The sequence below is a fragment of the Carettochelys insculpta genome, chromosome 30, assembly GCF_033958435.1.
Source record: "Carettochelys insculpta isolate YL-2023 chromosome 30, ASM3395843v1, whole genome shotgun sequence".
Taxonomy (NCBI): Eukaryota; Metazoa; Chordata; order Testudines; family Carettochelyidae; genus Carettochelys; species Carettochelys insculpta.
The window spans coordinates 11,581,795-11,653,883 of NC_134166.1; positions in this window are offsets into that span (position 1 = coordinate 11,581,795).

A 72,089-nucleotide genomic window follows, 5' to 3' on the forward strand; every position below is an offset into this window, starting at 1 on the left:
CCTTTTCTCTGGCCATGGGGCCCAAAAGAACATGAGGCCGACAGGTACTCAAGACCCCGAGGCCTCGGCACCCCATGCGCTGGTGGGCGAGATGCGCCAGTTCTTGGAGGACGTTTGCGGCTCCAAGAATAAGTTTGCTCTCGCCCTCCAGCGCTGGGGGGACTTCCACTACGTCCTAGAGTCCGTGAGGGCCCTTCTGAAGGGGGGCAAGGGGACCAGGAGGAGGGACACCACGGCTTACCAACGGGCCCACAGTTTCTGTGACGCCCTCGTCACCTTTGGGGTTGGTCACGGTTTGCTGCATGGCCCCATGGGAACCGTCGGTGCTCCCTCTGGCGAGGATCCTCCCCAGCCCTCCAAATGGCGCCGATCTTCTTTGCCACTCTAAATGCCAGGGGCTGCGAGTCGGGTCTCCGCAGGTGCTGAGTGCTTTCCTTCCTCCGGGAGGGCGGGTACTCGGTCACCTTCCTACAGGAGACCCACACTACTCCAGCTGCCGAAGCCAAGTCGCGGCTGGAGTGGGGGGATGGGGTCCCCTTTAGTCACCTCTCGGCCCGCTGGGCTGGGGTAGCGACCCTGTTCTCTCCAGACCTGCAGCCCGAGGTGCTGGGGAGCGTCGAGGTTGTGTTGGGCCACCTGCTGTATCTCTGGGTGTGGGTGGAGGGGCTGCCTCTCCACCTTGTCAACATCTACGCCCCGACGCTTGGCCCGGAGAGAACACCCTTCTTCCGGCAGGCGGCAGCCTTCCTCGACACCATCGATCCTCGCGAGTGCCTTGTCCTCAGCGGGGATTTCAACTGCACCCTCGAGGAACGGGACCACACGGGGACTGAGCAGTGCCAGGCCGCTGCAGACGTCCTCAGGGAGCTTCTTAACCATCACTCCCTGCTGGACGTCTGGCACAGCCACGACCCGGACGAGGATGCTGGTTTCACCCACGTCCGAGTGGTGGGCCATAAATCTGTACGCTGCCGGTTGGACCGCATTTATATCTCGCGGCACCATCTCTCTCAGGCCCACTCCCCCAGCATGTGGCTGGGCCCCCTTCTGGGACCACCACCTGCTGGCCGTGAAGGCTTCCCTCTCTCCGGGGAAGCGGGGGTTGGCCTATTGGCATTTTAATAACAGCCTGCTGGAGGACGTGGGCTTTGTGGCATCCTTCCGGGAGTTCTGGCTGGCCTGATGCGGGCAACGGCATGCCTTTCCCTCAGCACGGCAGTGGTGGGATCTGGGAAAGGTGCACGTGCGGCTCTTCTGCTGCGACTATACCCGGGGGGCCAGCCAGCGGCAGGATGCATTGATAGGGCAGCTGGAACGGGAGGTTCTTGAGCTGGAGAGGCATCTAGCTGCCAGCTCCGGAGATCCATCCCTCTGCGGCACGTACCAGGAGAAGAGGGACGAGCTTAGGGCTCTCGATGCCCTCTGGGCACAGGGGACCTTGGTGAGGTCGCGAATCCAACTCCTTCAGGAGATGGACTGCGGCTCCTGCTTCTTCTACACCCTGGAGAAAAAGAGGGGTGCTAAAAAACATACCCTCTACCTTCTTGCGGAGGATGGCACCCGTCTTATGGATCCGGCGGAGATGCGTGAGAGGGCTCGCGCCTTCTACGCCACCCTTTTCTCTCCGGAGCCGACCGACGCTGACGCCTGCAGGGCACTTTGGGACCAACTCCCTTCGGTCAGCATGGGCAACCGGGATCAGCTAGAGCTTCCTCTCACTCTAGCTGAGTTCTCGGAAGCCCTCCCTCTCATGCCCACCAACAAATCCCCGGGCATGGACAGGCTGACCGTGGACTTTTACCGCGTGTTTTGGGATGTCCTCGGCCCAGACCTGGCCAGAGTCTGGGCCAAGGCCTTGCAAAGCGGGGTCCTCCCCCTGTCATGCAGGCAGGCTGTCCTCACCCTGCTGCCAAAAAAGGGGGACCCCCGCGACTTTTGGAACTGGCGTCCCATCTTGCTCTTCGGTACGGACTACAAGATTATTGCTAAAGCCATCTCCCGCCGCTTGGGGTCCGTGCTGCAGGACGTGGTCCACCTTGACCAGACCTACGCCGTCCTGGGTCGTACCATCCTCCACAATCTGTACTTGGTCCGGGATCTCTTAGAGCTTGGGTGTAGGGATGGCCTGTTGCTCGCTCTCCTGTTCTTGGACCAGGAGAAGGCATTCGACTGGGTGGACCACGGGTATCTCCTGGGTACCCTGCAGGCCTTCAGCTTCGGGCCCCACTTTGTCGGGTTTCTCCAGGTGCTGTACGTTGCCTCGGAGTGCATGGTCAAGCTCAACTGGACCCTGACCGCTCTGGTCAGCTTTGGATGGTGAGTACGACAAGGCTGCCCGCTCTCAGGACAGATCTACGCCCTGGCCATTGAGCCCTTCCTCTGTCTCCTTCGTCGAAGGTTGACAGAATTGGTGCTTCGAGAACCGAGGCTGCGGCTGGTGCTGTTGGCATACGCCGACGATGTGCTACTCGTGGTCCAGGACCCGGGAGACCTGGCGCGGCTGGAGGCTTGCCAAGCTGTTTACTCGGCTGCCTCCTCTGCCAAGGTCAACTGGGTCAAGAGCTCTGGCCTGGTGGTCGGAAGTGCATGGCAGATGAGCCGCCTCCCACCCATGCTTCAGGCCATCCGGTGAAGTGTGGGTCCGCTGTCCTATCTGGGTGTCTTTCTATCTGCCACGCATCCCTCTCCACCAGAAAACTGGCAGGGTTTAGCGGGCAGGGTGGCTGAGCGGCTGCGGAGGTGGACGGGGCTGCTCCAGTGTCTCTCCCTGCGAGGGAGAGCACTGGTACTGAACCAACTAGTCCTGTCCATGCTCTGGCACTGCCTCAGCACCCTGGTCCCACCCCCAAAGTTCCTGGACCAGCTCCAGAGGTTAATCCTGGAGTTCTGGCCAGGACTACACTGGGTCCCTGCAGGGGTACTCCACCTTCCCCCGGAGGAGTGGGGACAGGGCCTGACTTGCATGTGCACTCAGGTCCATGTCTTCCACCTCTGGGCCCTGCAGGGACTCCTCAACACCAACAGTACAGATAGTCTGGTACAATGGCGCACGCTTTCCTCCGCCATTACCGAGGGCTCCGATACGACCGGCAGCTCCTTTACTTATCGTGGAGAGACCATCCGCGAGGCCTCTCGGAGCTGCCGGCTTTCTACCAGGACCTCCTCTGAACTTGGCAGCTGCTTGCAGACTCCAGGTCCTTAGGGGCTGCTGTGGGGGAAGACCTCCTCACGGAGCCCCTGCTACACAACCCCCACCTTCGTGTGCAGGCAGCGGAGTCTCCCGCGGTGCGCCGGAGGTTGGTCCTAGGTAGAATCACCAGGGTCGGAGACCTCCTGGACTACGGCAGGGGGTACTGGATTAAGGCCCCGGCGCTTGCCTGGCGCATGGGGCTTTCCACCGTTCGCTCCCCCCTGATGCGTACTCGAGGAGGTGAAGGCCGCCCTGTCACCCACTGCTCATATCTACCTCAGTCGGGTCCTGCGAGAGGGTGTGCCCCGCCCCCCTCTCACTCCTAGCCCTGCAGACCTCTCTGTGGGCCCCCGGCTTCATGACCCTGCCTGCCCCCCTCCCCCTCATCATCCCAGCCAGCTGCATACCTTGCAGCCGGTCCCCTTCCGAACCGCGCCCAGATATTTTCTGTACATGCTCGTGCTTCACATGCTCCACTTCCCCACCCTGTGCAGGCCCTTCTGCTAGTTTGGGCTCCCCACTCTCCGCCCTGGTCCTGCCACACAAGTTTACAGTTTAATAGCTGCGGGGTTCTGAGCTATAAACTTCATAGAGCCGTGACTCCTGCCAAGGGCGTCAGTCTAGGTCTACACAAGGCAAAGTAAGTCAATGACAAATATGCAGTTCTAGCTATGGCAATTGCATAGCTAGAACTGTTGTATCTGCTCTCGGCTTACTTGGCCATCCCTATTGAAGAAGGTCAGCAGGAGAGTTTAGCCCATCAACTTCCCTTACTCCTTGCATCTTGCCAGACATACAGGTATTGACTGCAACCCTTGAGAGGTTGATTTCATGCATGCCTATGAGAGGGTGAGAGCTTGGGGATCGGATACCTCCTCTATCAGCTCATTGAGTATTCTAGAATGCACTTCCTCAGTCCTTGGTGACTTCAAGACATCTTCATCTGTCATCCATGAAGGATGGATGACTGGAGGGCTGGACAGAAAGATGCAGCTAGTGCTCACTCAGTTCACCTTGACCTTGAAGACAGGACAAAATGGCTTACGTCAGAGAAAATAAGAACGACAAAATAAATCATTTTATTGTTCAGGATTCCCCATATTTCTGCATCTCAGAATCACAACATAAAATTATTGTGATTCTGAACTGCAGAAATATGGGGAATCCTGAAGAGTAGTAGAGAGGTTATTGGAGACTGGTGCAGCTGCTGCTGGGACACTTTATCCAGGTCTGGTGCTCACAATTCCAGAAGCATGTTGATAAACCGGACAGTGTCCTGAGAATGGTGGAAGAGCTAGAAAACCTGCCTGATAGTGACCTGAGATGCTCACTGCATTTAGCTTTACATAGAACAGGTAAAGGGATGACTTAGCTGCCGTATTTAAGAACAGGTTGAACCTCTCTCATCTGGTACCCTTGGGAGCCAACTGATGCCAGATGACACAATTACCAGATGATGGGAGGTCAATATTTTCTCGCACATTACCAACACTTCCACTGCTTATTGGGCCCTTAGAAGACATTTAGGGATAAATTACAGCTAAATAACAGAATGGAACACTGACAGCCAGGGCTGGGGGCAGTAAACAAATTTTATGGGACCGCGTGAAACTTGGCGTTGTCCGGCTAACTAAAATCATGCCGGAGTTTGCCAAACAAGCAAGTTCCAGATTAGAGAGAGTCAACCTGTACCTCTGTAGGGTGTGAGAAGAGTTTGTAACGGTCTCACGAGAGCAGATCAACCCCTCTGTGAATCCTCAGAAGAATCTAAACAGACCAGCCTGTGCAAGGTAAAAGCTACAAACTAACAGCCATGGGAACAGCTGCAGAACAAGCCGCGCTTGCCAAGATTTCAAGGCTACACTGGCCATAGGTCACAAGAGATAGTGATAAGAAATGCATACGCAATTTTAGGCAATCTTATGTTAATGAGCTCAGCTTTATCAGCTAGTGTTAGGAGGCCTGTTACAGAGCCTTTCCCAGAGCGAAGCTCCGATGCGTCGGGTTTTCCCCCATGGGTGACTGCGGCGTGTCCGGGGCTCCCGCCGCGGGTGTCACGCGCTTTCAATAAAGCGAATATAGCACTCTCCTTCTGGGTGCAGCCTCTTCTCTGGGGAACCCGAGCCTGGTTGGCTACAACCTCTACTGGGGAAAAATATTTAAGAAGGATTCTTCCATCCAGCAGGAGAGGTCTAATGTGCGCCAATGGCTGGAAGTTGAAGCTTGACAGCATACGTATTTGACTGGGTTGATGAGCACATCCAAGGGTGCAGGCGCCTCCTAGGCCACGTCTACATGCCAGACCTATTTAGAAATAAGATATTTCAAAATGGATTTCGAAATACCTTATTTCAATGTAACACAACCACGTGCAGAATGTGTTTCAAAAGCGCATGCGGCTATTTTGAAAGAGCATTTCCAGCTCCAGAGCACTATTTTGAAATAAGGCCTTCGGAGCCCATTCTAGCCCATTTTGAAACAGGCGTTATTCCTCAGGAAATGAGGTTTGCGGGAATCGAAAGACTGCACCCGTTACGTTGAATTCATTTTGAAGTAGAGTGCACATCATTTAGACAATGCCAAAGTTATTTTGAAATAACTTGTTATTTGAAGGTAACTGGGCTGTGTAGACGTAGCGCTAGAAGTGGTGGGTGTGTGCAGGGGAGGCAGCTGGTACTCCCTGTGTGCAGCTCTCAGGAGCAACCACATTTAAAAGCTCCGAGAGCTCCCTCCCCTCCCCGGTTTGCAGAAGAATGTAGGGGGATTTGACAGCAGCCCTCAACGTCCTGAAGGGGCTCTAATGAGGAGAGAGAGAGGCTGTTCTCAGCAGTGATGGATGGCAGAACAAGGAACAAGGTCCTCAAGTTACAGAGGAGGTGGTCTAGGTTGGATATTAGGAAAAGCTATTTCAGTAGGAGGCTGGTGCAGCACTGGAATGTGTTACCAAGAGAAGTGGTGGAATCTCCATCCCTAGAGGCGTTTAATTCCTGGCTTGACAAAGTCCTGGCTGGCATTATTTAGTTGGGGTTGGACCTGCTTTGGGCAGGGGGCTGGACTCAATGAGCTCCTGATGTCTCTTCCAGCCCTAGTATTCGATGATAACTACCCCAGGGACTCCTGCCTTTACCCAGCCCTCACCTGCCCAGCACCCTCAGGACTCCAAGCTACTTTCCAACTCCTGCTGATCCTCATCCATTGACCCCCTACCCCAGCACAACTGCCTCTTATCCAACCCCTCACCCCTCTCTGCCCTGCGACCCCCAGTCCTATCCAACCCCTCCAGCATCCTGTCCTTGACTGCCCCTGGCACCTCAGCCTGCTATCCCACCCTCCCTGGTCCCCACTTTGACCCCCACCCATGAGACACAGGGGCCGGCTCCCAGGGTGGACTGGCCATTGCCTGCCTGAGCCTCCTGAGGGCGGCTGTCTGGGGCAGCAAGAGCAGCTGTTGCCTGAGCTAGCACCTTCCAGAGCTCAGCGGCCAGTGTGGACACGGATGGGGTGATGTGGGGGCTTTGTGTGGGGGAGGAGGCGGGGGGGGGTCTGTGGTGTGGTACCTGGCACAGCCGAGCCTGGCCTCAGCTGGGGTCGCTGGGTGCTACGACAGGCACCGAAGGGCAGGGTGCCCGGGTGTGAGCGGGGGACAGTGCAGGCTCCCTCCAAAAGGCTTGAGGTGAGTATATCATTGTGGCCCGGCCTCGCCCACCGGCAGCAGAGGGAATTGCTGGAGCTGGCTGGGTGTAAGCGGGTGCCTGGCAGTTGCGAGTTTCAGAGACTTTCTTGGGGTGCTGCCCTGGGCTGGCTCTCAGCCATGGCACAGCCACTCTGCCAGCTGAACCTGCCCCCTGTGGATGGATGCCAGGAGCAGGGCTTTGTGCCAGGACAGGGTGAGTTCTGATGAAACGCTCCCCGGGACGTGGGCACAGTGCAGGGTGGGGGCAGAGGAGGGGTGCAGGGGTTGGAGTGAAGGGGGCACAGTGCAGGGTTGGGGCACAGTGGGCAGAACTCTACCGTCAGTTTCCAGAGCTGGTGCTCTTGCTGGTCTCTGGGTGTCCTCTGCAGTGGATCAGGCAATGGTTCCTCGAGGAGCCTGCCCAGCACTGAAGAGCCAAGTTCTCCCATCCTGATGTGGAGTTGTGTAATCAAAGCAGCTCAAATGGTCAGTATTACTTCCCTGGGACTTAGCTTCGAAATTTCAGAGTAATGGGGCAAAATACAATCAACCGCACTGAGAAGTCATAGAATCATAAAGTCCGAGGGCTGAAAGGGACCTCAGGAGGTCATCAAGTCCAGCCCCCTGCCCAAAGCAGGATCAACTCTAACTAAATCTTCCCAGTCTACATTTTGTCAAGCTGGGGCTTAAAAACCCCGAGGGATGGAGATTTCTCGTAGTCACTGCCCAGGTTTTCAAAACTTGGCGTATCTGAACTAGTCAAGCAGCATATAAGATTGGATAAAAAGGTAGGACAATTTGCACTTAAAAACAAAATGATAACGACAGGTCCATAAGAAATATAGATTAAGGTAGACTTCTGTGATGACATTCAAACAGTGTAAGTTTGAGAATATCGGCAAAACACTAATAAAACCTAAACAATTTAACAGCCATTTTGGTTTCGTTCTGAGCACAGAGTACACACACCTTTTTCTTCACTTTGTTCAAAGAGAGAATACGCTGACATTAACTCGTATTTTATGGCATTCACTATTAGCCAGGAACAGTCACATCAAAAATATCTGCCACTCTAACAACTTTCTCAGGTATTTTGTTCAGTTGATTGTTATAACCTCAATATAAATACCTTTTATAACCTCAATGAAGATGACCTTTAACAACCTCAAACGAAGCCTTAGTGTAACTAAAGGGTGTATACAGGATGTATTATTTTCATGTTATCTGAAGATACAAATCAGTTCTTCAGAATTTCAGCGCGTGCAGTACAATAGAATAATTTTTGTGTATTCCAGGTACAGGTCTGAGACCATTATTACTATAGCAAAGTTTTCCAAAGAGAGAGTGCAGAGCTACAATTCATTTTTCAAATTTGACACCATCAACCAAGCATTGAAGAAAGACTGGGAATGGCTGGTCAGTGTGTCCTCTCTTGGTGCTCACCCCTCCCAACAGCTGCGGGAAGAGGGCCATAGCCTTTGTGATTGAACTAACCTTGTCAGCTCTGACCATCCTCTTGTTTCTTACTCCCTTCTTTTCGCAAGCCTGTATAATTAGACCTGCCTCTGGAATCTCCATTCCAATGCATGTGACGAAGCGTTTCTTTGCCCATGAAAGCTTAGGTTCCAAGACATCTGTTAGTCTATAAGGTGCCGCAGGACTGCTCTTTGTCGTTGCCATTTTGTTGCCTAATCACTTAATTTGAGATTTTTTTTGAAGGTCTTCACAATCTGCTTTGTTCTTCAACTATCTCGAGCTGTTTCGTAACTTCAGCAAATTTTGCCACCTCACTGTTTACCCCTTTCTCCGGATCATTTAGGTTAATTGGGATTGGTCCAAGTACAGACCTTGAGGAACACCACTAGTTACCTGCCTCTATTCTGACAACTTAAAATTTATTCCCACCCTTTGTTTCCTGTCTTTTAACAGGTAGGGTCTCTGCAGCATCTGACATAATGGAGGCCTTCCTCTCATCTAGTACAGTCCCCTCATGGTCAGCAGTGGATTAGCTAGTGGCCAACAGAGACTATGTCCAGGGGCCCTGACCAATTTGGGAACCCAGAGAAATATTGACACCCCCACATCCCGACCCCCTCCTCCTGGCAAGAGCTCCTGCTGGGGAGCCCCTTTGCCCTGACCCCATGCGGCAGTAGGTGTGGTAAGGCAGGTGGAATGTAAGCAGAAGGCTGGGGTGGGGGAGACTCCATCATTTGCTGTGGCCCACGGCCTTATGCACTGCTACTCCACCTCTGCTCATATCATCTGGGCTCAGGGCGCATAGAACCCATCCCCTCTGGAAAATCTTATTCTCCTGTTACCCAAACACAGGGTCCGTAAAGTTGGACTAGACGCTGGTGGATAATGCGTCTGTGCCCATTTGCTCTGGAGTCCGGAAGGCAGATTTGAGATTTCCAGCTGTCTTGCCGTGGCCCAAGAAGGTGGGTCCCAACCTGAGGGCAGAGCGTTAAGAAACAGGGCATGATGCCCCCTCCCCAATTGGGTGTGACTTTTGTACTTAACTAATTATCACGTGTCATCTCTGTGCGCTTGGGTACGCCAAGCTATCTTGCTGCTCAAGTAAGCCTGTTTTTGCTCACGTTCGCTGCACTTTAGGTATCACACCAAACGCACCCTTTGCGGCCAACCCTGTAATAAACCATTTACAGATATCTTAGCTAGACAATCAAAATTGGAGAGTGAATCATAATGTTACAGCAGGTAAACAGACTTACGTGCAAATTAGCACCAATCTTAAGTTTCACAAGATAGAGAATATGTTAGAAGGAGGTTGACTGAAGGTGATACCACAGAGTTTGTCTTCCTCTCACCCAAATGTGCAGGCGCAAAGTGATTTGGGATGCTTTCCATCTGTGCCCTTCACCTCAGCAATGAGAACCACTTCTTCACACCCTTCTTTGACTCAGTTCCAATGAAATTCACTGGGATTATTTCCTGCTCTGTGGCTGCCTCCAGAGCAAAGGTAGGGGCATTTGCTGGGGCAGGTGGGGATGTGGATAATGGGGTGACTTTAAGTTGGGAATAATATGGGTTTAACTGGCTGGTGACCCCCAGTGGTGGCAGACAACCTGCCTTCCCTTTGGTCAGGGGTTGGAAACCACAGACTCCTTTTTAAAACACAAACAAACAAACAAAGATGGTGCTAGGTTTATTTCTAATCCCCTCTCCCCGGGTGACATGGGGATTTGTGTCCCCAGCTGAGCCCTGGAATCAACCTGTTCACCAACAATTTCTGCAGCCTTTAAAACAAGCTTTTTTGGCTGCCTTTACCTTACTCATAAGAATTTCTGCTGGGCTGTCTGATCAAACAGGTTTCCATAATCACCTCTTGCCCTGCCCCCCATTTTCGATTATCTTCTGCAAATGGAAATTTGAAGCACATAGTCACTGTGACAGGAGGTGCCAGTCCCTCCCATGGCAGGAGCTGGAGACCAGGATCACTGGGTCTATTCTTTCATCTTTAAACTCTCAGTATCAAGAGTGACAAACTCAGACTTATTCCTGGGCCTCTGGCTTCTATTCAGGCCACTGGTCCCACTAAAAGGCCCAGTTGGCCTCACTGGGGTGAGGGGTGCTCTGGGGGGAACCCAGCCCCTGCCCACTCATGCCAGATTCCAGCCCAGGAACCCTGTGCAGCTTCTAGGGTGAAGGGCTGACTCCCTTAGCCCTCGGCACAGCAGCTCTTCTCCCTGGGACCCTTTCCCAGATGATTCCCCCTGGTACCTTCTCTAGGCTGCAGCACTAGCAACTCCCCCTCTCCCGCTGCTGAAGATCCTCAGTCTCTCTCTGTGGTTTCTGATGTTCCTGAGCCTCTCAAATCTGCTTTCTCTCATTACTCTGGTCTTCTCACCTCTCTCCATTCACCTCTCACACACCCTCTCCACCCTTCCCCTGTGAAGGGCTTTTAAAGGGCTCTTATTAGCCCAGTCATGGAGTCAGCTGGCCCCAGTTGGGCTGAGCCATCTCCCACCCAGACCACAAATGGTGGGACCTCTTACCACCATCAGAGGGTGGGGAGCCCCGGTGAGCCAGCCTTTATTCCACCTTGGTCCCGCGGCCCGCCGGGGACATCAGCTGGAGAATCCTCCATGGAACGGTGAGCACGGGCGTGTACCTGGCGCGGTTCACCCCTATCCCAGACACCTGCACCTTCTGCGGCATGAGCGAAAACCTGGCGCACACCTACGTCGAGTGTGCCAGGCTGCAGCCCCTCTTCCAGCTCCTCCAGAACCTCCTCTTGAGGTTCTGGCTGCACTTTTCCCCACACCTCCTCATCTTGTCACACCCTATCCGCAGCCCCACAATGTCGCGGGACCTCCTCATCAGCCTCCTCCTGGCCACGGCCATCTACAAAACCAGGGAGAGGAGGCTGGCAGAGGGGGCGACCTGCGACTGTGGGGCCTACTTCCGTTCCTCCCTTCAGTCACGAATCCGAGCAGAGTTCCTCTGGGCGGCGTCCACCGACTCCCTGGACACCTTCGAGGAGCGGTGGGCACTGTCCGGGGTCCTCTGCTCGGTATCCCCCTCCGGCTCCCTTATTTTAAACATCTGACCCTCACTCCCACCACTGTTTTTTCCTTCGTTGTCCCCCGAATTCATTTGGGACCGGGTGTTTTTAGTAGGTCCCCCCTCGCTGTGAAAGGGGCCTTTTGGTGGTGGGCAGGGGTTACGCCTGTCCCCTCCCCGGCCTCCAATAGGAGGTGCTGTGCAGGCCCTTCTGCTAGTTTGGGCTCCCCACTCTCCGCCCTGGCCCTGCCACACAAGTTTACAATTTAATAGCTGCGGGGTTCTGAGCTATAAACTTCATAGAGCCGTGACTCCTGCCAAGGGCGTCAGTCTAGGTCTACACAAGGCAAAGTAAGTCAATGACAAATATGCAGTTCTAGCTTTGGCAATTGCATCGCTAGAACTGTTGTATCTGCTCTTGGCTTACTTGGCCATCCCTATTGAAGAAGGTCAGCAGGAGAGTTTAGCCCATCGACTTCCCTCACTCCTTGCATCTTCCCAGACATACAGGTATTCACTGCAACCCTTGAGAGGTTGATTTCATGCGTCCCTATGAGAGGGTGAGAGCTTGGGGAGCGGATACCTCCTCTGTCAGCTCATCGAGTATTCTAGAATGCATTTCCTCAGTCCTTGGTGACTTCAAGACATCTTCACCTGTCATCCATGAAGGATGGATGACTGGAGGGCTGGACAGAAAGATGCAGCTAGTGCTCACTCAGTTCACCTTGACCTTGAAGACAGGACAAAATGGCTTACGTCAGAGAAAATAAGAACGACAAAATAAATCATTTTATTGTTCAGGATTCCCCATATTTCTGCATCTCAGAATCACAACATAAAATTATTGTGATTCTGAACTGCAGAAATATGGGGAATCCTGAAGAGTAGTAGAGAGGTTATTGGAGACTGGTGCAGCTGCTGCTGGGACACTTTATCCAGGTCTGGTGCTCACAATTCCAGAAACATGTTGATAAACCGGACAGTGTCCTGAGAATGGTGGAAGAGCTAGAAAACCTGCCTGATAGTGACCTAAGATGCTCACTGCATTTAGCTTTACATAGAACAGGTAAAGGGATGACTTAGCTGCCGTATTTAAGAACAGGTTGAACCTCTCTCATCTGGTACCCTTGGGAGCCAACTGATGCCAGATGACACAATTGCCAGATGATGGGAGGTCAATATTTTCTCGCACATTACCAACACTTCCACTGCTTATTGGGCCCTTAGAAGACATTTAGGGATAAATTACAGCTAAATAACAGAATGGAACACTGACAGCCAGGGCTGGGGGCAGTAAACAAATTTTATGGGACCGCGTGAAACTTGGCGTTGTCCGGCTAACTAAAATCATGCCGGAGTTTGCCAGACAAGCAAGTTCCAGATTAGAGAGAGTCAACCTGTACCTCTGTAGGGTGCAAGAAGAGTTTGTAATGGTCTCACGAGAGCAGATCAATCCCTCTGTGAATCCTCAGAAGAATCTAAACAGACCAGCCTGTGCAAGGTAAAAGCTACAAACTAACTGCCATGGGAACAGCTGAAGAACAAGCCGCGCTTGCCAAGATTTCAAGGCTACACTGGCCATAGGTCACAAGAGATAGTGATAAGAAATGCATAGGCAATTTTAGGCAATCTTATGTTAATGAGCTCAGCTTTATCAGCTAGTGTTAGGAGGCCTGTTACAGAGCCTCTCCCTGAGCGAAGCTCCGACGCGTCGGGTTTTCCCCCACGGGTGACTGCGGCGTCTCTGGGGCTCCCGCCACAGGTGTCACGCACTTTCAATAAACGAAATATAGCACTCTCCTTCTGGGTGCAGACTCGTCTCTGGGGAACCCGAGCCTGGTTGGCTACAATTGGCGCAGCGATCAGGGTTCTCCAGGTACAATGCCTTTTTGGTCGAAAGCGGGGGAGGCAGGGAAGCCAGCACTGTCCCTGCAGTGCATACCAGGATATCCCTCGATGGAACGACGGGGGCTGGTAGCGCAGATGGTGGCCTGTTAGGCGGCCCCAGCGGACTGTCCGGAGTTGCAGGAGGTGGCAGGCGTGACGCCGGTACAGCTACCTTCAACCCAGATAACAGCATGGCACCTCAACTCCTTGTCATCTTCCTGACTACCTCGCTGACCTCTGCCACACCTAAGCATCCCCTCAGGAATGCCATCCAGTCCATCGTCTCCACCGCTGGTGCCACGGATTGCTGGATGTGCACCCTGCTGAACTCCTCTACGAGATTGGGAATTGAGTTTGTCCCTCTGAACCTGAATGATTGGTGCGACAAGAGCAACATCTTCCAGTGGGGACCAGTTTGTTTTGATGACAGCAACGTCCACTCCTACCTTTGCCGCAGCCCCTGGGGTTCATGCTGCGATAGGGAAAGCCCCTACCTGGATAAGGAATCTGGAAGTTCTGGTTCTGGTTCTAGTTTTGTTATTGTACCCTGTAACGGGATGAGGCTTGCTGGGATTTGAGTCCCTGACAACCTTGTTGTCCCGGGTGCTGGGAGGGTGGAACTGAGTGTCTTGCTTGTAATTCCTCGGAGTGGAAGCCATCGCGTGCGAGGAAGCTCCAAGGTTAGGCTGGGCCCTTCTGTCCCGTCCTCCCAGCTAAGCTGGTGGGGGTAGAAGTAACCGGTTTGAACTTTCTGGATTAGACCATAATTCCCATCTGCCTTCCTGTCTAATTGTTTTCTGTCTGAGTGTCAGCAAGGGATGGGGTGGGTCACGGATACCTCTGAGCGTGCACATACGGGCGTGGCCCAAGCAGCTACCCACTTCAAGTGGAAACACTACTTACAGTAGTGCATGCGCTTGGGAGCCCCCACACTTACTGTTCCACACACCCTTCTCCTGGGAGCCATTATTTTTAACTTTGCTTTCACTTCTCTCATATGTTGTTGTCAAGTCTGTTCCACAGGCGCACACTGTGTTGCCAGAAGAGCATCAACCACCTCACTTCATTCCTACTAGCCTCGGCGTTCACAAAGGGGTCGCGGGGAGGAGTGTAGGGTATGAGAAGAGTTTGTAACGGTCTCATGAGAGCAGATCGACCCCTCTGTGAATCCTCAGAAGAATGTAAACAGACCAGCCTGTGCAAGGTAAAAGCTACAAACTAACTGCCATGGGAACAGCTGCAGAACAAGCCGCGCTTGCCAAGATTTCAAGGCTACGCTGGCCGTAGGCCACAAGAGATAGTGATAAGAAATGCAGAGGCAATTTTAGGCAATCTTATGTTAATGAGCTCAGCTTTATCAGCTAGTGTTAGGAGGCCTGTTACAGAGCCTTTCCCAGAGCGAAGCTCCGATGCGTCGGGTTTTCCCCCATGGGTGACTGCGGCGTCTCCGGGGCTCTGGCCGCGGGTGTCACGCGCTTTGAATAAAGCGAATATAGCACTCTCCTTCTGGGTGCAGCCTCGTCTCTGGGGAACCCGAGCCTGGTTGGCTACAACCTCTACTGGGGAAAAATATTTAAGAAGGATTCTTCCATCCAGCAGGAGAGGTCTAATGTGCGCCAATGGCTGGAAGTTGAAGCTTGACAGCATACGTATTTGACTGGGTTGATGAGCACATCCAAGGGTGCAGGCGCCTCCTAGGCCACGTCTACATGCCAGACCTATTTAGAAATAAGATATTTCAAAATGGATTTCGAAATACCTTATTTCAATGTAACACAACCACGTGCAGAATGTGTTTCAAAAGCGCATGCGGCTATTTTGAAAGAGCATTTCCAGCTCCAGAGCACTATTTTGAAATAAGGCCTTCGGAGCCCGTTCTAGCCCATTTCGAAACAGGCGTTATTCCTCAGGAAATGAGGTTTGCGGGAATCGAAAGACTGCACCCGTTACGTTGAATTCATTTTGAAATAGAGTGCCCATCATTTAGACAATGCCAAAGTTATTTTGAAATAACTTGTTATTTGAAGGTAACTGGGCTGTGTAGACGTAGCGCTAGAAGTGGTGGGTGTGTGCAGGGCAGGCAGCTGGTACTCCCTGTGTGCAGCTCTCAGGAGGAACCACATTTAAAAGCTCCGAGAGCTCCCTCCCCTCCCCGGTTTGCAGAAGAATGTAGGGGGATTTGACAGCAGCCCTCAACTTCCTGAAGGGGCTCTAATGAGGAGAGAGAGAGGCTGTTCTCAGCAGTGATGGATGGCAGAACAAGGAACAAGGTCCTCAAGTTACAGAGGAGGTGGTCTAGGTTGGATATTAGGAAAAGCTATTTCAGTAGGAGGCTGGTGGAGCACTGGAATGTGTTACCAAGAGAAGTGGTGGAATCTCTATCCCTAGAAGTGTTTACTTCCTGGCTTGACAAAGTCCTGGCTGGGATTATTTAGTGGGGGTTGGACCTGCTTTGGGCAGGGGGCTGGACTCAATGAGCTCCTGATGTCTCTTCCAGCCCCAGTATTCGATGATAACTACCCCAGGGACTCCTGCCTTTACCCAGCCCTCACCTGCCCAGCACCCTCAGGACTCCAAGCTACTTTCCAACTCCTGCTGATCCTCATCCCTTGACCCCCTACCCCAGCACAACTGCCTCTTATCCAACCCCTCACCCCTCTCTGCCCTGTGACCCCCAGTCCTATCCAACCCCTCCAGCTTCCTGTCCTTGACTGCTCCTGGCACCTCAGCCTGCTATCCCACCCTCCCTGGTCCCCACTTTGACCCCCATCCATGAGACACAGGGGCCGGCTCCCAGGGTGGACTGGCCATTGCCTGCCTGAGCCTCCTGAGGGCGGCTGTCTGGGGCAGCAAGAGCAGCTGTTGCCTGAGCTAGCACCTTCCAGAGCTCAGTGGCCAGTGTGGACACGGATGGGGTAAGGTGGGGGCTTTGTGTGGGGGAGGAGGCGGGTGGGGGGTCTGTGGTGTGGTACCTGGCACAGCCGAGCCTGGCCTCAGCTGGCGTTGCTGGGTGCTACGGCAGGCACCGAAGGGCAGGGTGCCCGGGTCTGAGCGGGGGACAGTGCAGGCTCCCTCTGAAAGGCTTGAGGTGAGTATGTCTCTGTGGCCCGGCCTCGCCCGCCGGTAGCAGAGGGAATTGCTGGAGCTGGCTGGGTGTAAGCGGGTGCCTGGCAGGTGCGAGTTTCAGAGACTTTCTTGGGGTGCTGCCCTGGGCTGGCTCTCAGCCATGGCACAGCCACTCTGCCAGCTGAACCTGCCCCCTGTGGATGGATGCCAGGAGCAGGGCTTTGTGCCAGGACAGGGTGAGTTCTGATGAAACGCTCCCCGGGACGTGGGCACAGTGCAGGGTGGGGGCAGAGGAGGGGTGCAGGGTAGGAGTGAAGGGGACACAGTGGATGTTTGGGGCAGAGGAGGGGGTGCAGGGGTTGGAGTGAAGGGGGCACAGTGCAGGGTTGGGGCACTGTGGGCACAACTCTACCATCAGTTTCCAGAGCTGGTGTTCTTGCTGGTCTCTGGGTGTCCTCTGCAGTGGATCAGGCAATGGTTCCTCGAGGAGCCTGCCCAGCACTGAAGAGCCAAGTTCTCCCATCCTGATGTGGAGTTGTGTAATCAAAGCAGCTAAAATGGTTAGTATTACTTCCCTGGGACTTAGCTTCCAAATTTCAGAGTAATGGGGCAAAATACAATCAACCGCACTGAGAAGTCACAGAATCATAAAGTCCGAGGGCTGAAAGGGACCTCAGGATGTCATCAAGTCCAGCCCCCTGCCCAAAGCAGGACCAACCCCAACTAGCTCATCCCACTCTGCATTTTGTCAAGCTGGGGCTTAAAAACCCCGAGGGATGGAGAGTTCTCGTAGTCACTGCCCAGGTTTTCAAAACTTGGTGTATCTGAACTAGTCAAGCAGCATATAAGATTAGATAAAAAGGTAGGACAATTTGCACTTAAAAACAAAAGGATAACGGACAGGTCCATAAGAAATATAGATTAAGATAGACTTCTGTGATGACATTCAAACAGTGTAATTTTGAGAATATCGGCAAAACGCTAATAAAACCTAAACAATTTAACAGCCATTTTGGTTTAGTTCTGAGCACAGAGTACACACACCTTCTTCTTCACTTTGTTCAAAGAGAGAATACGCTGACATTAACTCGCATTTTATGGCATTCACTATTAGCCAGGAACAGTCATATCAAAAATAGCTGTCACTCTAACAACTTTCTCAGATATTTTGTTCAGTTGACTGTTATAACCTCAATATAAATAGCTTTTACAACCTCAATGAAGATGACCTTTAACAACCTCAAACGAAGCCTTAGTGTAACTAAAGGGTGTATACAGGATGTATTATTTTCATGTTATCTGAAGATACAAATCAGTTCTTCAGAATTTCAGCGCGTGCAGTACAATAGAATAATTTTTGTGTATTCCAGGTACAGGTCTGAGACCATTATTACTATAGCAAAGTTTTCCAAAGAGAGAGTGCAGAGCTACAGTTCATTTTTCAAATTTGACACCATCAACCAAGCATTGAAGAAAGACTGGGAATGGCTGGTCAGTGTGTCCTCTCTTGGTGCTCACCCCTCCACAACAGCTGCGGGAAGAGGGCCATAGCCTTTGTGATTGAACTAACCTTGTCAGCTCTGACCATCCTCTTGTTTCTTACTCCCTTCTTTTCGCAAGCCTGTATAATTAGACCTGCCTCTGGAATCTCCATTCCAATGCATGTGACGAAGCGTTTCTTTGCCCATGAAAGCTTAGGTTCCAAGACATCTGTTAGTCTATAAGGTGCCGCAGGACTGCTCTTTGTCTTTGCCATTTTGTTGCCTAATCACTTAATTTGAGATTTTTTTTGAAGGTCTTCACAATCTGCTTTGTTCTTCAACTATCTCGAGCAGTTTAGTAACTTCAGCAAATTTTGCCACCTCACTGTTTACCCCTTTCTCCAGATCATTTAGGTTAATTAGGATTGGTCCAAGTACAGACCTTGAGGAACACCACTAGTTACCTGCCTCTATTCTGACAACTTAAAATTTATTCCCACCCTTTGTTTCCTGTCTTTTAACAGGTAGGGTCTCTGCAGCATCTGACATAATGGAGGCCTTCCTCTCATCTAGGACAGTCCCCTCATGGTCAGCAGTGGATTAGCTAGTGGCCAACAGAGACTATGTCCAGGGGCCCTGACCAATTTGGGAACCCAGAGAAATATTGACACCCCCACATCCCGACCCCCTCCTCCTGGCAAGAGCTCCTGCTGGGGAGCCCCTTTGCCCTGACCCCATGCGGCAGTAGGTGTGGTAAGGCAGGTGGAATGTAAGCAGAAGGCTGGGGTGGGGGAGACTCCATCATTTGCTGTGGCCCACGGCCTTATGCACTGCTACTCCACCTCTGCTCATATCATCTGGGCTCAGGGCACATAGAACCCATCCCCTCTGGAAAATCTTATTCTCCTGTTACCCAAACACAGGGTCCGTAAAGTTGGACTAGACGCTGGTGGATAATGCGTCTGTGCCCATTTGCTCTGGAGTCCGGAAGGCAGATTTGAGATTTCAAGCTGTCTTGCCGTGGCCCAAGAAGGTGGGTCCCAACCTGAGGGCAGAGCGTTAAGAAACAGGGCATGATGCCCCCTCCCCAATTGGGTGTGACTTTTGTACTTATCTAATTATCACGTGTCATCTCTGTGCACTTGGGTACGCCAAGCTATCTTGCTGCTCAAGTGAGCCTGTTTTTGCTCACGTTCGCTGCACTTTAGGTATCACACCAAACGCACCCTTTGCGGCCAACCCTGTAATAAACCATTTACAGATATCTTAGCTAGACAATCAAAATTGGAGAGTGAATCATAATGTTACAGCAGGTAAACAGACTTACATGCAAATTAGCACCAATCTTAAGTTTCACAAGATAGAGAATACGTTAGAAGGAAGTTGACCGAAGGTGATACCACAGAGTTTGTCTTCCTCTCACCCAAATGTCCAGGTGCAAAGTGACTTGGGATGCTTTCCATCTGTGCCCTTCACCTCAGCAATGAGAACCACTTCTTCACACCCTTCTTTGACTCGGTTCCAATGAAATTCACTGGGATTATTTCCTGCTCTGTGGCTGCCTCCAGAGCAAAGGTAGGGGCATTTGCTGGGGCAGGTGGGGATGTGGATAATGGGGTGACTTTAAGTTGGGAATAATATGGGTTTAACTGGCTGGTGACCCCCAGTGGTGGCAGACAACCTGCCTTCCCTTTGGTCAGGGATTGGAAACCACAGACTCCTTTTTAAAAAACAAACAAACAAAGATGGTGCTAGGTTTATTTCTAATCCCCTCTCCCCGGGTGACATGGGGATTTGTGTCCCCAGCTGAGCCCTGGAATCAACCTGTTCACCAACAATTTCTGCAGCCTTTAAAACAAGGTTTTTTGGCTGCCTTTACCTTACTCATAAGAATTTCTCCTGGGCCGTCTGATCAAACAGGTTTCCATAATCACCTCTTGCCCTGCCCCCCATTTTCGATTATCTCTGCAAATGGAAATTTGAAGCACATAGTCACTGTGACAGGAGGTGCCAGTCCCTCCCATGACAGGAGCTGGAGACCAGGATCACTGGGTCTATTCTTTCATCTTTAAACTCTCAGTATCAAGAGTGACAAACTCAGTCTTATTCCTGGGCCTCTGGCCTCTATTCAGGCCACTGGTCCCACTAAAAGGCCCAGTTGGCCTCACTGGGGTGACGGGTGCTCTGGGGGGAACCCAGCCCCTGCCCACTCATGCCAGATTCCAGCCCAGGGACCCTGTGCAGCTTCTAGGGTGAAGGGCTGACTCCGTTAGCCCTCGGCACAGCAGCTCTTCTCCCTGGGACCCTTTCCCAGATGATTCCCCCTGGTACCTTCTCCAGGCTGCAGCAGTAGCAAGTCCCCCTCTCCCGCTGCTGAAGATCCTCAGTCTCTCTCTGTGGTTTCTGATGTTCCTGAGCCTCTCAAACCTGCTCTCTCTCATTACTCTGGTCTTCTCACCTCTCTCCATTCACCTCTCACACACCCTCTCCACCTTTCCCCTGTGAAGGGCTTTTAAAGGGCTCTTATTAGCCCAGTCATGGAGTCACTGGCCCCAGTTGGGCTGAGCCATCTCCCACCCAGACCACAAATGGCGGGACCTCTTACCACCATCAGAGGGTGGGGAGCCCCGGTGAGCCAGCCTTTATTCCACCTCGGTCCCGCGGCCTGCCGGGGACATCAGCTGGAGAATCCTCCATGGAACGGTGAGCACGGGCGTGTACCTGGTGCGGTTCACCCCCTCCCAGACACCTGCACCTTCTGCGACATGAGAGAAAACCTGGCGCACACCAACATCGAGTGTGCCAGGCTGCAGCCCCTCTTCCAGAACCTCCTCTTGAGGTTCTGGCTGCACTTTTCCCCACTCCTCCTCATCTTGTCACACCCTATCCGCAGCCCCACAAAGTCGCGGGACCTCCTCGTCAGCCTCCTCCTGGCCACGGCCATCTACAAAACCAGGGAGAAGAGGCTGGCAGAGGGGGCAACCTGCGACTGTGGGGCCTACTTCCGTTCCTCCCTTCAGTCATGAATCCGAGCAGAGTTCCTCTGGGCGGCGTCCACCGACTCCCTGGACACCTTCGAGGAGCGGTGGGCGCTGTCCGGGGTCCTCTGCTCGGTATCCCCCTCCGGCTCCCTTATTTTAAACATCTGACCCTCACTCCCACCCCTGGTTTTTCCTTCGTTGTCCCCCAAACTCATTTGGGACCGGGTGTTTTTAGTAGGTCCCCCCTCGCTGTGAGAGGGGCCTTTTAGTAGTGGGCAGGGGCTACGCCTGTCCCCTCCCTGGCCTCCAATAGGAGGTGCTGTGCAGGCCCTTCTGCTAGTTTGGGCTCCCCACTCTCCACCCTGGCCCTGCCACACAAGTTTACAGTTTAATAGCTGCGGGGTTCTGAGCTATAAACTTCATAGAGCCGCGACTCCTGCCAAGGGCGTCAGTCTAGGTCTACACCAGGCAAAGCAAGTCAATGACAAATATGCAGTTCTAGCTTTGGCAATTGCATAGCTAGAACTGTTGTATCTGCTCTCGGCTTACTTGGCCGTCCCTATTGAAGAAGGTCAACAGGCGAGTTTAGCCCGTCGACTTCCCTTACTCCTTGCGTCTTGCCAGGCATATAGGTATTGACTGCAACCCTTGAGAGGTTGATTTCATGTGTCCTTGTGAGAGCTTGGGGAGCGGATACCTCCTCTATCAGCTCATCGAGTATTCTAGAATGCATTTCATCAGTCCCTGGTGACTTCAAGACATCTTCACCTGTCATCCATGAAGGATGGATGACTGGAGGACTGGATAGAGAGATGCAGCTAGTGCTCACTCAGTTCACCTTGACCTTGAAGACAGGACAAAATGGCTTAGGTCAGAGAAAATAAGAACAACAAGAATAAATCAGTTGTTGTGATTCTGAGATGCAGAAATATGGGGAATCCTAAAGAGCAGCAGAGAGGTTACCTGGGACTGGGGCAGTTGCTGCTGGGACACTTTATCCAGGTTTGGTGCTCTCAATTCCAGAAGCACGTTGATAAACTGGACAGAGCTAGAAAACATGCCTTACAGTGCTCTAAGATGCTCACTGCATTTAGCTTTACAAAGACCAGGTGAAGGGATGGCTTAACTGCGGTCTTCAAGAACAGGTTGAACCTCTCTCGTCCGGTACCCTTGGGACCCGACTGATGCCAGACGATGGGAGGTTAATATTTCCTAGCACATTACCAACACTTCCACTGCTTATTGGGCTCTTAGAAGACATTTGGGGGTAAATTACAGCTAAACAACAGCATGGAACACTGAGAGCCAGGGCTGGGGATAGTAAACAAATTATATGGGACCACGTGAAACTTGGCATTGTCTGACGAACTAAAATCATGCCGGAGTTTGCCAGATGAGAGAGTTCCAGATTAGAGAGGGTCAACCTGTGCCTCTATTGGAGAAAAATATTTAAGAAGGATTCTTCCATCCAGCAGGAGAGGTCTAATGTGCGCCAATGGCTGGAAGTTGAAGATCGACAGCACACGTATTTGACTGGGTTGATGAGCACATCCAAGGGTGCAGGTGAATCCTCGGCCACGTCTACATGCCAGACCTATTTAGAAATAAGATATTTCAAAATGGATTTCGAAATACCTTATTTCAATGTACCACAACCACGTGCAGAATGTGTTTCAAAAGTGCATGTGGCTATTTTGAAAAAGCATTTCCAGCTCCAGAGCACCATTTTGAAATAAGGCCCTTGGAGCCCATTCTAGCCCATTTCGAAACAGGAAATGAGGTTTGCAGGAATCAAAAGACCGCACCCATTATGGCCGTGTCTACATGTGTCCCAAACTTCGAAAAGGCCACGCAATTGGCCATTTCAAAGTTTACTAATGAAGTGCTGAAATGCATATTCAGCGCTTCATTAGCTTGCGGGCAGCCGCGGCACTTCGAAATTGACTCGCCTCACCACCGCGCAGCTTGTCCCCACAGGGCTCCTTTTCGAAAGGACCCCGCCTACTTTAAAGTCCCCTTATTCCCATCTGCTCATAGGAACAAGGGGACTTCGAAGTAGGCGGGGTCCTTTCGAAAAGGAGACCCGTGGGGATGAGCCGCACGGCGGCGAGGCGCGTCGATATCGAAGTGCTGCAGCCGCCCGCATGCTAATGAAGCGCTGAATATGCATTTCAGTGCTTTATTAGTAAACTTCGAAATGGCCATTTGCGTGGCCATTTCGAAGTTTGGGGCACATGTAGACGTAGCCTATGTTGAATTCATTTAGAAATATCCTGTCCGTCATTTAGACAATGCCAAAGTTATTCTGAAATAACGTTATTTCAAGGTAACTGGGCTGTGCAGACGTAGCCCTAGAAGTGGTGGGTGCGTGTGCGGCGCGGGCAGTTGGTACTCCCTGTGTGCGGCTCTCAGGAGGAACCACATTTAAAAGCTCCGAGAGCTCCTCCCTCCATCCCAGCTCCTGTCCCCTGTCCCTCACTGCGTCCTTTAGCAACTGAGCACCTTGGACTCCTGAGAGCTGGGGATGAGACAACACATCACTTGTGTGAGTTGTGCAAAAAGGGGGCTTCTCAAGGAATATATTTATTTTGAAGCACTTGGGCGAGGTTATAGTGATCAGGAATAGTCACCATAGATTCATCAAGGACAACTCATGCCTGACCAATCAGATTAGCTTCTACGGTTAGGTAAGTGGCTCTGTGGGCCATGGGGATGTCAATAGGTTGATATACCTGGACTTTAGCAAAGCTTTTGATGCAGTGTCCCACAATGTTCTCGCCCATAAACTAAGGAAGTATAGACTGGATACATGGACTGTAAAATGGGCAGAATGCTGGCTTGATGGTCAGGCCCAAAGGCTCAATGTCTGGCTGGCAGTCAGCTTCAAGTGGAGTGCCCCAAGGGTTGGCTTTAGGGCCCGTATTTTTCCAACTTTTTTATTAATGACTTGGGTGAGGGGATGGATTGCACCCTCTGCAAATTTGCGGATGGCACTAAGTTAGGGGGGCAGATAGACACATTGGAGGGTAGAGATAGGGGTCCAGAGTGACCTAGGTACATTGGAGGATTGGGACAAAAAAATGTGATGAGGTTCAACAAGGACAAGTGCAGCGTCCTGCTCTTGGGATGGAAGAACCCCGAGCATTGTTACAGGCTGGGGACTGACTGGCTAAGTAGCAGTGCAGCAGAAAAGGACCTGACATTAAAGTAGATAAGAGGCTGGATATGAGTCAACAGTGTGCCCTTGTGGCCAAGAAGGCTAATGACATATTGAGCTGCAGTAGAAGGAGCATTTCCAGCAGATCTAGAGAAGTTATTATTCCCCTATATTAGGCACTGGTGAGGCCACACTTGGAGTATTGTGTCCAGTTCTGGGCCCCTCAGTATGGAAAGGATGTACTGCATTGGAGCTGGTTCAGTGGGAGGCAACGAGAATGCACAGGGGGCTGGAGCACATGACCCATGAGGGGAGGCTGAGGGATCTGGGTCTTATGCAGTTTACAGAAGAGTGAAGGGGAATTTGACAACAGCCTTCAGCTTCCTGAAGGGGCTCTAGTGAGGAGAGAGAGAGGGGCTATTCTCAGCAGTGATGGATGGCAAAAGAAGGAACAAGGTCCTCAGGTTACAGAGAGGGAGGTCTAGGTTGGGTATTGGGAAAAGCTATTCCCCAGGAGGGTGGTGAAGCACTGGAATGTGTTACCTAGAGAGGTGGTGGAATCTCCATCCCTAGAGGCTTTTAATTCCTGGCTTGACAAAGTCCTGGCTGGGATGATTTAGTTGGGGTTGGTCCTTCTATAGGCAGGGGACTGGACTCAATGACCCCTGAGGTCTCTTCCAGCCCTAGAATTCGATGATAACTACCCCAGGGACTCCTGCCTTTACCCAGCCCCCACCTGCCCAGCACCCTCAGGACTCCAAGCTACTTTCCAGCTCCTGCTGATCCTCATCCATTGACCCCCTACCCCAGCACAACTGCCTCTTATCCAACCCCTCACCCCTCCCTGCCCTGCGACCCCCAGTCCTATCCAACCCCTCCAGCTTCCTGTCCTTGTCTGCTCCTGGCACCTCAGCCTGCTATCCCACCCTCCCTTGTCCCAACTTTGACCCCCATCCATGAGACACAGGGGTCAGCTCCCAGGGTGGACTGGCCATTGCCTGCCTGAGCCTCCTGAGGGCAGCTGTCTGGGGCAGCAAGAGCAGCTGTTGCCTGAGCTAGCACCTTCCAGAGCTCAGTGGCCAGTGTAGACACGGATGGGGTGAGGTGGGGGCTTTGTGGGGGAGGAGGCTCGGGGGGGGTCTGTGGTGTGGTACCTGGCACAGCCGAGCCTGGCCTCAGCTGGGGTTCCTGGGTGCTACGGCAGGCACCAAAGGGCAGGGTGCCCGGGTGTGAGCGGGGGACAGTGGAGGCTCCCTCCGAAAGGCTCGAGGTGAGTATGTCACTGTGGCCCGGCCTCACCCGCCTGCAGCAGAGGGAATTGCTGGAGCTGGCTGGGTGTAAGCGGGTGCCTGGCAGTTGCGAGTTTCAGAGACTTTCTTGGGGTGCTGCCCTGGGGTGGCTCTCAGCCATGGCACAGCCACTGTGCCAGTTGAACCTGCCCCTACAGAGGGATGCTGGGAGCAGGGCTTTGTGCCAGGACAGGGTGAGTTCTGATGAAACGCTCCCCGGGACGTGGGCACCAGGTCCTTCCCCTTTCCTGGGAAGCCCAACCCCTGGCCTCACCTTGCCTGGGGCTAGCAAACCGCACCCCCCTGCTGCAGAGCAGACTATAAAAGTGCAGCTTTGCTGCCGAGGAAGGAGCATTTCCCCACCGCGCAGCCAGGGACTCGGACGTGGGAGCGAAGGCAGAACAGCATGTCTATCGTCTTCCAGAAGGGCTTGACCATTGTTAAGGTGTTCTCTAAACATGATCCAGATATAACTCAAGAGTTATCACCGGCCACTGTTGACAACATCAAAGTGATGGGTGACCCCTGGGTGTTGTTTGACACCTCCAATTACAGGGGGAACTTCATCACCTACGGTGCAGGACAGCACAAATTTCCTGATGTATTGGCAAAGATCCAATCTCTGCGCCCAATTAAGGATGGAGTGAACCGCTGCGGAGTCACCCTTTACTCTCACCCTTTTTATGAGGGTGAAGAGAGGAGATATACAACTGATCAAAACCCTCTACCAACAACCGGTGCCACCTTTTCCCTGAAAGTTACTGCCGGGGGTGTGATCTTCTTTGATGACGAAGACTTCCAAGGGGGGAAGAGGATCATGCTGAAGGGAGACGAGGTGCAGAATTTCACGGCTGTGAAGTTAGACTCCATTGGCAAGTCAATGCAGATTGTCCGGCTTGACTCCTAAAAATGCGACTGGCTCCGGCCGCAGAGCAGTGAGGACGCAGGAGCCTGCAGGAGGAGGATTCCCGCCCTGCTCTGCCGATGATGGGCGCTGATTGCCGCTGTCCCCTGCCTGACCCCGCTGCCATCCCTGAGCCCCTGGGCCACAGGCGCAGAATCGACTCCGCTGAGGCGAGAGGACGGAGGAAGAGCAGCAGCCCCCGGCCAGCCGGCCCAGCACCCGGAGCCTCCCCTTGATCAGGAGCCCGGCAGCACCGCGGGCCCAGCCTGGGTGGCCCTCGGGAAAGGCCCTGCCTGTGACATGCAGCCAGAACACAGGGCTGCGAGCCTGTCTCCTCTCCCACGTCTGTCACCAAGGAGCTGCAGACACCGCAGCCAGGCCTGGACCGTCACACGAGTCCGTCGGAGCCGCCCCAGCCAGCCAGCCGCCAGCCCAGCCCTGCAAACCCAGCCGCTCCTCGGCTTCGCACCAATAAACAGCAGCTTGCAGCAGAGCTTGTGCCTCGCATTTCTGTGTGGTGGTGGGGGGGTGATGGGGTGGGGCGGTTGGGGGGGGTCTGTGTGGCAGTGGGGGGTGAAGAGGTGTCTGGGAGGTCTGTGTGGCAGAGGGGGTGATGGGGTGGGGATGACGAAATGCAGATTCCTGAGGGGGTCTGTGTGGCGGTCGTGGGTTTTGGGGGGCGGGGGGGGAGCTAGGGTGGTCTGTGTGGCAGTCGGGGTCAATGGAGTGGGGGTGTCCAGGAGGGAGGGCTAGTGGGTGTAAGATTGGCTGGGGTCTGTGTGTCACTCGGGGTGCTGGGGTGGCTTGTCTGGGGGGATCCGTATCACAGTGAAGGTGAAGGGGCTGGGGGGCTGTGCCTCAGTGAGGGGTGCTGGGGTGGGTTGTCTGGGGGGGCGGGTGTCTGTGGGTCAGTGTCACCAAAGTGTGGGGTGACACCAGACCCTGCTCCCAGATGTGATTGTCCCTCAGCAGGAAGGTGAGAGGGTTGGTGGGGTTAGGGATGGGGCAGGGAGGAGAGAGGGCTGGTGGGGTTAGGGGTTACTGGTCGACGTTGGGGCAGGGAGGAGAGAGGGTGGGTAGCTGGCAGGACAGAAAGAAGATCTGACGTGTCAGCACAGAGAACAGGAGCTCAGTACAACCCATGTTTGGTAGTGGGGGGCCCAGAGTGCCCCACAGCAGCCCAGACTCCTCTTTGGCCTTGTTCCTCCTTCCCATGGGAAAAGGGGTCACCAGGCTGCCCCCTACAACCAGGCTCCAGTTGTAAAGGGCATTCATTGGCCGCTGTGTAGGTCAGGAGTGAGGATCCTGCTTGGGGTTGGGAGCCACTGACCCACGGAAAAACCAGTGAGGGGCCACACAAGTGAGAAGGAAACGCACCCCCCCCACCCACTGTCATGGACCCGGAGGGGGAAAGATCCACTCCTCCCTTTCCCCCATACACTGAAAGCAGGCGTGCAGCATGGGAGCTGGGCAGGAGGGAGGTACTCGTAAGGGGGAAATACAGGAGAGTGGAACCCACATAAAATGGTGAATAAAACTCCCATTTGTCACAAAAGGTTAGGGGGCAGAGGAGGAGTGCAGGGGTGGCAGTGAAGGGGACACAGTGCAGGGTGGGGGCAGAGGAGGTGGGTTCAGAGGTAGTAGTGAAGGGGGCACAATGCTGCTTTGGGGCACAGGAGGGGTGCAGGGGTGGGTGTCAAGGTGGCACAGTTCAGGGTTGGGGCAGAGGAGGGGTGCAGGGGTAGGAGTGAAGGGGGCACAGTGCAGGGTTAGGGCAGAGGAGGGGTGCAGGGGTAGGAAGTGGGCACAGTGCAGGGTTGGGGCAGCGGAGGGGGTGCAGGGGTAGCAGTGAAGGGGGCCACGTGCAGGGTTGGTGCAGATGAGGGGTGCAGGGGTAGGAGTGAAGGGGCCACAGTGCAGGGTTGGGGCAGAGGAGGGGGATGCAGGGGTAGGAAGGGGGCCACGTGCAGGGTTGTGGCACAGGAGGGGTGCAGGGGTAGGAGTGAAGGGGGCACAGTGGATGTTTGGGGCAGAGGAGGGGTGCAAGGGTAGCAGTGAAGGGGCACAGTGCAGGGTGGGGGCAGAGGAGGGGGTGCAGGGGTAGGAGTGAAGGGGGCACAGTGCAGGGTTGGGGCAGAGGAGGGGGGTGCACGAGTAGGAAGGGGGCCACGTGCAGGGTTGGGGCACAGGAGGGGTGCAGGGGTAGAAGTGAAGGGGTCACAGTGTAGGGTGGGGGGCGCAGGAGGGGGTACAGGGGTAGGAGTGAAGGGGCACAGTGCAGTGTTGGGGCAGAGGAGGGGGAGCAGGGGAAGAAGTGAAGGGGGCACAGTGCAGAGTTGGGGCAGAGGAGGGGGTGCAGGGGTAGGAAGGGGACCAAGTGCAGGGTTGGGGCACAGGAGGGGTGCAGGGGTACAGTGCAGGGTTGGGGCACAGGAGGGGTGCAGGGGTAGCAGTGAAGGGGTACAGTGCAGGGTGGAGGCACAGGAGGGTGATGCCGCGGGTCGGGTGACGGGGCTAGGGGCCCTTTCCTGTAGCTATACTGGAAGCCCTAAAGCCCAAGGCCGTCATCTGCAGCCAGACTGACAGAGCAGCAGCCTTTAGCAGGGAGCTGGCGTCACATCTCACATTCCAGCCCCGTTACATGAAAGCAAGACAATACCAGGCTGGTGAAAGGGAGACACTGTCCTAAGGGCCCCACCCGCACCAGCTAAGGAGGCAGATCTCAGGCTAGTTACAGAAACCTTCGTCCGGCAGCATTTCATCTGCCAGGAAACTGCTGAGCGATAGTAGGGACTGTGGCATCCTCCTCCTGTGGTTACGGCTTCACTCCCCTTTGTCTGTTTGTATGATCGCCGTCTACTTTTTAATTGCCTCTGTCCACTGTGTAATTCGTTTTGCTGTATGTAAATCAGTTCAGGGGGTGGGCTAGGATTGGTTGGGTAATTCCCTTCCAGTACATTAGGACTGATTACTAAAATGTTAGCAAATAGGTGGAGGCGGAACTAAGCAGGACACAGGTTTCACTATCATGAACTGGGGTCTAAGGAGACCAACAGGAAAGAAGAAAGGAACACCTGAAGGAAGAACTCACCGCCAAGACACAGGGTGAAACCAGAGCAGCAAAGAATCTTTCATGCAACTGTGACTCCAGACAAGACCGACCTGACTTGGCCAACAGGGGAAGTTCACCGGCCTTGATCAGGATTGGAGAACCTGGCGCTGTGTGCTTAGCATGTGCATTCTGCTTGCTTGGGAGGTAGTCCTTAGTCCATAAAGAATAAGGATATTCCTGGGTAAAGCTTTTTCTCTGGTAAAAGGTCCTGCAAACCTGCAGGAAGTTACACCTTGAGCTGTAGGAATTGGGCAAGGGTGGGTGAGTCCCTGAGCATGGGAGGGACAGAGAATTATGTGCAGGTGACAGAGCCAGGGAGACAAGCCAGCGGTTCTCACTCTTGCTCTAAGCACCAAACAACAGAGCCCCTAGAGGTTGGGATGGAGCCCAGACACCGAGAGGGTGGGAAGATTTTAACTGAAACCATTTCCCCTTGGCAAATTCCAGGCACATCCACCGAATGTGTTTTTAACTCATGAATCCCTTTGAATGTTTCTTCACACACTGAGGGGAGACACTTGGCTTCAGAAATTAGGGAAGAGGCTTCAGTCTGGGCTCAGTAGCTGCTCCTCTTGAGGATCGAACGTAACGAAATACCCAAAATAACGACAACCGCCATTTCAGCTGTTAGTCAGCAGAGCCCCATTTATCGCATGGACATGGGGCCAGGGCCAGGTCTGCTCCTCCGAACTGTGGGTGATCTGGAGACCCGGCCGGTGCGAGGCTGCTTCGCTATCTGGTGGGCACGGGAGGAATGGGCGGCCTCTGGAGCTGTGTGTGCTGGTTGAGGGTGAACAGGGAACGCTGCAGAATGGAAGGTTGGAACAACAGGCTCAGCTGCACCAGCTCATCATCTGGAACAGCTCAACGTGAGGGGGCAGCTCGCGTTACTCTCTGCCACCAGCGTCGCTCACACCCGGACCGTCCCAGCTCCCAACCTCCCCGGCCAGGCAGCAGGTGGCAAGGGCAGTTACACCCAACGGACAGAGGGGAAACGAAGGCCGAGGCAGGCGAAGGGTCTTGTCTGACGTCACAGCCAGTCAGGGGGATGTTGGGAACCGGACCCAGGAGCCCTGACTTCACACTCCCCGTCCATCTGGACTTTCACACACTGAGACCAGGTCTATCCTGAGCAGGTCGAACTTTTGCGTGGTGAAGACGTACCCAGCGTGATCTCAGGTGAGCTACACACCCACAGCCCCTCCCAGTGCTCCGTCAGCAACTACTTGAGAAGAACTGGAGCGTTGCAGAGACTTGGGAACTGCTCAGAGACAGTTCATGCTGAGAAGCAGGGCAGGTCCCCAAGCAGACCAAGTCCTGGCATGTCTGTTGGGCCTTAAAGAAAATGATAAAGTCCTGGCTCTCTGCCCACTCATGCATCTGACAAAGCAGGTCTTTGTCCACAAAAGCTTATGCTCCAAAATATCTGTTAGTTTATAAGGTGTGCCCACGATTACTGGTTTCAACTCTACTCCAAGATTCAGCAGGCCGAGGACACTGGTAACATGCGAGGAATGTACGATGGGATCAATCAGGCCATCGGTCCATCACAAAGAAAGACTGCCCCACTTAAGTGGGCCACAGGTGAGGTCTTGAAGGACAGAACCAAGCAGATGGAACGCTGGGTGGAACACTACTCACAGTTGTACGCCAGAGAGACTGTAGTTACAGAGAGAGCCCTGAATGCCATCGAGCCACTGCCCACCATGACTGAACTCAATGCTGAGCCCACCTTGGAGGAACTCAGTGATGCGCTAAAAGCACTCTCGCCTGGAAAAGCCCCAGGGAAAGATGGTATCCCTCAGAAATCCTCAAATGCGCCAACAGTACCCTAGTTTCAGAGCTGCATGGAATACTTTGCCAATGCTGGAGAGAAGGCAGCGTACTGCAAGATATGAGGGATGCTAACATTGTTACTGTCTACAAGAACATGGGTGACAAAAGCGAGTGTAACAACTATTGCGGCATCTCCCTTCTCAGTACCGTGGGGAACCTATTTGCACATGTTGCTCTGAAGAGGCTCAATGTTCTTGCAGAGAGTCTACCCTGAGCCTCAGTGTGGGTTCAAAGCTGAACGGTCCACCATAGACATGGTTTTCTCTGTTGGGCAACTACACAAAAAGTGCAGGGAGCAGAACAAACCTCTGTATATCGCCTTCATCGACCTGACCAAGGCATTTGACCTCATCAGCAGAGAAGTTCTGTTTGCGATTCTGGCTAAGATGGGCTGTCCCCCAACTCTGCTCAGCATTATTAGGGCCTTCCATGAAGGCATGAAGGGGACTGTTGTATACGATGGATCCACATCCGAACCCTTTGAGATTCTCAGCAGAGTGAAGCAGGGGTATGTGCTGGCTCCAACACTCTTTGGCATCTTCTTTGCAGTTTTGCTCAAATATGCCTTTGGAACTGCTACAGAGGGCATCTCTCTCCGCACGAGGACGGACGGCAACCTCTTCAAACTGTCAAGGCTTAGAGTGAAGACCGGGGTGCTTCGAAGTGTCTAAGGAAGTTCCTTTTTGCTGACAATGCAGCTATTGCTGCTCACACTCAGCAGGAACTGCAGTCACTCATAACTCGCTTTGCGGATGCATGTATGGAATTTCGCCTCACAATCAGCTTAAAGAAGACCCAGGTGATGGGCCAAAATGTGGGTAACGAGCCATCTATCAACATGCTAGACTATGAACTGGAAGTCGTCCATGAGGTCGTGTACCTAGGCTCGACGAGCTCGGACAACTTGTCACTTGATAGCGAGATCAACAAGCGCATTGGAAAAGCCGCCACAACGTTCTCCAGGCTGACGAAGAGAGTACGGGCTAACAATAAGCTCACTGTACACACCAAGGTGCAGGTCTACACAGCCTGTGTTTTGAGCACACTGCTGTATGCCAGTGAAACATGGACTTTGCGCTCAAAACAAGAGCAGCGGCTCAACACATTCCACGTGCGCTGCCTTAGGCGCACACTCGGTATCTCGTGGCAGGACAAGGTCCCCAACAGCGCAGTGCTTGAGAGGGCAGGCACTGCCTCCATGTTCACCCTTCTCAAACAGAGGCGTATGCGCTGGCTGGGCCATGTCTCATGCATGACAGATGGCCGAATACCGAAGAACCTCCTCTTCGGCGAACTGGCATCTGGAAAGAGGCTGAAAGAGCGACCTAAATTGCGCTACAAGGACACGTGCAAGTGTGACCTCAGCACTCTCTATCAGTGTGAACACCTGGCATTCGCTCGCCTCAGACAGGCATGCCTGGAAACAGGGAGTGAAGGAAGCTCTTGTTATGTATGAAACTACCGTGGTGAAGGAAGAGGAAGACAGGAGAGCCCTCAGGAAGATCCGTGCCCGTGAGACCAGAGCGACATCTGCCTACTGCCACTCACAGTGCGGAGAGGACGGCCACTCCCGGATTGGATTGCACGGCCACAGAAGATGCTGCTCGAATCAGTCCAACTGGGGCGCAAACCCATGATCCCTCGGGATCGAAGGATGCCTACTACTACTACTACTACAAGGTGCCACAGGACTTCTTGTTGTTCACCTTAACCTCCTGTTTTCCATGTCTTCAATGTGACCAGTGCCAGGCAGGTCAGGCTGTGTTGGTACCAAACCTCTTGGAAGCTCCTATCTTCTCCACAGGAACATCTGCTTCTAACTCAGTCATGGGAAAGAAGAAAACTTCATCAAGCCTCCTTGTGCTCATGTACAGGCTCTGCATTCTCTCTGTCCTCCAGGGCAGATATCAAGGAGTGTCCCTGGGGAAAAGCCCCGGGGAGGGGGTATCTGAGATGGCTCCTGCTCTGCAGCCCATCTTATCTGGCCTTTGTCACGGTGACACTCTATGAGGTCACCACCTCTCAACTTTTAACCAATCAGCACAGGTGCTGCCAAAGGCCTTTGTAATGTCACTGCCACACACATCATTGCTGTCAGGGCTAATGTCCTGTCCTTGGCCATCCCCTTTGTGTGGTTGAGCTGCTCCTGTTTCACCCCCATTCACTCAGCGTTAGTTCTGTGGATCAAGATGGTTACACATGGGACACCAGATGCTGCTCAGTGCCACCCCGAGTTTTAGGTAGATTTGCAGACTTTGTGGTCAGAGGATACCACACAATGCTCTAATCTGCCCCTCTGCAGGTCACAGCCTCCCGCGTGGTGCAGCAGTGAGTTCTGAACCAAAGCGCACTCCAGGAAGGCCCCTGGTCTTCCCTGGGGGATATCAGGGGATGGAGAACTCATCACTTCCCTTGGTAGTTTGGAGGAAATTGCTGCAGTGATAGAAAGTGAACTGATTTCAAGGCCACACTTGTGAGTCTGCATCAGAACCCACAACAGCCCAGTTTCACGTACCCCTAGTTTGGTTGTGTTCTAATATCTCCAGGCCTGGGCTGCCCCCAGCACGCTCGTCTTGGACAGCTAGTTCTGTTAGAGAAATGTATGGAGTGAAAATGTCCACACTCCTTTTGACTCATAGCTCTGGGGTGGGGCTGGGAAGGAGGGGTTCAGGACACAGGTGAACTCGGAGGTGGGGGACACTCCAGTCCTCTCTCACCACAGAAGCTTGAGGCCAGGTGAGAAGCGCCTCTCCCTGACCACTGCAGCACCAGTGGGAACAGGTGGGGAAGGGGTGCCTGTCCCCTGCCTGGACCAGGTCCAAGGTCGTCCGCCCCCACCGTGCTCCCCAGACAGAGCAGGAAGATCAGCAAACTCTCAGAGAGAGTCATGAGGCAGAGACATTTGCAAGGGGCTCAGATGCGGGGTACACAGGAGCACTCAGTGTAATCCCTGAATTATCTGATAACACTGTGCAAGGAGAGGGTACGCCAGTAAAAGAAAGATGAGAGGGACCTGGGGGCTCCAGGGGCATCACTGACCTCTCCGAGTCAGGCCTGGCCCCAGTGTGGCACTAAAAGGCATTGTGCTGTGGGGTGAAGACGCTGTCCCCTGAATGTCAGGGCTGGCCCCAGTGTGGCACTAGGGGCCGATGTGTGGGGAGAGCAGATTCCACAGCGCAGGGCAGATTTTTCAAACTGACTGGGCCCTGGATGGAATCTCAGGGAAGTTTTCCCTGTAGCCGTCTGTGCTGGACGGTCATCTCCAGGGCTCTTTTTGGGTACATACATGCTGGTACGGGTTACGGGCACCTCTGCAGTCCCAGACCCAGAATCCCCAGCCATTCACACCGCCTGCCGCCCTGTATACCCAGCCAGTCCTGGGCTTAACGTACGGCTCAACTGATCCTTGGTGGTTTATCCAGTCCCTCCGTAACAAAACCCCTCAGTTTAAACAGGATACTTCCCTCTTGTACTTGTCCCCCTTTCCATGGATATCCCTTCTGTTTGGCTCACACACATCCAGGTTCCTCCCTGTCTAGATTTGGACACTGGAACCAAGATGTGTCTGAAGGAAGGGAGAGACCCACATCCCTGGCCTAATGACGTGGTAAAGTAAACCTATTCACCTCTCTTGGGTGTTAAGTCTCTGGCTCCCAAGTGGCTCACAAACTTAGATCCCGGATGAGCTCCCAGTTGTTGGAACAAAGTCAGGACACCGTGTATGAAGCAAGCAGGAGGGTTGGTTACACACAGCGCTGGTGGAGTGCCACTTCGCCGAGCAGGACTCAGTGGAGCGCTACCAGACAATAGGTTACAATTGATTATATAGATTATTGATGGGCACAGGGAAACTACGACATGGGTGTCACCCACGCCTGGACAGGTTCTAGCAGCCAGACGAAAGGAGCACAATAAGCCACTAATCTGAAGAGGTTACAGAGTATCCCCGCCCATAGCTTATAGCTCATCTTCTCTAGTACAGGTGGTTTCCTCTACACATTAACCAAAACAGCTTTACAATGACCAGTTTGTGTTAAGGTAGGATAGAGAATGTGGTGATCTCTCCACACTGGCCCCTCTGCGGGGGGTGGAGGGAATTATCTAGAAGATTTAAAGCACAAGTCATTAACAGTCCTTAAAAACATACAGCACTCAATTGGTTTCCACATGCAGGGCCTCTCCTTGGAATGCAGTTGGTGAAGTAGCTATTCCTCTCTTCAGAACGTCAAGGCCCTTCCTGCCCTTCTCTGGGTATTGTGAGGGAGATAAGGGAGAAGGGGGCCCAGGGAGGTATTTTTGCACTCATGCTTGCTGGGTTTCTATTTTATATACCTACTCCAGACGTGTAAGAATTGAATAGGGGGTCTTTAGCACAAACCATGGCCTGCCTGAGGAATTTTCACCATACAGCACATATGATGTTAGTTGAGGAACATGAGAATGTGCTCGTGATTCTGTGAATAACCTGGTTAGGTCCAGTGATGGTACCTCCAGAATAGATATGTGGACAAGCTGGCAGTGGGCTTTGTTGCAAGGAAAAGTTCCAGGATTGGTGTTCCTGCGGTATAGATTGTGGTTATAGGTAAGAATCCTCATCAGGTTGTAACAGCGACGAAGGGTCCTGTGGCACCTTATAGACTAACAGAAAAGTTTTGAACACGAGCTTTCGTGAGCACAGACTCACTTCATCAGATGCTGGTCATGCTCATTTCCATGACCAGCATCTGATGAAGTGAGTCTGTGCTCACGAAAGCTCATGCTCAAAACTTTTCTGTTAGTCTATAAGGTGCCACAGGACCCTTGGTTGCTGTTACAAATCCAGACTACCACGGCTACCCCTCCGATACTCATAAGGTTGGGAGGTTGTCTGTAGGAGAGAACAGGCCTGTCACCTAAGGCCTTCTGGAGTGTGGCATCCTGATTAAGGATAGGTTGTAGGTCTTTAATAATGCGTTGCAGTGGTTTGAGTTGGAGGCTGTAGGTAAGGACCAGTAGTGTTCTGTTCTTGGCTTTTTGGGGCTTATCTTGGAGTAGCAGGTCTCTGGGTATTTGTCTGGCCCTGTCGATTTGTTTCTTTTTATTTCTCCTGATGAGTAATTCAGGTTTATGAATATTTAGTAAAGATCATGGAGTTTTTGTCCTCTGTCAGTCGGATCAGAGCAAATGCGATTACACCTAAGAGCTTGACTGTAAACAATGGATCTAGTTGTGCGTGCAGGACGAAAGCTAGAAGCATGTAGGTAATTATAGTGATCAGTGGATGTCTGGTACAGTGTGGTACCAATCAGGCCGTCCTTGATTTGTACTGTAGTGTCCAGGAGATGTATCTCTCATGTGGAGTAGTCGAGGCATAAGTTGGATGGTGGGGTGCAGCTTGTTAAAGTCTCTGTGGAATTCTTCTAGAGTCTCTATACCATGGCTCCAAATCATAAAGATGTCATCAATGTATCGTAAGTAGAGAAGGGGTAATAGGGGACCAGAGCTGAGGAATCGTTGTTATTCACAGAATCACGGGCACATTCTCAAGTTCCTCAACTAACATTATATATGCCATCATGTGCCAACAATGCCCAGGTGCTTTGTATATTGGACAGACTTCAAACTCTCTTAGACAAAGAATTAATGGGCATAAAACAGACATAAAGACACTCCTGATCCACAAGCCGGTCAGTCACCACTTAAATGGAGTGGGCCATTCGGTTAATGACCTGAAAGTTTGCGCCTTACTGAAGAGGAATTTTCACAACACTTTGGAAAGCGAAGCTGCTGAACTCTCTTTTGTATTCAAATTCGACATATTAATATGTGGTTTGAACCAGGATGGGAATTTTTTAGGTCACTATAGGGGCTCTTTTGCATACTTGGCTTAAATCTAATTCTTGACTACCCCCTCCTTCTGTCCCTCTACTCTCTGATTTGCTCACCTGGAGAATGTTTTTTTGACTTGTCAACCTTGATTAAAATTTTTGGTTCTCTCTGCCTTAAGTATTGAGTCTCTTCTGGTATGGCTATGATCTGAAGAAGTGGGTTTGTCCCACGAAAGCTCATCACCTAATCCATTATTTTGTGAAACTGAAGGATTACTAACCATAGTCTGAACCTTGTTGAAATCAGCTTCTCTACCAAATGACTGGAGGATGGCTAATAGGACGCTGATTTTTTTAAAAGGCTGCAGAGGCGATCTGGCACTTACAGGACAGCCAGCCTGACTCCAGTATGAGGCAGACTTACAGGGGGAGTCACAAGGCCAGAGGCATTTGCAAGGGGCTCAGATGCGGGGTACACAGGAGCACTCAGTGTAATCCCTGAATTATCTGATAACACTGTGCAAGGAGAGGGTACGCCAGTAAAAGACAGATAAGAGGGAGCTGGGGTCTCCAGGGGCATCGCTGACCTCTCCAAGTCAGGGCTGGCCCCAGTATGGCACTAGGGGGCGATGTGCCATGGGGTGAAGACGCTGTCCCCTGAATGTCAGGGCTGGCCCCAGTGTGGCACTAGGGGGCGATGTGCTCCCACATTCAGTTAGTGTGAGACTTCACATGCCTGCTGAGAAGGGCAACTCGCCCCTCGTCCTCGACATCACTGACTCATCTCAAGCAAGACAGAAGCCTGGGGCCGTGTTAATGTCTGTAATCTGCTGGCTGGTGGTATCTGTGGCCATTTTAAGAGCTCCACTCCTCACTGTCTTTGCAGACAATGGCAGAGCTCTCATTTTCTGGACAATTTCAGTTTTGTTTTGGAAATCACGGGCCAGAGGTTCTGACGCTTTGGGAAAGCGCTCTCTGATCTATTCCGTCACCATCCAGGAAGGGCTTTCCTCATTTCACATTCTCTTCAGTTGCCACAAAACTAACCAGAGCAATGCTAGTTGGCAATTTCATCCATTTAGCAAATGTGTTCTTGCTTTGCTCTGCTCTGAGCAGAAGTTCCTCCGCAGTTTTTTTGCCTGCCATCTCCAGCTGGATACCGTTGGCAAAAGGAGCGTGTTTATTGAGAAAATGCCTCTCGAGGTTGCAGTTTTTATGTTGGCGAATTTCTCATTGCAAATGAGACATAAAGGGAGCCCAGCTGAACTCAATGTAAATGTGAAGGACTGCATCCGCTCAGTCTGAAATTCTCTGTTGTTTCATCTTCGATAGTCCTCTTTTTTTAAGCTGTTCCAACCCTACCATAATGATGCCAATTTTAATTCACGTTTAATTTCAATTTTCTTTCTTCAAATGTGTGTTGTCCTTCACGGCAGGAACGCCACAAGCTTCCTTTTCCTTTTCTAAATCAAGACTATATTAGCAACACAATCAAAACACAGCTACAGTATCATATCCCACAATGCACTACCCTTATGAAAGGGGGAGTTGTCCAACGTTTTGAAATAACATCATTTGCTATTAGTTATGAGTTGTTCATTGTTGAGCTTTTAGACGTTCACTGTTTATCAAAAACCAATCAGAAGGGGTTTTTTGGTTTTTTTTAATTTGCAATCATAGCACCAGGAGGCATAAAAAAGTTCTTCAAGAGCTGCAGGTTGCAGACCCCTCATAAGGAAAGGACAACTCCTGTCCTTGCCCAGCTAGGCCAATCTAGCAGCTGGGAGCCCCAGGCTCCTCCCAGCATGGGGAGAGCAGATTTCACAGCACAGGGCAGATTTTTCAAATTGACTGGGCCCTGTATGGAGTCTCAGGGAAGTTTTCCCTGTAGCCGTCTGCACTGGACGGTCATCTCCAGGGCTCTTTTTGTGTAGGTACATGCTGGTATGGGTTACTGGTGCCTCTGCAGCCCCAGCCACAGAATCCCCAGCAGCCCTGGGGCTGGGAGCTGGCTGGGGCTCAGAACCCCCCCAGAAGCTCCATCTCTAGGTATCTGGTTGGGGATGGGAATCCCGGGCAGCTCCAGCAATAGGATCCAGCAGCCGCAGCAGCTGGAACACCGGGGAAGGGCGGAGCGTGGGGAGTTGGCTGTGTACCGGTTCCTCTTTTCTTACAATAAAAAGCACAGGTCGTCTCCACTGCAGTGTTCTGGCAATGCGACGAACACCAAGGGAGGTCTTCAATTCACTGCATTTGCTGCTTTTTTTTCTTCCCAGAAGCGTGGATCAAGGATGCTGGAAGCCTGAGTGCAGGTTCTCGTGAAAGAGGCATGAGGAGGAGGCCCTCTTGGCCATTTCAAGTCTTCGGTCTTGGCTGTCACTCGATAACAAGTAGGACAAATAGTACAACTCCTCTTTGTGACTCTGTTGATGCCTGATCAGCCTGATTCTGGAGCTGCAGAATATTATTACAAAAGGGGCAGGTTTTGGTGGCTGTTGGAGGGGTGCCCAGGGCAGTCTTTGCCACTCTTTTCTCCTCCTCCACTTCTCCTTGTCTGCACTGCGGTGGAACCTCTCAAATCGCGCCACCCCCTCACGGATTTCTGCTTTCCACTTTGGACAGTCCTGGGCAAGGATATCCCAAGTGTTGACACCAGTGCTGCACTTTTTTATATCTGCCTTCAGCACACCCTTATATTACTTCCTCTGGCCCCTAATGCTCCTCCGTCCTTCCTTAAATGCTGAACACCGAATCTGTTTCAGGACGCACTGATCAGACATACAAACCATGAGATCAGTCCAACCAAGTTGTTGGTGAATGATAATGGCTTCAATGATGGTCGTGTTCGACTCTTCCCAGATGCTAGTGTTCACGCGCCTGTCCTTCCAAGAGATATTTAGGATTCTTCCGAGACAACATTGATGATATTGTTCAAGTGCCTTCAAATGATGCTTGTATGTTGTCCAGGTTTCACAAGCATACAGTAGCACTGGAATAACCAACCACTGCAAGGTGCATAAGTCTCTTTGTCATGGTATAGATGTCCCAGTTTTCAAAGACCCTTTGTCTTGGGCGGGTGAAAGCAGAGCTTGCACAGCTCAGACGATGCTAGATTTCCATGTCAATGTCAACTTTAACGTAATGACTTTCAAGATATGGGAAGTGCTCTACCTTTTCCGGAAGTTCTGCATTGACTTTAACAGAAGGTACATGAGATTGTCTCATCAGAAGAGTTGGTGAAGCACCTTGGTCTATTGATATTCAGTGTGAGGCTGAGATTCTCAAATGCTTTGGTGAAGGTGCATAAGATGGTCTGAAGGGCTCCAGAAGAAAAAGCAGCAATCATGTTGTCATCTGTACATGCGAGCTCCATGGTTGAAGTCATGGAGGTCTTGCTTTTAGCCTGCAGTCTCCTGAGATTGAAAAGCTTCCCATTCATTCTACAGACAATCTTTACGCCATCTGGAAGCTTGTCATCAAAGAGGTGAAGGGTCATGGTGATGAAGATGCAGAACAGTGATGGGACAATGACGCAGTCTTGTTTGACTCCCATTTTAACCTCAAAGGGGTCACTTTGGGATCCATTGTTGCTCAATACTGTGGCAATCATGTTGTCATGAAGAAGCCTCAAAGATAAGAATGAATTTTTTTGGGGCAGCCAATCTTTGAGAGGATGGTCCACAGGGAACTACAATTGGCTGAATTGAATATGCTTTGGTCAGGTCGATGAAACTCATGTATAAGGCTTGGTTTTGTTTGTGACATTTTTCTTGCAGTTGCTGGGCAGTGAAAATCATGTCTGCTGTTCCTCAGAATGGTCAGAATTTCTGGGAGAATTTCTTCTGAGAGTGGCAAGAAGTGGTTTGCAAGAATTCGAGCTAAGACTTTTCCTGCTCTTGACAGGAGGAAGACACCATGATAGTTTCCAGAGTCTGATTTGTCACCCTTCTTGAAAAGATTGATGATCAGTGTGTCTCTGAATTCTTGCAGGATCTGCCCCATATCCCAGATCTTGGTGGAGGTGGAGCTGTTTGAGGAGCACTGGCCCACTTTCTTTGAAGAATTTGGTGGGGATTCCATCTAGCCTAGTTGCCTTGTTGCATTTCATCACTTTGATTGAAGCTTGGACTTAATTCAGGGTTGGAAGTGTTGCAAGATTGTCCCTCAGCGGTTGCTGAGGGATGTGGCCGAGGGATTCTAGGACCACAGTGGAGGGCCCATTCGAGAGCTCATTATAGTGTTCAAGTCATCCAGAAGCCATGGCTTCATTTTCTTTCAAGAGCTGGGTACCATCCTTTGATCTCAGGGGATTCCATGGTTTCCCAGTCCATAAACAGCTTTTGGTGGCATTGAAGAAACTTCTTGTATCATTGATGCCTGCGAGATGCTGGAGTTCTCATACTCTCTCAGTCCACCATTGGCTTTTCAAAGTCTTTATTTTATGTTGGACTTCAGCCTTGGTACACACTTCTCTCTTTGCTGTGCAGGTGATACTGCTTTGCCAGGTCCTAAAGGCTTTCCTTCTCACCTCAGTCAGGCATTCAATTTCCACATCCTTCTCATCAAACCTGTCCTGGTTCTCCACAAGCTCCCGTGATGGCATTTTTCAATGGAGATCAGCGTTCTTCTACATCTTCAGTGGGTAGTGTTGGCCGCTTCCTTTGGAGCACTATCTGGAAGACATCTGCTGGAGTTCTTCAAGCCTTGTACATTGATCTTTTATCAGATCAGTTTCCTCTGAGTTCTCCATTTGGTGACCATCCTAATCACCATTGTGGATTGGATAAGGTGGTGATTGGTCCAGCAGTCGTCAGCACTAGTCATTGAACAAGTGAGAAGAATATCACACCAACCCTGAGTGTGGATGATGATACATGAGGTCTTAAATTTGTTTTGCTGGTAGAAGGGGGTGTTTGTGATGACAAGCTCACGTTCCACTGGAGTTGCTGTTGCCAACTCCATCTTTCCAAACGGGAGTCTGCCAGAGGTCCACGTCTCTTCCTACCCTGGCATTGAAATCTCCCAAAAGAATAATCTTGTTTTCTTTGGGAATGTCTTTCAAGAGTGTGCTCCACTCTGGGCAGAACTTCTCCTTCACATCACCTTATCTTGTTGGTTTATGGCAAGCATCAAGCAGAGAGCCATGAAATTCTCACTGATGCCAACAGGGTCTTCAGATAGGATCTATGTCAGCTCATTCTTGATAGCAAATCCCACTCCGTGAATTCATTTTTCTTCCTTTTGGGAGTTCCTTTCCAGAAAAATATGTACCCCCTGCCATCTTCTCTCAGCTGTCCTTCTTCTGGTCTACGCTCTTCTGAGACGGCAGCTATATCGATGTTGAAATGTCACAGCTCACAGTTGATAATTGCCGTGCATCTTTTGGGTCACCCGCTGACTGAGTTGTCCATTAGAATCTGAATATTACATGTCCCAAAGTTTACCATTCAGGGGGTTGGGGTGGACTATGTTTCGGTCACCTTTCCTAGCCCCCTCCCCAAGTGGAGTGAGCAGAGTGGATCCTAAAAAGGGCTGCTCAGTCATGGATGCAGCAGCTGGACTGTTCTACCACCTTAGCCTTTGAAACAGAATGGCTATGTCTACATTTGCCTTCTTCTTCGAAGGGGGCGTGGTAATCAGGCTGATGGCAGATTCCTAATGAAGTGCTGTGATGAATATGCTGCACTTCATTAGGCTAATTCCCCCCCTTCTCCCCCTGGCAACTTCGAAGTGTCAGACTTCCAAGTGACGACATGCATGTAGCTGCAGGCACTTCAAAGTGCCTTTACTCCCCAAATTAGATAAAGAAAGTGCAGCATATTCATCACAGCACTTCATTAGGAATCTGCCATCAGCCTGATTACCATGCCCCCTTCGAAGAAGGGGGCAAATGTAGACATAGGCAATGACTGAGACATATGTCCACCCCCTGTGTGTTGGTCCTTGACTAAAAGCATCCAGATTTCACAATCCTGTTCCCATCACCATTCGCCAGTTGCTGTAGGGCTTAAGTTTAGCAGAGTAGGACCTAGGAGGACTTCTGTGCTTGATTTCTTTTAACAAGGGGGCCGGGGGGACTGTTACACTGCAGCCACCACACGGTTCTTGATGGACAGTAAGCTCAGGTTCAGTGGCATGGGATCCATGATGACCGGGAGTCTCCTGTCCACTGCAGCCTTCATCCGCCTTCACAGCCATTGTCGCATGACCTTTGCTATCCTCTGCCTGTTCTGCTGTTGAAGACTTTTAGGATCACGCTTCATCTGGAGTCTCATTCTTGACCTTGCAGCCATGGGTGACCCTGCCGGGAGTATAACACTCCCTATGGTATCACTCTCAGGTTCGCTGGCACACACGAGCCCACTCAGCACGACAAGGTGATGATCTGGAGAGTGGAAGTCTTCAGCAGGGCCACGTCGTGTAGCCTCCACTCGTTTCTCTTCCCCGGATGGTGGATTTCACCATCAGCTGCCTGTGCCGTTTATAACCTTCAATGCCCTTGGCCGCCTGGCCAGCAGCCTTAACTCTGAGGGTGGCAGCAACAACAAACCCTCTTTGCTGGGTTTACAGTTTCACATTCCGGCCCATTGTTCTCAGCCCGTTCCTGGTGCTGATATTACCCTGGCTTCTCTTGCAACAAAGCCTGCAAGGGCTCCAAGTTTTCCCGCTGAAAGAACACTGCTTCATTGGCTGTTCCTGGGCCTGCTCCTCCCATGTCTCCTGGAGGAGATCTAGGTTCCTGGCGGGGTGGGGGTGTGTGTGCCTCTCATCTAAGAGGCAGTGTGGTATCAACCAGGCTCAGTGACCTTGGACCTCTGGCTGGTTCGACATCTGTGTTCCAGATTAATAGAGTGAAACAAAACATATAGTCCAAGGTCTCCACAAAAGGATGGGTCTGCAGCCCCCCTGTGGTTCCTTTGAATGGCTTAGGGCTCAGAGCTCATCACATCTCTCCCCTCTCCTCCACCAAAGTGGAGTAAAAAGGGGTCTGGCTCTGCCCCCACAAAGTGTGGAGTTAGTGTGGGACCCTGATCCCTTCCTTTCCCCTGGGCACATGGCCACGTACTTCACCCAGGATTCTCCAGATGTCAGAGCAAAGGGGTCTGTCGTCTGAGGCAATGGCTGCCCCTGCTCTTGGGCTGGGGCAGCTGCTGCTGGCAGAATCTTTCCTGCAGCCAGGACTCCCGCTGCATCTCCCCAGGCCACTCTCTTGTTCTCTGTGGTCTCTCCCTTTTCTGAGCTGTCTGGCTCAGTGTGGTGTGTCCGTGCAAAGGTGCACCCCCTGGCCAAACTGGGGGAGGAGAGATCTTGAGATGCAGCTTTGCTGCTGTTAAAGCCATAGGAGTCTCTGAGCTGGTCCCTCCCTTGCACCTCTGTCCTGCCTGGCTGACGTCAGTATCTCTCTGTGAGGTCATCTCTTCCCCACCACTGTCGCCCAGTAGGCTGAGGTCCTGCCGCACTCCTTTGTGATGTAACTGCCGCCCCCCCACCCCCTCCCCTGGTAAGGATGGTGTCCTGACCCTGGCCAGCTTCTTTGGGTGTTTGAGTGGCTGGATCACCCCATTTAATGACAGTGCGCCTCTCCCTCAGCTTGAAGAGGACTGTTACGTCTCTTTCAGCTCTCTCAGATGAAGGAGGGTGGTTATGCACCCCAGCTTCCGTGATGTTTGCCCAATCTGCAAAGATAATACAAAATAATAAAAAAGTCAAAATCGAAACAAAACCCTCCTACTGGTACCTTATGCCTTAGAGTGAGAGGCTCCAGGGGGTTCATTTCAGGTTGGGGAGGGGCACAGTGGACCTGGCAGCCAAGCCCCAGGTCAGGATGGGAGGAGGCTCAGCTCTGTGCCCGCCAGAAGGAGTGGGGCTGAGGGCGGAAGGGGCAGGGGTGAAAATCATTAAGTAGGATCTTGCTCCTACCTATTATCTGGCAGATTAAGAACTCCATGGATCCAGCTGAATCATATGCAAAAGTAACTGCCTAGAGTCAGTTTGGAACCCGGGGCCTTTGAAGCTTAAAGCAGGAGCCTCTACCCTTTAAGCCAAAAGCCACCTCCCTCTCAGTTAAGATTGTAGAAGAGACTTATTATTTCTCTGTGTGAGTGGTCTAGGTGCCACTACATGGGACAGTGAACCACACCTAGGCATGGGGATTACACAAATATCTACGCACATAAAGTGTGTCCAGCTGCAGGACAATCTATTTTATTAAGAGCGTGGGTCTGGTGTTGACACAGGCCTTGTAAAACAAAAGCAAAATACACAATGATGGAATTCCCTGTTCCAAAGTAACTGGGCTGGGTAAGACATTGAGTTCCTCCATTGATAAGTCTGAGGTTAAGCTGCACTTACACTTTCAGTAACTGGGTTCAGAATCTGGCCAAGGAATTGATGGGCTGAGCAAATGATGTTTGTATCTGGGTCCAATTTAGGTCCAAGCCAACAAGCAGGGCTTGTGTCTGGGGCTGAATCAGAACTAGAGTTTAGATCATAGCTGAGGTTCCATTTAGGGTCAGGATAAAGGTGTGAGGATTGGACGTACAGAATCCTAGGGCTGGAAGAGACCTCAGGAGGGCATTATGTCCAACCTCCTACTCAAAGCAGGACCAATCCAACTCAATCATCCCTGCCAGGGCTTTGTCAAGCTGGGACTTAAACACCTCTAGGGATGGAGATTCCACCACATCTCTCGGTAACATACACCAGTAAGTCCCCACCCTTCTGGGGAAATAGTTTTTTCCAATATCCCACCTGAACCCTGCCCACCGCATCTAGAAACTATTGCACCTCCTTCTGCCATCTGTCTACTGAGAACACTCTCTCTCCATCCTCTTTAGAGGTCCCCTTCAGGAAGTTGAAGGCTGCTATCAAATCCCTGCCCCCATGCTTCTCTTCTGTAGACTAAATGAGTCCAAATCCCTCAACCTCTCCTCATAAGTCATGTGCTCCAGCCCCCTAATCATTTTTGTTTCCCTCCACTGAAAGAGCTTGAGGAAATTGCCCATTTGACTAACCAGCAACCTCCATTCCCCATGCATGCCGAATAACAAAGCTTGTAGTATACAATGAGAGACAAAGGTCCATGGGGCAGATTCCCCCTTCACATCCAATCCTGTAAGTCAGCAATGACAAGACCCAACATACTTTTTGAACCCCAGCTCAGATGTTCCTATGTGTGTTAAAAAAAAAAACAAAACCCTTTTCACTACATTTTCATACTGCTCACAATATCTGAAGGGAAGGTCACAGCAGAGAATAAACCTTAAACCTTGTTAGACCCAGCCTGGAATCCAGCCCTTGGGTCATAGAATCATAGAATCCTAGGGCTGGAAGGGACCTCATGAGGTCATCTAGTCCAGCCCCCTGCCCAAAGCAGGATCAGCCCCAGCTAACCAACCAATTAGCTAACGCTGTCTCTCTCCCTGGCTTTCTCCAGCTGTGCCAGACTCCTGCAGGGGCTAGTACTGTGCCCCTTCAGCACACAAAGCTCTCAAGGAACACCAGGCAACCTCTGCAAGGCCAAGGAGCAATTGATCAATCAGCTGGACTCTTGAACGCAAAAGTTACAAGAGTTACAGTAACAAAAGTTACAACAGGGAAGTGGCCAACACCCTGTAGTCATAGAAATCATCTCTCTCTGGCTCTGTTTCTGTCTCTTTGTCCTTAGTCCCAGCTGAGACCTCCTGGATCCCATCCAGCACCCAACTGTTTTACTTCCCTGTTGATCCATGCTAAGTGCGTAATCTTCTGCCTGCCGCCAGCGTCAGCTGGTCTGACCCATTCATTCCATTCCAACAGGGATGTGAGATGCCATCGCCTGGTGCCTGCTGTGCTCCGAGAACAGCTTGTTAATCCTGTTGCACCCCCTCAGGCAACAAGGCTCAGTGCCAAGGGAAACTGAGGCACACAGGCCTTGTAAAAGCATCACAGAACATTTTTACTTGATCCCAGCGGGATCAAGGACACGTTGGGTCAATTTTCACATCACCAGACTACGGACAGTGGGTTCAGCAGCGTTACTGAGCATACTCCATTCCAACCTAGCAGGAAATCCTGACGGACTCTGACTCCATGAGGTCCCCCCATCCCTATCACCTCTTTCCAAGAGCTGCTAAAGCTGTTGAAAACTCTACTTTTCTAGCAGATAATTTAGCAATTGGCTGTCAGGAGCCCTGTATCCGACTTCCATATAAAAGAAAGAAAATGATAAACATTCGATCTGCTCAGCTCTAGTACTAACATGCTCTGCCCGTCACTTAAGGAAGACTGATCAGGCATAAAATTTTAATATAAGTTCTTACACGGTTGCTAACTCTGTGGAAAGAGAGAGACAGACAGACACCGTATCCATGGCTTCACTAGCTCCCGCCTTCCAAAAGGGGTATGCTAATGAGCCACTTGGGCATATGCTAATGAGGGTCTCCCATGGATATGCAGTGCCTCATTAACCTAATGGCTGCCAAGCAGGTTTAGAAAGTGCCGCTTTTGGAAAGCACGCTGCTCTCGTAGACGGGAGCCTTTCAAAAGGACCCCCCGATTTTGAAAACCCCTTCCTCCCAAAACAAATGGGAAGAAGGGGCTTTCGAAGTCCAGGAGTCCTTTTGAAAGGCCCCTTGTCTGCAGGAGCAGCGTGCTCTTTGGCCACTATTATGCTAATGAGGTGCTGCATATTCGTGGAAGTGCCTCATTAGCATCTGCCCAAGTGGCTCATTAGCATCCTCCTTTTGAAAGGTAGGGGCTAGTGTAGCCACAGCCTGTCGGGACTCCTGGGATCTGTCTCAGCTGAGTCACTCTAACTTCTGGGTTACGGCTGGAGCAGATACACCTGGGTTCGCCATAAGATCATCAGAACCGAGCTAGTGGGTCTGAGCAATGGTCCATCGGGCCCAGTACCCTGTCTCCCGATGGCGGCCATGCCAGGCACTTCAGGAGAACAGAAGAGGCAAACGTCAAGTGATCCATCCCCCGTGGCCCATTTCCAGCTTCTGCTGGACCCACACAGGACCCTGTGATCCCCACAAGTGCGCAGGTGCCATGGGCACCACTAGGGGTCTCCCCACAGATGAATCTCTCCCACCCACTCAGAAGCAGGTCACATGGAGCCCTACAATTGGCACAGCGTGGATGGGGTACCCCATGGGGCAGCCAGGGTTAGACTGCCCTGGGCCAGCCTGCCTGAGACACTTGGCCTTGTCCTCCCACGTCCTTCCGTACAATTATCCCTGTCCAACTCTCAGACTGATTCACCCGAGTCCCCTTCCTCCCTGCTGTAGGTGAACACAGTCCAGGCTATCCTGGAGAACGACAGCAAAATCACCTTCTTCCTATGGGACTACAGCAAGACCCAGGGGACCACAGGCTCAACGAGTGGCGGAGCTGGAGACACCCGAACTGTCGTGGGGGAAGTCCCTACGGGACCCCGTAGGAGGGAAGGAACTTGGGCAGGCTCCACCAGCCCTGGCTGTGCTCTCAGGCAGCTGTCGGGCAGGGCGGCCCAGAGCGAGTAGGGATGGAAGGAGGTGCTCAGCAGGCAGTGCAGAGGGAGGTGGGCAGCCGCCATGCAGGGGCCACATCCTAGCTCCATTGGCATAGCTTGATTTCAATAACTGAGAGGAGGGGCAGCTTCAGTCAGGCCAACAGGACCACATGGGGGCTGGGGAAGTGGGGGCAGCCTGGCTGCTTCTGTGCGGCCACAGAGCTCTTCCGACCTGGAATGAGACAGTGTGCTGGAGTAGGGGAAAGCAAGGGCCACCAAGTTGCTCATGCTGGAGTCAAGAGGAGACAGCAGTGAGAGACAGGGTCTGGAGGAGAAACGTGGGGTGGGACCTCAGGGGAATAGATGAAGAGATGGATGAAGGGGAAGAGATGGAGCAGGGGCAGGGCCCAGGGAAAGACTCAGGCAGAGGGTGAGGACCTGGAGGAAGACACGAGGCAAAAAGCCCAGTGCCTAGTTTTCAGAAATTAGAACGCGGGTGATCCCACAACCAGTGGTCAACACCCAGGACAGCAGCTGCCACCCACCTGTGCTTGCCCAGGGACCCCAGTACATAGAGCCCTCCTACTGAGCCACCCGCCTGACTGTGGGAGCTGAGCACCCCTCAGCAAGTGGCGGCATGGCCAGGCAGCCTGCCAGTGGAGTGAGCCACAGGATTTTTTATGGGGCAAGGTGTGACTTGGCTGGGTAAACATTGCCTGAGAGAAGGGGACAGCCTGCTCAAACAGCAGCTGAGGGACAGGGCAGGCTGGGTGATAGGCCAACACCCTGGAACTGACTTGGGGAACTCAGGAGGGAAAAGCAGGACCCCTGCAGCTGGGACTGCTGAGTCAGAGCTCGGTGGTGGGCAGCCAAAACAGACGCACAACCTCCACAGCATGGCGCAGAGGCTGTGGCTACACCCAGGAGATTTTTCCAACAAAGCCAGTGTTTTGGCTGCTAAACTTGCAGCATGCCCGCGCACGAAAAAGCATTTTGTCGACAGCCCGTTGCCAAAACTCTGCACTTCTGCCGACAACCTTTTGCCTCTCCCAGGTGAGGAAGAGCGCCTCCGTCGACAGAATGTGACAACACAAAAGCTGTGTGGATGCTCTGGTGGGATCTTCAGGTGATAGACAGGGCTTCCAGGATGCTGGGCAGCCCTGTCTGCTGTGCATCCAGGTGGTGGTTGTGTCAAGAGAGTGGCTGGGCAGTCCGGCTGCTCTGTTGGCAGAGCGGATCGCTCTTTCAATCTGGGCTGGATGACCTCCTGAGGCCCCTTCCAGCCATTTAATTCTATGGCCACACTCTGCTCACAGATGTCATGTCGGAAAATCTCTTCCAACAGAAACATCTGTTGACAGATGCTTCTAGTGTAGCTGGAGCCAGAATGTTCTGTAGTGCACAATCTGCCAGGGGTTCACTCATCTTGGAGGGTGGGTGGGAGTATCCATCCCACCACAGCACTGCCCAGCTTTTCTGAAGCACCTGAGACCTGTGAGCTTCCGCCACTCCTGCCTCTCTGTTTGCTCAGGGACAGGAAAAAGCAGGGAGCAGTGTTGGCCTGTGCTTAGGGCAGGGGGTCATGCTAGTGTAGACACTGGCTCAGTTCCCTGCCCTGTCCTATGCTCCCTGCACGATGTAGGCAAGTCTCTTAGTTTTGCTGTGCCTCAGTTTACTTCTCATCAGCTGGGAACGGGCTTTCCTTGATCCTCTAACGCAGTGCCCCTCACTGAGGCAGAACTGAGAAGTTTTATGAGAACCGTTCCTGATGGGTGTGTATCTAACGTGTTCTTATAAACCTCCAGTGACAGAGATTCCATAAACTCGCCAGGTATTTTTTTCTGGTGGGGATAACAACAGGGCCCTGCCCTGTCTTACAGGTTGTGAGGGTCAATACGTCAGGTTGCAGAGCACAGCGTGGTTATGAGGATAAACAGACTGATGTATGTGCAGGACTTTCAAATCAACCAACAAACCATTTTGCAGGCGAAATAGGTGTTACTGATATGACAGTCTGTCTAAAAACTCCTCCAAAGGCAGCACAGACCAGCCCTCAATGGGAAGTGGGTCGTTTTTTCTCATTTTTGTTCTTGGACATTCTCCTTCCTGATTTACTGACTGCGAGAGGGACAAGGTGGTTGAGGTGATGTCTCTTGTTGGAGCAGCATCCTTCAGTGGAAAGGACTCACGCCTGAGCTTCACAAGGAGCCCCTTCAGGAAGTACATTTAATGCCTGTTGCAGAGCAGTTTTCTGCAACGTTGTGGGCAAACCTTACTGAAGTACAGGATGTATCATTGTTGTCCAGGGATTCTATGCAGGAGGGTAACCACAGCCCTCTGGCCACTGAATTCTCCAGGGACCAAGAAATCAAGAGAGGAAGTGCAGGTAAATAGCGGAGTTGAAATTGGTGGGTGACTGTTTTCTGATCCAGCAAATAGACAGGATGGCTGGGACAAGGCAGTTGCCAGTCCTCATGGAAGGGGTGGAAGGATGCTGCTTATTGTGAAGCTGAGTGTTCTGGTTCTGAGGAAAAGGAGGCACAAACTCATGACCACAAGAAAATCCCTGGTGGGGCTGAAGGACTGTTAACTGCCCAGTCCTTGATGGAGCTGGGCTTATTGGCAAGAGAGTGGTTCTTTTATCATTTGCAATCTTTTCTTTCTGAAATGTTTCTACCTTAGGAAGGAATGTGCTTGCTTGAAAATAGATGTGTGGTAACGCAATGGTTGCAATGACACCGTTTGCCGTCTCTGAGGAGCAAAACAAAGCAGCTCCTGTTGTGGAACTCACGGCACAGAGCGCTCAGCAGCCCACAGGGAGCTCTGCAGCCAGGAAGTACCCGAGTCAGAAGGGAGAGAGAAGCGTCCGTCTGCCCACATGAGGTGATGGCAATGGAGCTGGAGCCTGAGTGTGGGTGACCACAGAGACAGAAATACGAGTTCAGCTGTTCTGACCATCCCATCCCTGGTCACTTAAACTCTGACTAACCATCCAACCCCTTAATGCGTCTGCTGGTACATTCTCAGCTTTGACTCTCTCTTGTGATGCTTGCTGGTTTTATCATGCTCCCAGCTCCTGCATTTACTGTGATATACAAGAACCTCCACTTTCACTGCAAGAATTAAAATAAACCTGTTTCTAGCCATCAGGGAAAAAAATTGAAATTCTGGATCCAAGTGTCACCTCAAGGCTCAAAAATCAACAGCCAATGAACCCCACCCCCAAATTATAATAATTATTATTGTTTTCATCCTCATGTAAGAATATAAGTATGACCAGACTGGGTCAGCTCAAAGGCCATCTAGCTTGGGATCCCATCTTTTGACAGTGGCCAATGCCAGATGCCCCGGAGGGAATGAACAGAAGAGGCGCTCATCAAGTGATCCATCCTCTAACGCCCATTCCCACCTTCTGGCAGACAGAGGCTAGGGACATCATCCCTGCCCAGCCTGGCTGATAGGCATTCATGGACCTGTCCTTCGGGAACATATCTAGTTCTTTTGAACATTTACAGTCTTGGCCGTCACAACATCTTCTGCCAAGGCGTTCCACAGGTTGACTGAGCGTGATGTAAGGAAACACTTCTTTTTGTTTTCTCTAAACCTGCTGCCCATTCATTTCATTAGATAACTCCTTATGGTTTCAGAGAGAACAAATAGCACTTCCTTATTTACTTTCTCCACATCTGTCTGAGTTTACAGATCTCTTTCACACCCTTCCGTAGCTGTCTGTCTGCCACGCTGAAAAGTCCCAGTCATGTTAATTTCTCCTCAGATAGAAGCTGCTCTATTCCCCAAATCATTTTTGTTGCCCTTTTCTGAACTTTTTTCAATTCCAGTATATCTTTTGCGAGATGGGCCAAGCACATCTGCCTGCTGAATTCAGGACGTGGGCAGACCATGGATTTATATAGGTATAATAATGAAAAGTTCTGTCTCCTTAGCTACTCCTTTATTAATAATTCTCAAAATGCTGTTAGCTTTGGCTACCGATGAGTCTTGAATGGGTGCTCTCACAGAACTATCCATAAAGACTCCAAGATCTTCCTTGAGTGGCTCTTTCTTCAGCTGACTTAGACCCCATCCTTTTAAATGTATAGTTGGGCTTATGTTTTCCAACAAGAATTTCCCAGACCCTTCTCCCCCTGAATCTCCTCCGGTTGGGCAGCATAGCAAAGTAACCAGCGGACAAGTGATTAATTTTGGTGGGTGTTTGGTTACAAATCACTTGAATGCCAGTGATAAAATGCTCTCCTCTTTGTATGAGTAAAGGGTGGCAGAACATTACTCAGCCTGTCCCGGTGGAGGGGTTGGGAAGAAGGGGGCTTTTGAAACTGGGGCATCTTTTAGAAGGAATCCTGGCTACATAGCTAGTTTTATTTCAAAATCAGCACTTTCAATGGGTCAGGTGGCTGACCTTATGCAAATGAGGCACTGAATATTCATATCCGCACCCTATTTGCATTTTTGAACAGCCATAATTAACATGCCCCCTCTGAAAGGGAGGGGTAGTGTAACCCTGGTCAGAAAGTGTTAGTCTCCTATATGTTTGCACTGAGCGCCACCTGGCTGTTAGCTCATGGTGTTGAGGCTCCTGCACTGAGCTCCACTGATCATAGAATCATAGAACAATAGAGCTGGAAGAGACCTAAAAAAGCCATTGAGTCCAGCCCCCTGCCCTAGGCAGGACCAAACCCATCAGATCAGCCCAGCCAGGGCTTTGTTGAGGCGAGACTTAAACACCTCCAGGGATGGAGACTCCACTACTTCCCTGGGTAGACCATTCCAATGCTTCACCACCCTCCTAGTGAAAAAGAATGATCTTTGGACTATATCAGTAAAGCCGAGAAGGGGGACACTGGCGTCTGGGCAGCCCAGGGTCCCAAAAAAAAATTGCCCAGACTTGCGCCTGGAGAGGTATTCCAGCATCACTTAACAGCATTGAACCAACACGGGAGGTAACAGATACCAGTTATAAGCTCTTGCTCGTTTGGCGTAGAGAACGAGCGCCAGGGGGTTGCCTTTGACCGTGGGAGAGATCATTGCATCTCACTGGACAGTTACCGCCCGCCTCAAGCTGGGCAGCCCCCAGCCAGCAGGGTACTGTCCCGCCACAGTTCACCTGCCTCTCTGGGTGCATGAGGCTTAAAGTTCCCAAACCTGACAAGTGACTGAAATTTGAGCACCAGGCAAACCAATAAGAAAATCAACAGGAAAAGGAAACCATCAAAGTTTTAAACTTGCTTGCTGGAATGTGCAGACCATGCTGACCGGTTTGACTGAATATCTTCAGGACATCAGCGACACCCAAAAGACCGCTGTCGGCAGTGAGGAACTGAAGAGGCTCCAAGTTGACATTGCTGCTCTGCAAGAGACGCGACTCGCAGATTCGGGATCTCTAAAGGAAAAGGACTACACCTTTTTCTGGCAGGGTAAAGCCCAAGAGCCACCCAGGGAGCATGGTGTTGGCTTTGCCATCAGAAACACCTTTCTACAAACGGTGGAATTAGTCATGGGCGGATCAGAAAGACTCCTTCAGGTCATACTTCAAACTTGCGCCAGTCCTGTCCACCTGATCAATGCTTACGCTTCAACACTGTACGCCACACCAGAAGTAAAAGACAAGTTCTATGATGTGCTTAGGGCTGCCATAGTGCAAATACCTGCTCGCAAACAACTGTACATTTTGGGTGATTTCAATGCAAGAGTTGGAGCCGATCGTGACCTTCCTGCTTAGGCCACTTCGGTGTGGGAAAAATGAATGAAAACGGACAGCGTCTTCTCGAACTTTGCACGTGCCACAATCTGTGCATCACAAAACACATTTTTCCAAACCAAGCCACAGCACAGAGTGTCATGGAGACACCCACGCTCAAAAAACTGGCATCAGCTAGACGTGGTCATCGCTAGACGTGATAACCTCAAAAACATCCTTCTGACACGCAGCTATCATAGCGCCAACTGTGATACAGATCACTCGCTAGTTTGCTCCAAACTCAAGGTGAGACCCAAGAAGCTGCACCGCTCTAAACCAACTGGAAGGCCCCACATTGATGCCAGAAAGACGGCAAACTCAGAGAGCCGAAAAGTTCAGAGAGACCCTTGAGGAGAGTCAGTGCAGGAGCCCTGGGGGTGCCAATGTAACATCCAGATGGCAGCATCTGAGGGATACAATTTACAACATGACCTTGTCGGTGTTTGGAAGAAGAGCCAGAAGTACAAATGACTGGTTCGAAGCTAACTCCGATGAGATGATTCCAGCCATCGAAAAGAAGCGTGCTGCACTCCTGGAGCACAAACACTCACCAAGACGGAGTACCCTGCAAGCACTCAGAGCAGCCAGAAAAACAGTACAGCAGACAGCCAGGCACTGTGCCAACAACTACTGGCTTGAGTTATGCAGCAGCATCCAGACCAGTGCTGACTCTGGTAATCTCAAGGGAATGTACGGGGGCATAAAGAAGGCATTAGGACCCACCCAGAACAAGATGGCACCTCTGAAATCCAAATCTGGTGAAGTCATCACTGACAAAGCCAAACAGATGGAGCGCTGGGTCGAGCACTACTCCGAGCTGTACTCACGCGAGAACATTGTGGTTGATACAGCCCTCAATGCCATCAAGCTCCTACCAGTAATAGATGAACTGGATCAGGAACCAACTGTGGATGAACTGAAAAAAAAGCCATCGACAGCATTGCAGTAGGAAAGGCCCCAGGCCAGGATGGTATACCACCGGAGGTAATCAAGCGTGCCATGGACACCCTCCTGGAACCCCTACATGAGCTACTGTGCCTGTGCTGGAGACAGGGAGAGGTTCCACAGGATGTGTGTGATGCTAACATCGTAACCTTGTATAAGAACAAAGGAGACAGAAGCGACTGCAACAATTACTGTGGAATCTCCCTCCTAAGCATCACTGGTAAACTGTTTGCTTGCATCATCCTCGGCAGACTCCAGAAGATTGCTAAGAGAGTGTATCCCGAATCACAGTGCGGATTCCGTGCAGAGAGATCTACCATTGACATGGTCTCTCTGAGGCAGCTGCAGGAGAAATGCAGGGAGCAGAGGAAGCCACTCTATATTGCCTTCATCGACCTGACCAAGGCCTTTGACTTGGTCAGCAGGGATGGACTGTTCAAACTGCTCCACAAGATAGGCTGTCCACCACGGTTACTCGAGATGATCCAGTCTTTCCATGAAGACATGAGAGGAACCATCCAATATGATGGCACATTATCGGATGTTTTCAGCATCAGGAGCGGCGTCAAACAAGGATGCATCCTTGCTCCGACATTGTTTGGGATCTTCTTCGCACTCCTCCTGAAGCATGCCTTTGGATCTTCAACAGAGGGCATCTTTTTGCACACAAGATCTGATGGGAAACTGTTTAATCTTGCAAGGCTGAAAGCTAAGTCTAAGGTGCGGGAAGTCCTCATCAGAGATATGCTTTTCGCAGATGACTCTGCTGTAGTGTCATACACAGAAGACCAGCTTCAGAAACTGCTGGATCAGTTCTCCAAAGCATGCAAGGACTTCAGGCTTTCCATCAGCCTAAAGAAGACAAACGTACTTGGTCAGGACTTTGATGAACCTCCATCAATCATCATTGACAACTATGCATTAGAGGTCATCCATGAGTTCGTTTACCTCGGGTCCACCATCACTGACACCCAGTCCTTGGAGACTGAGCTAGATAGGAGGATCGGAAAAGCAGCCACAACTCTGTCCAGACTCAGCAAGAGAGTGTGGAATAACATAAAGTTATACACCCACACCAAAATGCAAGTCTACAGAGCCTGCATCCTCAGCACCCTTCTTTACGGCAGCGAGTCTTGGACCCTGTACACCCGCCAGGAAAAGAGTCTGAATGTGTTCCACTTGCGCTGCCTCAGGCGTATCTTTGGAATATCATGGAAGGACAGTGCGCCCAACAATGCTGTCCTCAAGCAAGCTGGAATCCCAGCCATGCACACCCTCCTCAGGCAGTGGAGGCTCCGCTGCCTTGGCCATGTCCACAGGATGAATGATGGAAGAATCCCAAAAGACATCCTGTATGGTGAGCTAGCCTCTGGGAAAAGGCCTCCCGGATGCCCCCAATTGCGCTACCAAGAAGTTTGCAAGAGGGACCTCAGGGCCAGACATCGAGCCGGACACTTGGGAGGAGCTGGCAGAAGATTGCAGCACATGGGGGCAGGAACTACACAAGGGCCTTCAGAAGGGTGAGATGAGGATCAGACAGCTAGCAGAGGAGAAGCGAGCCCACAGAAAGCACAGTAAGGACCTGCCAGACACCCACTACACATGCAACAGATGCAGCAAGGACTGTCACTCTTGTGTGGGCCTTCACAGTCACAGTCGATGCTGCAAATGGTGATCCCAAATGGAACTACGAAGGGCGCTATCCATAGTCTACGTAGACTGAAGGATGCTACTACTACTACTACTATTTCGAAAGATCTGATTCTGAAATAACACAACCGCACACAACATGCAAAACAGCACCCAGCTATTCTGCAATAGCATTTCCGGGTTTGTAGTGGCATTTTGAAATAGTGCCTCTGGAGCCCATTGTGGTGCACTTTGAAAAATAAGAAACAAAGGGTAGAAATAAAGCATCAGTTTTCGGAAGAGAGAAAAGTAAACAGAGAGGTGTCCCTGAGATGTCTACACTGGGACCAGGGCTGGTCACAGCCAAAGTGAGATGAATCGGGCTGTTTTGAAATTGCTATTAGACACTGTTGAGGCACAAGCTAGCACTATTTCAATCAGTTACCAGTCCACAAAAGGACCTTCTGTCATATCCCAGGACAACTTGGTTTGCTTACCAACTAGGGGCTGTGCACCTCTTGACCTGCTGCTCACGAATGGGGAAGAATTTGTAGAGGAAGTGGAAGAGGTTGGCACCCTTGGTAACAGTGGGCATGAGATGGTCAAGTTCAGGACCCTAATTCAAGGAAGAAAGGAGAGCAGTAGGATATGGCCCCTGGACATCAGAAAAAAAGCAGACTTTGACTCCTTCAGGGAACTGACGGGCAGGATCCCCTGAGAGGCTAACATGAAGTGGAAAGGAGTCCAAGACAGAGGGATGTATTTTAAAGAAGCCTTGTTGAAGATAAAGGAACAAACCAGCCCAATGTTCAGAAAGAATAGCAAATATGGCAGGTGACCAGAATGGCTTAACAGAAATCTTCAGAGACCTTAAAACACAAAAGGGAAGCTTACAAGTAGGCCGTGTCTACATGGCACAAAACTTCGAAATGGCCATGCAAATGGCCATTTCGAAGAATACTAATGAGGTGCCTCATTAGTATGTCTCCGGCTGCAGCTCTTCAAAACTGCCACATTTCGCTCCATGCAGCTCATCCAGACGGGGTCCTTTCCGCCAACTTCGATCTGCTGATAGGAATAAGGGGATTTTGAAGTTGGCGGTGTCCTTTTGAAAAGGACCCCAGCGAAGACAAGCTGCACCGGAGCAAACTGGGGCACTTTCGAAGTTGGTGTGGCTGGTGGCATGCTAATGAGGAGCTGAATATGGATTTCAGCACCTCGTTATTATTCTTCAATCTGGCCATTAGCATGGCCATGTCGAAGTTTTTGATAAGTGTAGACATAGCCTAGGAGCGTGGTGAAGCTCTGGAATAGGTTACCCAGAGAGGTGGTACAATCTCCATACCTACATGTCCTTCAGTCCTTTCTTAACCAAGTCCTGGCTGGAATGATTCATTTGGGGTTGGTCCTGCTTGGAGCAGGGTGTTGGACCTGATGACCTCCTATGGACATCAGACTGTGAAGAGCTTCAAAAAGATCTCACAAAACTAAGTGATTGTGCAACAAAAAGGCAAATGAATTTTAATGTTGGTCGATGTGAAGTAATGAACATTGGAAAAAATAATCCCAACTATACATACAAAAAGATGGGGGCTAATTTAGCCATAACAACCACTCAAGACAGAGATCTTAGAGTTATTGTGGACAGTTCTGTGGGAGCATCCACTCAGTGTGCTGCATCACTCAAAAAGGCAAGCAGACTGCCAGGAGTCATTAAAAAAGGGACAGAGAATATCTTATCAGCTGTATATAAATCCATGATACGCCCACATCCTGAATACTGCGTGCAGATGTCGTCACCTCATCTCAGAAAAGATGTTGGCACTGGAGAAGGTTCAGAAAAAGACAACAAAAATGATTGGGGGGTTGGAATGGGTGTTATGTGAAGAAAGATTAAAGACTGGGAGTTTTCATCTTAGAACAAAGACAACTAAGCAGGAGCCATGACAGAGATCTGTGAAATTACGAATGGTGCAGAAAAAGTTTTGTTCCCGTAACAAAAGAGCAAGGGGTCACCAAATGAAATGAATGAGAAGCAGGTTTAAAACCAAAGGGAAGTTTTTCTTCATGCAGAACAGGATTGGCCTGCGGAACTCCTCTCCAGAGGACATTGTGAAGATCAAGACTTTCACAGGGTTAGGTCCACCAATGGCTATTAGCCAAGATGGGTAGGGAGGGTGTTGCTAGCCTGTTTGCCAGAGGTTGGAAATGGACATCAGGAGAGGGATCACTTTGGTGATTATCTGTTTTGTTCACCCCCCCGGAGCATCAGGTATGGCCTCTGTGGGAAGACAGGATGCTGGACTAGACGGACCTTTGGTCTGACCCACTGGGGCCATTCTTATGTTCCGAGGTTTCTTCCAGCCCTGTGATTTTGTGATTCTAATTTTCTTTCTGTAAATAGCCATTAGAAAGTATTATTGGACAGAACACTGAATATAAATTATCCCCTGCAAAATAACCAAGAATTTTCAGGTGCCCCAGTAACCTGTGGAGTCTCAGTTAAATCTACTCTGCCAAAATCTGAAGGGCGCCTCTGCTGGAGCAGGGATGGGGCCTGGGATAAGGGGTGGTGCAGAGGGCTCCAGTCTTCAGAAAACAGAACGTTGGCAGCTCTGGGGATGACCACCCCCAGAGAGCAGTGGCCACCCAGCCACGCTTGCCCAGAGAGCACATAACAGAGCACCCCCTAACTGAGTCACCCACCCAACTGCGGGAGCTGGGCGCCCCTGAGTGAGGTGTGGCATGGCCAGGTAGTGCGAGATGTGGGTTTTTTACGGGCCAAGGTGCGATTTGGCTATGCAAACATTGCCTGTGAACTGGGGAACACCCTGCTCAAACAGCAGCTGTCAAGCAGGTCTGGCTGTGAGACAGGCCAACACCCTTGGGACTGACTTGATGACCTGGGGTGGGAAAAGCAGGACCCACTACAGCTGGGGCTGCAGAGTCAGAGCTCAGTAGTGAGCACAGAGAACAGCCCCACAGCCTCCGCAGTGTGGAATACAGTAACCTGTAGCACACACTCAGACGTGGGCTCAATCAGTGGGTAGGCTGGTTGGTGGGTGACCCAGCTGGTAGTACTGCACCACACCCATCCCCAGCACTGATCACCCAGTCTGTGGCACCTGCGATTCTACCACTCCCTGTTCTTCGGGGGGACAGCATAGAGAGGGGAAGCCTTGCCCTTGATTAGGGCAGTAGCTTATGTTAGAGGAGACCCTGGTTCAGTTCCCTGCTCTGGCCTACGCTCCCTGTGTGATATAGGCAACGACTTAGCCTTGTTGTGCCTCAGTTTCCCCTCAGAGGTTGGGAAGGGCCTTTCCTAAAGCAGGACTAAGTTTTATTTGTTCTGCTCTTATAAACCTCTAACGATAGAGATACCACATACTCTCCTGGTAACTTGTTCTGGTGGGGATAATAGGACATTGCTGTGTCTTACAAGTTGTTGTGAGGATAATTATATCAGATTGCAAAGCAGAAGTTGATTGTGAGGATAAACAGGTTGATGATGGTGTAGGGCTTTGAAAGCTACTGCCACATCTTATGATCTGAGAAGTAGACTGTTATGAGAACCTGTCTCCAAACTCTTCCAATGGCAGCAGAGTCTAGCCCTTCACAGGGAAGTGTGTAACATTTTCTTGCTCTTGTTCTGTGGATATTGCCCAGCTTGAGTTACTGACTGCAAGAGAGACAAGGCAGGTGAGGTGAGGTCTTTTATTGGTCCGACTTCTGTTGGTGGAAAGGACACGCATTTGAGTTTCACAGAACTTTCCTTCACTGCATTTAATGACTTTGGCAGAGATTCCTGCAATGTTGTGGGCAAACCTAACTGAACTACATGGATGTATCATTATTGTCCATGGTAACCACAGCCCTCTGGTAACAGGGAGAGGTGAGTAGGCAAATTCACTCAAATGGTAATGGCTCCAGGCAGCTACGTGCTTGCACATACTGGTGATACACCTATCTCAGACTGGGAGGGACCTTGAGAGGTCATCCAGTCTGATTCCCTGCACTCACAGCAGAACCTATATCACCTTGCTACACAGATTTTTTTTCTTTGCCCCAGACCCTAAAAGGGCCCCCTCAAGGATTGAGCTCACAGTCCCAGGTTTAGCAGGCCAATACTCTAACCACTGAGCTACCCCCACCGCTCTGTGCTTTTTAAGGCTGGCTCCCACTCTGACACTTTCAGGGAAGTGGGTAGGGGCTTGAGGAACTTAAAAGTACCCTGCCACTAAAGGCTTCTGCTTTGATAAGGACCTCCCCAAGGTCCCTGATTCCTTGACCTTGGGAGATGCACTGCCACCACCCAATCACAAACACCTTCCTCCCTTTGTAGAGCCCGGGAAGACACACTTGGGATGTCTCCTTGTGGAGTAACCCCAAACTCTTAACACTTTCTCAGGAGAGAGAGCTTGAAAACAAACTAATTTCTTAAGAGCAAAACCAAAAAGCAGCCCAGCAGCACTTTAAAGACTAGCAAAATAATTTATTAGGTGATGAGCTTTTGTGGGACAGACCCACTTCTCCAGACCATAGCCATACCAGAACAGACTCAATATTCAAGGCACAGAGAACCAAAAACAGTAAGCAAGGTTGACAAATCAGAAATATTATCATCAAGTTGAGCAAATCAGAGAGCAGAGGGGCAGAAGGATGGGGGAAAGTCAAGAATTAGATAAAGCAAAGTATGTAAAAGAGCCCCTATAATGAGCTAGAAAATTGCCATCCCGGTTCAAACCATGTGTTAATTTTGTTAGTCTTTAAAGTGCTACTGGGCTGCTTGTTTGTTTTGATAGTATATAGACTAGCAGGGCTTTCTCTCTGTTAACTTCTTAATAGCAGACCTTTTAGCCCCTGTGCTATGCACCAGTACCTCCTGCTTTGCAGGACACAGGAATCAGCATAGTTGTAAAAGGTGATTTTGTTAAGAAAACAAAGACGATATACTTGGTAAATGCACCTGCTTGCTTGGTGTCCCAGAGCAGCTACCAAAGGTAGATTAAAACACAGAGAATTGCTTCTCTGGGATTCAGTTTAAAAGGTACGGTACATGGGGGGAAAACAACAAGGAGTGGGTCTTTGCCCAGGAAAGCCTATGTTCCCATATATCTGTTATTCTATAAGGTGCCACAGGACTTCATTGTTTTTGTGGATACAGACTAACACTGCTCCCCCTCGGATACAGCGCATGGGGGCTGGGATCAGCCTGAGAAGTCCTGCACACCAAACCCAAACTAAAAACAAAGCAGCTGATCGCATCTGACTAAACTTTCCCTTTCTGCTCACAGATGAGTTGTTCCGAGATTCATCTCTAGTTATGCATATTACTGAAAACTTCCATGCCTGGGTCTAAACAATCCATCTCTGTATCTCACCTCTGGCCACAAAATGGCCTGTCCAGGCAAAATACTGTTCTGTTCAAAAATCCCACTCTTTCTTCCCACTGTCTCCCCTGGCTCCTTGCCAACACTCCCCAGAGATTTTCAGGGATCTCTGGGTTAAAGCGTTTGCAGGCAATTTAGTTAACTGAACACCAGGATACCAAGAAAAGGGGTAATAGGCCTCTTGTCCATCACAGGTGCAAACTGAATCCTTCGGGGACCAACAGATAGAGAGAGGAGGGGCGGTTAAATAACCTGGGTTAAGACTGACAAGTGCCTGCTTTCTGATCCAGCAGATGGACAGTTCTGCTGATCCCAGGCAGGTCCCCGTCCTTCTGGAAGTATGTTGGTCCCTGTATAGTTGAGTGTTTTGGTCCTGAGGAAAAGGAGTCACAAACTTGTAACCATGGGAAAAGCCGTCGGTGGGTTTGAAGGACTGTTAATTGGCCACTCGAGGTTGGAGTTGGGAGAACTCTGAGAAGCTTGTTGGCATGAGAAGTGGGTCTGTCCCACGAAAGCTCACCTAATAAATTATTTTGTTAGTCTTTAAAGAGCTACTGGACTGCTTTTTTGTTTTGCTAGTATATAGGCTAGCGCGGCTCCCTCTCTGTTATTGGTATGAGCGTGGCTTTTATAGTTGGCAGCCTCTTCCTTTTGTGATGCTTTTACCTGAGGAAGGAATGTGCTTGCCTAGAAAGAGCTGCGTGGTAACACAACAGCTGCAATGAGACTGTTTGCCGGCATGGAGAAGCAAAGCGATGCAGGCCTGCTTAGGCATCCTGAGGTGGAATTATCAGCAAAGGCAGGGAGTGCTGCAGCTAGGAGGTACCACAGGAAGATGTCGGTGGGGCCGGAGCAGGGGTGGAGTAGGCTGGGGAGGGGCTCTGGCAGGGGCATTTGGCAGGAGCTCCCCCTACAACCCCTGCATCGGTTGCCTCTGGTAGAAGCTGTTCTTAGAAATCTCCCATGATGAGGGTTCTACAACCTCCCTTAAGGCCCATTCCTCAGAGCTAGAGAGTGTTTTCCAATGTCTAACCTGAGGTCTACTGCTGCAGAAGTTCCCTGAATTAACTTCTGCCTCGAGCCCTGACTGAAACGGAGCAGGTGTGTTGGAGAAACATCCCATCTTAACCTCAGCCCTCCTGGTGATGGAGCAGGTGTGTCTCTGCGTCTCCCTGAAGCAGGAGGCAGCAGGTGCTGTCCCACCCACCAACACTGTCCTCAAAGGCCTATAGGTCAGTTCCATGGCAGCTTTAAAAGGTGTGGGGCCTCCACGGTGTTCAGGAAGCCTGGCTGCCTTCCTGAGAGCCCTGCTGCACTGCTGGCTGAGAGATGCCTATGGTAAGCGCCTCCTGGCCAGGGCCAAAGTCTATGCCTAGCACCCCTTCTGCACCCCTACCCCAGGCCAGAACCCCTCCTGCACTCAATCTGTCCCAGAACTTACACCACCTCCATTAATAGCAAAGAAAAGTGGAGCCCCTGACAACTTACCAAAATTCTTGGCGTGGACCCCCTACAAAAATGATTGCCCACCCTGCTTGTCAATCTCTACATACTTGTGTGTTCCAGTGAGACACTGGTAGCTTTGCCCGGCCATACACACCTCCCTACAGCACAAAACATTGCTTATCTGCTCCATGGACCACCCAGCAAGTCAACAAAGGTTGCTGTTGAGAGGAAGAGATGTGGCTGCAAAACCAGTGGTGGGTATTTAACTGGACCAGATCCCTCTTTATGTGAATTCACAGTCCTGCCATTGGAGCTGGTGGAGACCGATTCCCAGGTGGTGCTGGTGCCACTGCTCAGCTAGAGTCAGTGCAGCCAGACCCTGGCTGGGACCAATTGTAGCTCCACTGTTCTCAGTGGGCTGAGATCCTGGCTAGGTCAATGGGCCATAGTTCCATTTCTGTCAATGAGGTGTGAGCCAGTTGAGGTGAATGGGCCATAGCTCCATTTTTGTCAATGAGCTGAGAGCCCAGTTGGGGTGAATGGGAAATAGTTCCTTTGTTGTCAGTGGGCTGTCACTCCACTGTCATCAATAGGCTGAGAGCCCAGCAGGGGTCAATGGGTCCAGATCCCCTGTAGGGTTCTTTGGCTCAGTGGAACTGTGTCGCTTTACCCCATCTAACAGCCTGGCCTGGGTGCGATACACATTGAGTTTTGCAAACAGCTACAAAACCTTCTTGTCATGGAGAAAGTGTCCTGATAAACCTGGAGATTATGGGACTCCAACCCACATTTAGCTTTGCCCAAGAGGAGTAAACAATTCCAAGCTGGGGAGGAGACCCTAGTCAAACAGAAAGCAAATGATCTCCTCAATAGCACCCAGTTTAGCACAGCCAACAGAAGGGTTGCGTGGTTTCCACCAGGGTGGAGTGGAAATACAAATTACTCTCAGCTCTATGCCAGCAAACACTGCCAGGCATTCAACCTGGGTTCCTAAGTGCTGGAGGCACAGCTACAGGCCAGGGGGCCAGGAGAAGTCATAGGCTGGCTGCTCACTAGCAGAGCCTTATAGTTCCAAGGGAAGGAAACATGATCTCATGCGCTCAAAGACACACACACACCATTTGGAAGAGCAGCAGAGAGACGGCCATGTTAGTCTTTAAAGTCCTACATGACTTCTGGTTTATTTTGTTATAATACAGACTAACAAAATGATTTACTAGGGGATGAGCTTTTGTGGGACAGACCCACTTCTTCAGATCTAAGCGTCCGTCACACGAAAGCTACATGCCTGCTGATTTGTTTTGTTACCATTCAGAAGAGTCACCCAGCACAACAGGACCCTGATCTTATCTGATGTCTGTATGTGTCTGTTCCCACTCCCTAGGACTGGGAAGTGCCATTTGCTGCTCCAATATTCTGGTTGGCAATTTTACAGCTTCCTTGTGCCTGACTTGTGTGTCCTCCACCCAGCTTCTGTTCTGGTCTTAGCCTGCAGGCTGGGCTGCCTCAGTGTCCTTGATCCACAACTCAGCCAGCAGTCTTCAGTGCTGGTGTTCTTCCTGGACTCTGGGTCTCCTCTGCAGTGCCCAGGGCGACAGGTTCCTGGGGAGCCCACCCAATACTGAAGAGCCAAGTTTTCACATCCTGACCTGGAGTTTTCCTTTTAAAGACTATTCCCCCCTCTAACCCTAAATCTCCCAAGTCTTTTCTCCCAGGATCATCTGGGAGTTAGACTAGATGACCTCCTGAGGCTCTTTCCTGCCCTAGGAGTCTGATTGTGGTTTCCACGTGGGGTCTATTCTTTAATCAAGTCTCAGTATCACGTTTTACAATTTAACAGCTCCAGGGTTCTGAGCTATAAACTTTACAGAACTGTGATCTGTGACTGCTGCCAATTAGCTGCCTGCAGTGACTCAAGAGATTGAGGAACAACCTTGGTCTACACTAGGGATTAATCCAATTTTAAGGGACTTAGGTTAATTTTAGAATACACCAGTCTTCACTACAGTTGTCATTAAGTTGGTTTTGAGGGGTTCGGAGGTAGACTTTTCTACTCCTGCTTTTCACGAGGAGTAACACCAAAAAATCAAATTTGCAAAGCTGCCCTTGGGCTAGTGTAGAGGCAGCATTATCAAAATAGATTTGATTGGCCTCCAGAAGTATCCCACAATCCCCCAATGTGTCCATTCTGGCCGTCACTTTCACCTCCACTGCTCTCCAGGTGAACAGGAAGTAGCCTGAGAATTTTGAATTAATTTTCTTCGTGGCCAGCAGACCTCAGGAGCACACTTCAGCAGCAAATCTGGCCCTGAGTTCCCAGGGTCATAGAAGAGCCCCAGCTTGGAGCATTCAGGTGATCCAGGACCTCACTGCAGTCTGAGGGAATGAACCTGTTCTGATGCAGCTACAAACCAGCAAAAGAAACGCAGCCATTTATGCCAAGATTTCACAGGACCATGCTGCAAAAAGGGTACACGAGGGAGGCTCAGCAGAGCCGTATTAAAATCAAGGCACTCAGGCAGGTGTATTAAAAGCAAAAGAAGCCAATGGATAGTCTGGATCAGCTCCATGCCGCTTTTATGAGCGGCTGGACATGATTCTGGATCACAGTCCCAATCACACAGTCACAGTCCCAATCACCTGGATCACAGAACCCAATCACAGTCTGGATTGCTCTGGAGATACTGCTCGGCAGCCCTCTGGCAAGAGCGAGGAGGAGGACATGGCATGTTAAGTGATGAAGGAAGAATAGGAGGATGAAAGCAGCAGCACTGGAGAAGCTGATCCTGGGAACAGCCAGGAGCATTTTTTAAACTTTGGAGCCTGTTCCCTTATCCCAGGAGGCTTTGGAGCCAAAACTGTGATGCTGGAGAGGGCATTTCTGGTGAGTGGGCTTTTTCACACTGCTACAAGCATAGAATCACAGAATGCTAGGGCTGGAAGTCCAGCCCCCTGCCCTCATGGCAGGACCAAGTACTGTCTAGACCATCCCTGATAGACATTTATCTAACCTGTTCTTAAATATCTCCAGCGATGCAGATTCCACAACCTCCCTAGGCAATTTATTCCACTGTTTGACCACCCTGACATGTAGGAACTTTTTCTTAATGTCCAACTTAAACCTCCCTTGCTGCAGTTTAAGCCCATTGCCCCTTGTTCTACCCTCAGAGGCCAAGAAGAACAAAGATTTCTCCCTCCTCCTTATGACCCCCTTTTAGATACCCAAAAACTGCTACCATGTCCCGCCTCAATCTTCTCTTTTCCAAGCTAAACAAGCCCAATTCTTTCAGCCTTTCTTCATAAGTCATGTTCTCTAGACTTTTGATCATTTTTGTTGCTGGGGTGCAGCTGGGGTAGGGTGAATTTATGCCTACACAGCCCAGAACAGCTCATTAATGTTTCTGGGGACAGAGCACTGATCCTGCTTGGACAGCTCCATAAAAGTTCTCAGACAGGGACTCTGACTTTTCCTCACATGATTTCTGGGGACTCCTTACTTATTCCAGCTGCCACAGTAAGCGACCTTGCCACACGAAGCCACCAGTAAGTAATCTGGAATTATGGCACCACAGAGCATTCTTGCAAATTTACTGGCCTTGTGCCCACAGAGCATGAACATCTCTCAGGCAGCAGGTGGGAGAGCTACAGGAGGAGGTGGCTGGGTGAGGAATATCCAAATCCACGAGCAATTCCTGGACACTATTCATGTGGAGACAGCTGAGGTCGCTGTCCCAGTACACAAGACTGATGACCCACCTCTGGTGGAGGAGTAGATGGCTCAGGGTGGACACAGGCAGCTGGTTATTTCTGGCACTAGGCAGTGCTCCATCCCTGCTCTGAACCCTCCCACCGTGGTACTAGGAAACCGTTATGCTCTACTTGATACAGGAGACAAGAAATCACCCCATACAGCAGAGGAGAGGCCTCGTAACCCCAAAGCTGGGATCTCAGCTGCCACCACTGTGAGGAGGAAACGGAGATGGCGTTCTCCTTTCGAGGAGAGGGAAGACCCTATCTGGACACATGCTGGCTAACCTAGCGAGGAGGGCTATAAACTAGGTTTGACGGGAACAGGGGAGCAGAGCCAACAGGTAAGTGGGGAACATGGAGACCTGGGAGATGGGTCAGAAACGGGAGGGAGCACAGGCTATAATGACAGAGTAAAAGGAGGGTCAGGGCAAAACTGCGAGGTGAGATCAAATCAATATCTTAGATGGCTGTATACAAATGCAAGAAGTATGAGTAACAACCAGGAAGTACTGGAAGTGCTGATAAAACAAACACAACTATGACACCGTTGGCATCACAGAAACTTGGTGGGATAACACACAATTGGAATGTTGGCATGGAAGGGTACAGCTTGCTTGGGAAGGATAGATGGAGAAAAAGGGAGGAGGTGTTGCCTTATAAATTAAAAATGTATATGCTTAGACTGAGGTGGAGGTGGACATAGGAAACAGATGAGTTGAAAGTCTCTGGGTTAGGCTAAAAGGGGTAAAAAACAAGGGTGATGTCCTGATAGGAGTCTAGTACAGGCCACTGACCCAGGTGGAAGAGGTAGATGAGACTTTTTTTAAACAACAAAATCATCCAGGGCCCAGGATCTGGTGGTGGGGGGGGACTTCAGCTATCCAGATACACATTGGGAAACTAACACAGCGGGGCAGAGACTATCCAATAAGTTCTTGGACTGAATTGGAGACAACTTTTTATCTCAGAAGGTTGAAAAAGCTACCAGGGGGAAGCTGTCCTAGATTTGATTTTAACAAATAGGGAGGAACTGATTGAGAATTTGAAAAGGGAAGGCAGCTTGGGTGAAAGTGATCATGAAATCATAATGTTCACAATTCTAAGGAAGGGTGGAAGGGAGAACAGCGAAATAGAGACAATGGGTTTCAGGAAGGCAGATTTTGGTAAATTCAGAGAGCTGGTAGGTAGGGTCCCATGGGAAGCAAAACTGAGGGGAAAAACAACTGAGGCGAGTTGGCATTTTTTCCAAAGGACATTATTAAGGGCCCAAAAGCAAGCGATTCCTCTGCATAGGAAAGAGAGTAAATATGGCAAAACACTGCCTTGGCTCAGCCAGGAGATCTTGAATGATCTCAGAATGAAAAAGGAATCATATAAAAAATGGAAACTAGGACAAATTACAAAGGATGAATATAGGCAAACGACACAGGAATGCAGGGGCAAGATGGGAAAGGCAAAAGGCACAAAATGAGCTCAAACTAGCTATGTGCATAAAGGGAAACAAGAAAGCTTTTTTATAAATACATTAGAAGCAAGAGGAAGACCAAGGACAGGGTAGGCTCATTGCTCAGTGGGCAGGGAGCAACACCTAAATCGAAGGGGATCCAGACTCCTGGCACTAAACATTAAAAAGGTCGTAGAGCAGTTTTTAAACTAAGAGATGGGGGAAAGCTGATTGATGCAGAGGAGCACGTGTATTGGCCAGAAACTCCTCTGAGAGGAGAATCCATCGATGGAGATACTCTAGGCTTTAGCAAAAAAGAGAGGAGGGGAGATATCAAACAATGGGCTAGATCAGACAACTAATCATGAATAAAAGAATCTAACACATCTGGGATGGGAAGACAAATGAGCAGAGGCAAATCTTTAAAATGCTTCTACACAAATGCTAGAAGTCTGACTAAGAAGATGGGTGAACTAGAGTACCTTGTATTAAAGGAGGAAATTGACATAATAGGCGTCACGGAAACCGGTGGAATGAAGACAGCATACGGGACACAATCATACCAGGATATAAAATATATCAGAAGGATAGACTGGGCCATGTGGGTGGCGGGGTGACACTGTATGTGAAAGACAACGTAGAATCACATGAAATAAGAATTTTAAATTAATCAAAATGTTCCCTAGAATCACTATGGATAGTGATTCCAAGCTCTGCTAAGAATATGGCAGCAGGGATATATTATCGACCGCCTGATCAGGACAGAGATAGTGATGTTGAAATGCCAAGGGAGACTAGAGAGGCTACCAAAATAAAACACTCAATAGTAATGGGGGATTTCAATTACCCCTATATTGACTGGGTACATGTCACGTCAGTACGAGATGCAGAAACAAGATTTCTTGATGCCGTTAATGACGGCTTCTGGAGCAGCTGGTACGGGAACCCACAAGGGGAGAGACAATTCTCGATTCAGTGCCGAGTGGAGTGCAGGATCTGGTCCACGAGGTCACTATTACAGGACTGCTTGGGAATAGAGATCATAATGTAATGACATTTAATGTTCCTGTGGTGGGAAGAAAACCTCAGCAGTCCAACACTCCAGCATTTAATTTCAAAAAGGGGAATTATGCAAAAATGAGGAGGTTAATTTAACAGAAATTAAAAGCCAGAGTGACTAGAACAAAAACCCTGCAAGCTGCATGGAAGCTTCTCAAAGACGCTATAAGAGACCCAACTTAAATGTATACCCCAAATTAAAAAACATACTCAGAGACCAAAAAAAGAGCCACCATGGGTTAACACCCATGTAAAACAAGCAGTGAGGGATAAAAAGGTATCTTTCAAAAGGTGGAGGGAAAATCTGAGTGAGGTAAATAGAAAGGGACATAAACACGACCAAATTAAGTGTAAAACTGTAATAAGGAAGCCAAAAAAGATTTTGAGGAACAGCTAGCCAAAAGCTCAAGAAGTAATAACAAAATGTTTTTTAAACACATTAGAAGCAGGAAGCCAGCCAAAAAACCAGTGGGTCCCCTAGACGATAAAAATACAAAACTAGCAATCAAGGACAATAAAGCCATTGCACAGAGACTAAATGATTTCTTTGCTTTAGTCTTCATGGCTGAGGATGTTGGGGAGATTCCTAAACCTGCACTGTTTTTTGTGGGAAATGAAACTGAGGAACTGTCCAGGATTGAAGTGTCATTAGAGGAGGTGTTGGAACAAATAGATAAACTTAATGATAAGTCACCAGGATCGGATGACATTCATCCAAGGGTTCTGAAAGAACTCAAATGGGAAATTGCAGAACTATTAACACTAGTTTGTAACCTGTCCTTTGGATCAGCCTCTGTACCTAATGACTGGAAGATAGCTAAAGTGACACCAGTATTTAAAAAGGGCTCTAGAGGTGACCTGGGCAATTACAGACCGATAAGTTTAACTTCAGTTCTGGGAAATTAGTTGAAACCATAGTAAAGAATAAAATTGTCAGGCAGGCAGAACAACATAATTTGATGGGCAAAAGTCAACATGGTTTCTGCAAAGAGAAATCATGTCTTACTATTCTGTTAGAGTTCTTTGAAGGGGTTAACAAACATGCATACAAGGTAGATCCAGTGGATATATAATACTTAGATTTCCAGAAAGCCTTTGACAAGGTACCTCATCAAAGGCTCTTATGTAAATTAAGTTGTCATGGGATAAGAGGGAAGGTCCTTTCATGGATTGAGAACTTGTTAAAAGACAGGAAACAAAGGGTAGGCATAAATGGTAAATTTTCCGAATGGAGAGGGTAACTAGTGGTGTCCCCCAAGGGTCAGTCCTAGGACCAATCCTGTTCAACTTAGTCATAAATGATCTGGAGAAGAGGGTGAGCAGTGAGGTGGCAAAGTTTTCAGATGACACTAAACTGTTCAAGATAGTCGAGACAAAGGCTGACTGAGGAACTTCAAAAAGATCTCATCAAACTAAGTGATTGGGTAACAAAATGGCAAATGAAATTTAATGTGGGTAAGTGTGAGGTAATGCACATTGGAAAAAATAACCCCAACTATACTTACAATATGATGGGGGCTAATTTAGCTATAACTAATCAGGAAAGAGATCTTGGATTTATCATGGATAGTTCCTTGAAAACATCCACACAGTGTGCAGAGGCAGGCAAAAAGGCAAATAGGAAGTTAGGTATTATTTAAAAAAGGGTTAGAAAATAAGACAAGGAGTATCTTACTGCCCCTATATAAATCTATGGTACTCCCACATCTTGAATACCGTGTACACATGTGGTCTCCTCACCTAAAAAAGATACCCTGGCATTGGAAAAGGTCCAGAAAAGGGCAATTAAAATGATTAGGAGATTGGAACAGGTCTCATATGAGGAGAGGTTAAGACGACTGGGACTTTTCAGTTTAGAAAAGAGGAGACTGAGGGGGAACATGATAGAGGAATATAAAATTATGAGAGGTGTGGAGAGGGTGAATAAGGAGAAGTTATTTACTTGTGCCCATAATACAAGAACTAGAGGACACCAAATGAAATTAATGGGTAGCAGGTTTTAAACTAATAAAATAAAGTTTTTCTTCATTCACTGCATAGTTAACCTGTGGAACTCCTTGCCAGAGCAGACTGTGAAGGCTAGGACTGTAACAGAATTTAAGAAACAGCTTGATAAATTCATGGAGGTCAGGTCCATAAAAGGCTACTAGCCAAGGGTAGGAATGGTGTCCCTGGCCTCTGATTGTCAGAAGCTGGAGATGGATGGCAGGAGACAAGTCGCTTAATCATTTGTCTTCAATTCACCCCCTCTGGGGCAGCTGGCACTGGCCACTGTTGGCAGACTGGCT